General features: G+C 40.9%; 5 protein-coding genes across 7 annotated transcripts in view; 3 read left to right on the top strand and 2 right to left on the bottom strand.

Moving 5' to 3' along the window:
* Nucleotides 1–7,543: 7,543 nt before the first annotated feature.
* Nucleotides 7,544–12,744, bottom strand: tmem208 (transmembrane protein 208). The gene is made up of 6 exons (XM_084058806.1): nt 12,491–12,744; nt 11,309–11,404; nt 10,323–10,382; nt 10,045–10,181; nt 8,115–8,199; nt 7,544–7,891 (listed from the first exon to the last, which is right to left on the bottom strand). Exons 1-6 carry the CDS (start codon nt 12,494–12,496, stop codon nt 7,754–7,756), a joined length of 522 nt encoding a protein of 173 aa, XP_083914932.1. The 5' UTR covers nt 12,497–12,744; the 3' UTR covers nt 7,544–7,753.
* A 605-nt stretch (nt 12,745–13,349) lies between these two features.
* Nucleotides 13,350–18,053, top strand: slc39a1 (solute carrier family 39 member 1). The gene is made up of 4 exons (XM_084058063.1): nt 13,350–13,591; nt 14,296–14,426; nt 14,608–14,910; nt 16,183–18,053. Exons 1-4 carry the CDS (start codon nt 13,477–13,479, stop codon nt 16,534–16,536), a joined length of 903 nt encoding a protein of 300 aa, XP_083914189.1. The 5' UTR covers nt 13,350–13,476; the 3' UTR covers nt 16,537–18,053.
* Nucleotides 18,054–24,909: 6,856 nt separating this feature from the next.
* rlbp1a (retinaldehyde binding protein 1a) lies at nt 24,910–29,173 on the top strand (the record flags this gene model as incomplete). The annotated part of the gene is made up of 6 exons (XM_084057779.1): nt 24,910–25,032; nt 25,224–25,428; nt 27,266–27,444; nt 28,206–28,364; nt 28,464–28,574; nt 29,027–29,173. Exons 1-6 carry the CDS (start codon nt 24,919–24,921, stop codon nt 29,171–29,173), a joined length of 915 nt encoding a protein of 304 aa, XP_083913905.1. The 5' UTR covers nt 24,910–24,918.
* A 2,294-nt stretch (nt 29,174–31,467) lies between these two features.
* On the bottom strand, nt 31,468–56,399 carry LOC311058791 (monoacylglycerol lipase ABHD2). Of its 2 annotated transcripts, none has more exons than XM_084076288.1 (11): nt 56,221–56,399; nt 52,573–52,647; nt 50,865–51,086; nt 47,189–47,364; nt 46,593–46,760; nt 45,057–45,240; nt 43,138–43,230; nt 42,836–42,937; nt 41,641–41,710; nt 40,275–40,359; nt 31,468–36,015 (listed from the first exon to the last, which is right to left on the bottom strand). In XM_084076288.1, exons 3-11 carry the CDS (start codon nt 51,077–51,079, stop codon nt 35,798–35,800), a joined length of 1,311 nt encoding a protein of 436 aa, XP_083932414.1. In that variant the 5' UTR covers nt 51,080–51,086; nt 52,573–52,647; nt 56,221–56,399; the 3' UTR covers nt 31,468–35,797. The 2 variants fall into 2 exon arrangements, with proteins under 2 accessions (XP_083932414.1, XP_083932413.1); XM_084076287.1 differs by having other exon boundaries at nt 52,573–52,654; nt 56,236–56,399.
* Nucleotides 56,400–61,529: 5,130 nt separating this feature from the next.
* The window catches only part of LOC311047118 (lactadherin-like), an 11,687-nt gene continuing 1,127 nt past the window's right edge, over nt 61,530–72,089 (top strand). The window contains exons 1-10 of one of the 2 annotated variants that reach the window (XM_084059720.1): nt 61,530–61,661; nt 64,887–65,012; nt 65,117–65,248; nt 67,884–67,997; nt 68,141–68,322; nt 68,527–68,682; nt 68,848–68,992; nt 70,472–70,656; nt 70,910–71,065; nt 71,997–72,089. The exon at nt 71,997–72,089 is cut by the window's right edge and continues 1,127 nt beyond it. In XM_084059720.1, the coding sequence (XP_083915846.1) occupies nt 61,583–61,661; nt 64,887–65,012; nt 65,117–65,248; nt 67,884–67,997; nt 68,141–68,322; nt 68,527–68,682; nt 68,848–68,992; nt 70,472–70,656; nt 70,910–71,065; nt 71,997–72,089 (1,368 nt within the window). In that variant the 5' untranslated portion in view covers nt 61,530–61,582. Of the gene's footprint in view, nt 61,662–64,886; nt 65,013–65,116; nt 65,249–67,883; nt 67,998–68,140; nt 68,323–68,526; nt 68,683–68,847; nt 68,993–70,453; nt 70,657–70,909; nt 71,066–71,996 lie in introns of both variants that reach the window. The other variant, XM_084059719.1, reaches the window with a different exon arrangement.

The following is a 72,089-nucleotide window of genomic DNA, read 5'->3' as shown; positions in this document are numbered from 1 at the left end:
TTACTTCCCTTTGTTGAGCCAAAAAGGGTTGGACAAGGTTTGTGGAGCTGCCTCTGGTATTGTGATCATGGACATCATTAACATTTTGGAAGTATTTTGACAAATACAGGGGGATCCCAATGTTGTGGTGTATCTTGAAGACCAGGCCCATAGCAAGTTGCTGTACTCTGTCCTCAACCCTAAGCCATCCAATCCTATCAAAATGATCAGGGGTTAGATGGGTTTTGTAATTGAGGCCAATCACAGAGTCAGTTATCGCTTGATCAAGTTTTGTTTCAGAGAAAGTTAAAATGTCAACCTTACCATCATAAAACATCTGCTTGATTTGTGTTAGCTTGTCTCCTACAAGGGAATTCACATTAAGGTGTATTATGTGCAAGCCAACGCCAAACAATTTGATCATTTTTTCAATGGATAGATGTTTGTCCACTGAGAGGTGTTTAGGGGGGATTTAGGGGGGATTAAGGGGGGGGGGGGGGATTAACTAGACAGACACAGGTGAACACGATAGACATTCAACATTGGGATAGGCTAGGGGACTAAGGGGACACAGGTGGAAACACTGGGAATCACAGGACTGGTTAGACAAGACAGGTACGGATAACTAAGCAGACAGGAAACACAAGGAACAATACTACACAATAAAACACCAGGGTAACAAACTACACAGAACTAAAAGACCAAAACAGAACAGGAATAGAAAGTAAAGGTCCAAAAGTAATAAACACAGACAATGTCCAAGGGCTGAGGAGCGGACCGTGACATTGGCATATTGATCAAAATGTGTTCAGTTTCCAAAAACATTGTCAGTTTAAATTAGTCTCTAAGCACACCCCTTCTATACATCCTTCTTCCTTTTTATTTTTGATCAGCTGCATGCTTAGTTTCTTTTTCAGTCCCTGTCACTGCCAACCTGAACTCCTGATCTGGGGAGACAACCACCTGTCTCCTCCAATACACGGAGAAACTAGCAGCTTCTTTTGAACTGACAGTGAGGATTGAGGAGGGTGTAACCAGAGTGGAGGAACACGCTATAGCCTACCTCCCTGTTCTGGTTCCTGCTTAAGCATAATAACCCCAAATACTTCCAGCCAGCACTTCCCGGGTCACCTCATGTTCTTCTCTCAGTTTCTCTTATAAGATTATAAGTAATCCAGCCCTTAGTTCCGACTTGGACTCATGGCAGACCCCTGAACAGTGTTTGTGGCAGGTTCGGTGTGGATTAGAGCAACTGTGGCACGACACACGTGGCCCTTGCCTGTGACTATTCTCATGGCAGACCCTTGAACAGTGTTTGTGCCAAGTTTTGTGCGGATAAGAGTGCTCCTCACAAGTCCGGATATTATGTTTGTGATGTCCACCGTCCACTGTCCATCCACCCATATGTAACACCCGGGCCGAAATAGGGGTTACTAACCTACATGAATTTAACACTACTCGACTACGCCAGTTGGAATTGCACCAACAACCAATTAAGGCTTTAATTTTTAACAATATTGGTTTGTTTAGCAGAGCTTTAAAACTGTGTATGAGGCTCAGTGAAGACACCAGAAGATACAAAATGGACATTTTGTTTTCATTTAAATTACAATTTAGGCCACATAACAGATTAGTTCTAATCATCCTAAAGATACCATATATAAAATATAATGCAGCAGTAAAGAAAAATAAAGTTAATACACAGCACACATAGGGCTTTTCACATTAGTAGTTAGTTTCACTGCACTGCAAATAGCACCACAACTGAGAGGTTACTAATATAACTTTTACATGGCAAACATGGAGGAACAATCTTCATTCAGTGGGTTAAACAATACACAATACAATAATTCAATACTTATAAGAACACATCATCATTACGTGCACGTAATAAACTCACCACAGGACAAGCAGAGTGAGCAGACCATTGCAGAAAGCTGCAAAATTACTGAGTCCAAAACCACAATATACATAGTCACATTATTGAACCCCATTCATGTACTTTTAGCATGTTACCAGTAATTAAAATCATTATCAAAACATACCATGGTCATGCTGGACCACTCTGCTTGCATGTACAAAACAAATCTCCTCTAGAACTCTAACTTCCTGCTTTTAAAAGCTCTCCCAGACCATGATTGGACTGCATGAGATTGGCTCACCAATCCTGATGCACCAAGTCTTACATACACACCTGCACAGAACACAATAAATCACATCATTAGTATCAGTGACACAAACACATCCACACATTACTGGGGGTATAAGTAATTACATACACTAGAAACTCCACCCGGTTACACATAGGATAGCATAGCACATTTAAACAACAAGGCAATTCAAAGTGCATTAAACCATTTCCTTCCCAATTCCCATCTAACTTTCCCAGTCCATCTCCACTCTCTCTTCTTCTTTCCCTCTTGATTTGAGTATAGGTTCATGCCCACTCAAGGCATGTCATTAACAGCAGTGTATACATACACGTCCCATTTAAGGCAGTGTTTGTCAACGTCTGGTCCAGCGGTCCAAATGGACCAATATGGGTCTGTAACTCTGAGAGCATGCAGATGGAATCAAATGGACATTGCGGGTCCATTTGGTTCCATCTATACACTTTCAGTTAGATGAGCACTGAGGATGTTATAGTGTAGATTGGGGTTCCAGTACAGTTTACGGTCACTGATTCTCAACCTTTTTAATTAACAGGAACCCCAGAGATAGATATGCATTTGGCCACCTACCCCCATTTGGTACAATTTTTCATCTCTGAGATCCCAATCTATAAACCTGTAAATTCCTCAGTTAATTTAACTCAGAGAGTGACACTCAAAGTTAGAGACCGATAAGTGTGCATTTGGAAACAGAAACAGTGCATTAACAGAATTCACTAACTCAACATTTGGCAGAGTATTGTTCAAGTCGCTCCGGTCCGAGTCAAGTCGAGTCCCAAGTCGTTTGGTCCCAAGTCCAAGTCGAGTCCCAAGTCATGTGGTCCCAAGTCCAAGTCGAGTCCCAAGTCAATCCAACCCTCAGGTCCGAGTCCCAAGTCGAGTCCCAAGTCTTTGGTCCCAAGTCCAAGTCGAGTCCCAAGTCAATCCACCCTCAGGTCCGAGTCCCAAGTCGAGTCCCAAGTCATTTGGTCCCAAGTCCAAGTCGAGTCCCAAGTCTTTCTGTTGTGGGCAAGTCAAGCCGAGTCACAAGTCGAGTCACAAGGTTGTGTCAAGTCCCTCACTACTATTGTTCCCCAGCCCACCCACAAAGCACTCAGATTTATATCTTGAAGAGAGAAACCGTATCTTAAAGTCAAGAATTAAACCAGCATAAAGCTGTTCATTTATCCATTACAACATTACATGTCTGATAATTTAGTTAGAACTTGGGAAAGGCTAAATCAACCTTTTTGAGAACCTGGCATAGCCAAAAGATCCCAGGGCACACCTAGATATACTGTGTGTGTGTGTGTGTGTGTGTGTGTGTGTGTGTGTGTGTGTATATATATATATATATATATATATATATATATATATATATATATATATATATATATATATATATATATATATATATATATATATATATATATATATGCACGCACGCACGCACACACAGAGAGAGAGAGATTATTGGGCAGGTATAAAGAAACCTTAACCATTACAAATATATAAATCTTTGGCCTACAATAAACTTGGGTCAGTGCAATGAATGGATGAGTCCTGATAATAATATCTAATAATGTGATCCTGATAGCATTATTGCGGACGCATGCGCTGTTGCCCACTGCAGACAAACACCAAAACTCTCGCCCCAAAACAGTCACCCCGTGGGAAATCCGGTGATATTCACCTGGTATTCCTAAACGTAACCTCATTAAACTATGCCTAAACCTAACCTTATTCCTAAACTTAACCTCAGTAAAACTAATAACATGGCTAACCGTAAACTTATTTCTAACCTTATCCTCAGTAAAACAACTACAGGAATACAAGAACCGCTGGTCCGCGAAAACAAATGGGGGCGATGGTGTTTTGGGGCGAGTTTTCCGGTTATGTATCTACGGCACCGTGGCTTGAAGATGCGTGTGGAAATAAATTACAGAAAATAAGAATATAAATTATAATAGATTATGAATAAATGCATGACTGATAACAAATGAAAATATAAAATTTACAGATCATATAAACATTACAATTATAAGAATTCAAGTAAAATTCAGAAAGTTCTGGCCAAATGAAATCTCAACTGCGCTGTTTATTATGCGCGATTGCGCATGGAAATAAATGACAGAAAATAAGAATATAAATTATAATAAATTATGAATAAATTCATGACTGATAACAAATGAAAATATAAACTTTACAGATCATATAAACATTACAATTATAAGAATTGAAGTAAAATTCAGAAAGTTCTGGCCAAATGAAATCTCAACTGCTGTGTTTATTATGGGGGGGAACTCCGATGACAAAACAAGTCGTCCGAGTCATCTTGTCTCGAGTCGAGTCGAGTTGGGAGTCATTGGCTAGCAAGTCGAGTCGAGTCTCAAGTCTCGTTGGTCTTTTACCTTCAAGTCCGAGTCAAGTCACAAGTTTTACATTCAAAGTCCGAGTCGAGTCGCAAGTTTTACATACAAAGTCCGAGTCGAGTCGCAAGTCGTCAAATATGCGACTCGAGTCAGACTCGAGTCGAGTCACTATGACTCGAGTCCAATACTCTGACATTTGGGGACCCCTTCCCTAAATTTTCTGTCTCCCACTTCACAGATTGTGTAGGTGTATTTCTTCTTCTTCTCCTTCTTAAAATAATAATAATAAACAAACACAGGTCCAGCCCTATGACAAACTTCCTCAACTGCCCTTGTGGGCCAATAATCCAAATGGTGGTGCTATTATTATTATTATTATATAATAAAGAAATACATCACATGGATGCAACTGGGACGCATCATCAGTGTTGTAGCCTGGGGTCATAGGGTGTTTCGGGTCTCGCAACATACAACATACACCCTCGCCCAGGTGACCCAGCCAGGGTTGATCAAGCCCCGACTTACGTCCCAGTAGCACCCACGGTCAGTCCTATAGGGAAAGACAGGGCCACTCAGTCCGCTTCTCCGGAAGTACTCTGCCGGGATTCGGGGAGGCTCTGGCACGTGGAGGGACTAGGCACTGTGGGTTGTCTCCTGGCCGGGCTCCTCCTTCGTCTCACCAGGTCCAGGACCTGAGCGCTGCGCCAGATCAGATGCACCGCCCCGATCCAAACATTTCCTTCTGGCGTGATGGTTCCTTGGGCCGATACCACTAGATTGGGCCGTCTAATGGTATTAGCTCCGCTTGCGGTACGCTGGAATGGAATGGCCCTCCTAAAGGCCTCACCGCGGGTTTTTTGGGCTTCTTCCTCACGGAAGACACAGCATGGGGCGCTAACCCATAACTGCTCCCGGGATGCCGTCTACATTCCGGCTGTCAACAGTCTCTCCTGTGGTCACCAAACTATTCCTGGTTGTCACGTAGTCTATAAATTCCTATGAGCCACTATAAATAGAATAACTAATAAAGAAATACATCACATGGATGCAACTGGGACGCATCATCAGTGTTGTAGCCTGGGGTCATAGGGTGTTTCGGGTCTCGCAACATACAACATACACCCTCGCCCAGGTGAGGGTGTAGTAACTGTATAAAGTTTAAAACTTTGAAAATGTTTAACAAATCAGTTGCACATGCTCATTTGGTTAAGTAATATTTTTATGCTATAGGCACGCACTCTACTTCAGGTAAAAGTTAGGCACACAAATAGGAATTGGTGCAGGTTAGACCCCTAATTATACTTATTTACTCTTATTGTTTATTGAAGACAAATACATTCATATAGGCTATATCCAGCACATGAGCAGTAGCTACTGATCATAGAATTATTTTTTGTTTTAATACAAATGTATTATTTTTTTTGATAATAGTCAAAACACCCCCCCAACAATAAAATAATACAAATAATAACAAAATAAGCAAATTAAATGCTACCCTCAAAGACCCCTGCCACCCCCTGTAAAACCGGTTAGATCTGACACTCCAGGAAGACCTATAGCTACTGCTACACACACAACTTGACTTGTAACTATGAACATGCCGGTAATCAAAATAAAGAATGACCCTCACCACACCTAAAGATTTCTTCCATTGTATTGAATTTTATTTCAATATGTAAAGGAAGACTTTTATTGAGAAGTTTAATTCAATTCAGAGTTTAATATATTTGGAAATACATTTCTCCAATGTAGAGGTCAGACATTTTTCATTTAACTTTGAATGCAGCCACCAGAGGGCGGCATTCCACCATACATACATCATTGTTGATTCAATATTAGTTTTCTCATAATACTTTTCAGACCTTTGAATAACAGTATCTAAGCATCAACTATATACAGTATGTGTGTATGTATATGTACAGTATATATATTGATACAGACATGATTTTAAAAAATGACATCTGGGAGGTGATGGTTCCATTTGCTATACAATGTAATCTATCAATTTAAATAACTGACCACTGGATTTCACGGTTAATGATTAAAACAGATTACATATTTTCATATTCCATTTTGTCCTCATTCACTTGTTTTAGTAATGCACATGAAAGTGTAAACGTAATGAAGGCTTTTCTCAACATCAAACATTACATGTGAAACGATGAAAGCGATTTTAGCACATCCTGGTTGTTCTAAAAGTCTCTGATGAACTCACACAAGTATCCCATCATCAAGACTCTGAAGAGCTCCGTCTTCACACTTAGCACAACTCCATGGTCAAGTGCCTCTTTGCATGGTGTGGCCTTTGATGGAGTAATGCTTAGCTATCCATTTTTAAGCTGTAGACAAACTTTTGGCCCTCATACATTTGGATTGGTAAGAAAATAAAAAAAGGCAACAAGATTTCTTTCTGTCAGGACATGCACGAGAATATGATGAGCATCACTGGAGAGGTGATGAACACCACCTTTACCATTACACGTGAGCTGAGGGAGCAAGAGCATGCCCAGTTTGCTACAGATCATTCACATGATTGGGCTGTTACAACCTTTGCACATGTTGCTACACAAACATATGGCTGTAAACGTGAGACAACTAAGACAGGTGTACAATTTAACGTTGCAAAGGTATAATCATTTAAGGAATTCAGATAGTAGAATAGGAAACAAATGCACTCGAAAGTAAATTTGAACAATGGAATTGTACATTGAGAAAGATTCTTTGGATTTCTATAAGGCAATCTGCCCTAGCCCTTACAGTCTACTTATGTCTTTGTTTTTGGGCAAATCCTCCTATTTTTACCAAGTAATAAAGGACTTTATCAGACATTCGTATCTGCTTCCCCAGATAGACTGGCAGGCAGTTTATCTGGGGAAGCAATCTGTGGCTTTAGGAAAAAACGAATCAGGTGGCAGTGTTGCATATTCCATGTGTGAAGAAAAAGTATTGAAGAGCAACTTAGCATATAATGGAGATTGGCATTAAAGATTGTGACATGGTGAAATTAATCTCAGGATGAGGACAAGTAATGGTTGGACCATGACAGAAACACAACATAGATTTAATTTAAAAATGGACAAAGAAATGTTGACAATATGAAGTCAGCAAGGACAAACAAAGAGTTATTCCACAGCATCTGATTTTGAATTCTTTTAACTTACATATCAAAAAATGTCTTCCTGAATAAATGGTTTCTGGCTACTGTATATTATATTTTGTGTATAAAAATACTCGTCAGTCCGCTCATCAGGGTCAGAATCTCTTCATCTGTCTGCGCTCTTGTCGTCGCTGCTTTTTCTCATTCACTTCTTCTGGTGCCGTAGGGCTCTCAGCTGAAAACCATGGTCCTAAGAAATTTACCCACAGCAGGTGCAATGCACGGAAAGGGGCCTAAAACACACACAGGCGCGCGCGCACACACACACACACACACACACACACACACACACACACACACACACACAATACAGTATTAAAAAAGGGAAATAATGGATCAAAAGATGAGAAAAGGCATGGGTCGAAGATGAAAGAGAATCATACTGTATATAAATGGCAGAAATGACAGAAATAATCCTAGCTCTGTGGTAATAACAGGATCAACAGAGGTTCTTACCAGCAGCCAAAGATACCAGAAGTAGGAGGAGATGGTGCTGAGAACTTGTACAATGGCTGTGAGCAAGATGACATCCTTCAGGTGCCTGAAACCATAAAGCATTTACCATCACCACTGAAAAATAATGCAGGCCACTGCTAATGCAAATGCAGAAGCAATGTTGTGCTCGGTAGCCATAAAAACGTACCACTGTTTCAGAGATCATTGAAAACGACTTCCATTTTAAGCTACAATCCGTAGGTTTCATGTCTCTCACTCTCTCCCAAAGGAGAGGTAACTGCAACCATGTCAGATCTACAATAAAGATAGGGCATATCTAGTATCCATCTGGTCACTGCCTGGATCTTACTGCAACGTCACCGCCATATTGGTCAGGGTGACTTGACCCGACTCCACAATACAAGAAAGATGCCAGAGTCATATGCAGTTTGGGGGTGTATATTATAACCACATATTCATAACTATTACAGTTACAATTACAATCTATCTAAGATAAAGTATTTTGGAATGAAAACCTACATTTTTATACTTAACCAAGTACCCTGTACATACATGCCTGGCATTTGTAACAAACCAAACTGCTTGGAAATTGGTTGAATATTCAGTGAGTGAATGTGAATACACCTCATGCCTCAATATACATACTGTACAGGCATTAGGAGGTGCGTCTTGTTTTATTTTACTTTTTAAATTTTTTTCTCCCCATTTTGGTCGTTATGCCAATTGATTCCTCCCCACATACATTACTGCGTTGTCACTGCTTTTAATCCTACTGACTCGCCTACCAGTGAGGAGACCCCACTGGGAGGATGTCGAGCCATCATCCTACTCCTCCCGCCCAACACTCCCTGCTGACAGGTGCCGCTCCAGCCAGTAGGAGTACATGTACTGACAATTATCACCCTCCCCGCCCGGCTTCTCTCCCCTCAACACGGGCCAATAGGCTCTATGCACAGCAGCCATTTTGGAGAGAAATTGGGCCTCTTCTTACTTCCTTCACAGGTGTTACCAATGATTCTAATGAAGGCTCTGTTCCATTCTGGTCAAACAGAGTCAGGGTGCTGATATTGTGCATGTTGGCTCACTGGAAACACTCTGTTACACCAGTGGGTCTCTCAAAGTGTAGTCCAGGTACACTCATGGTTTCTTGAGGGGGTTCCAAATGGCCCCTTACGTGTGTGTAACTCTGAGAGTGTACAAATGGAACCAAATGGACCCGTAAGGGTCCATTTGGTTCCATTTGTATACTCTCAGAGTTATGGGGGTCCTTGAAAGGAAAAGGTTTGAGAACCACTGTGCTACACGAAATGGAACAGAGCCTTCATTAGAATCAATGGTAACACCTGTGAAGGAAGTAAGGAAGAGGCCCAATTTATTTCCAATATGGCTGCCGTGCATATAGCCTATTGTGTTTGTGTAGACACTCGACAGGAGGTCTGTCTTGACTGGACCAATATGGTGGCCACGTTGAAACAATGAACAGCAGCGATCCATATATCTATCTATGTGTATCCTACTCGACTCCAGGATTGAAATTTCTCAGTGGAAGAGTAGGGAGACCACCTCCTACCACTGCGGATGTACTAGTTATGTTATTGTATGTTAACTTAAAGATTGGTTAAATACCTTTATTATTAAATACCTTTATTATTTATTTAAAAAGATTATTTGCTGCACTTCTGTTTCTTTTCGATAGAGACAGGGAACCGTGAGACAGGAAAGGCAAGAGAGATAGAGGGGATGACATGCAGCAAAGAGCCTCTGGTCGGACTCGAACCCGGGCCAGTTGCAGGAAGGACTATAGCCTAGCCTTATAATGCGTTTTGCGTTCTTATCAGATGAGCCAGCACGGTGCGTGCCCCCAAATAACATTTTATATACATTAAAAAAAGTCCCAGATTGAAGCTTTAAATAACTTAGGTGTACTCACTCTGCCATGCCCTGTTCCATGTTCAAATCTATTCCCCCGTCCACTAGAGTGCCGTCCTCAGCAAACGCTGGCTTGGCCATGGCAGACATGGAGCGGTAGCTACCTATATACACTGCCAATGCAAACAAAAGTAGCAACTAGGTGGACCCAAAGGAGGTGAGGTAATGGGTGTGATGCAGGAAAAAAAGAGAGAAGACCAATTAATTAGTTTGATGCAGTGTTATTATGTCATCCATCATATTTTGTTGTTCCATTTCTTGATGGAAGCAGGTACTCACCCATGTCCAAAATGTGGAAGAACCATAGAAGACCAAAAGATTTATAGCACCATATATTGCCTGTGACGGAAAAATATAACATGTTTTATTATGTTAAAATGACAAGGATAATGCATATTAACCACACATTACTAAGCACAACATACTAGTATACTTGTAATGTGGGAAGCAACAGCATTGCCTCTTATCAGTCTGGTCTGTTACAAAATGTCAATATAAAACAAAAACAACTCTTCAAGGGGTTGTGGTTGTTTGTTTTCTTTTTCTTGGGTAAATATTTGTACATTACGATAGCAATCATTGCAATTGAATAGAGTGTTGGTTCAATAACAGGTGTCTCTCCGTCATTCCAGCTTAGTTTTTAGGAAACAAAAAATACATTTTCAGGTCAGGATAACAATAGGCCTGTCACAATTATTACATAATCGCCTGATCACAAATATTTGAGATAATTGCAATTATTCTGCATAATCGTTTCCAAGTTGAAAAATGTACATACGTTGCCATACATTTTCAAAAATTGGGGAATTAGCAGAGCTCACAGTGAGCTTGTAGATTGAGTATTTCCCACTATTTATTTATTTGTATTTATTTTACTTTCCAAAGGGAATTACCACATTGTACTATACTAAATAGTCAAGCCATCGGTGCATCCTGACCTGTCAATGTTGACGTTTTCATCGGAGTGCCAGTGTCAGGCTTGTAAGATTTCAAGAAATCTTTAATATGCTGTAAATGTATTGCTCTTCAGTAGTAATGAGTGTTACAGCTAGTGAAGACATTACTATGAAGTAATTACCTTACAGGGTATACTGAATTACTTATTTGTCTAATCTGTTGGATTAATATGCACATTAAAGTCATTAATATGCACATCATAGATGGTTGGTTGAGCAGTAATGATGACCAAGCTTGCAAGTCTCAAACTGAACGAAGGCTGCATATTACTGATACAGTGCTGCACTAGTCTGTTGGAGGAATCTTACATTAGCTCCTAGAATGACTCTTGTGTAGAACTTCAACGTGGCATCATTCTCCTCGAAGATCTGCTTCTTCCCCTTGGTGCCAACTTTACCTTTGGGCTGGAGGACAAATAACAAACACATGTTACTTTTATCCTAGACTAGAGTTGATGTATGAATCAACCAACTGTTGATGATGCCTGGTATATTATTGTATGTCTTTAATGTCTCTATGAATTGAATACACAGGACCACAATGGAAATAAGCCCTCAAGGCTTTTTGTGTTATCCTTTTAGCACCACTGTATAATCGTACCACTGTACTGTTTGCAAGCTGTTAATTAAGTATTCAATCAATCCAAAATTGTAGAATAGATTCAGCTGCTGTCAGCTACAGCAGGGGTCTTCAACGTTTTTTGAGGCCAAGGACCCCCTAGCTGAGAGAGAGATGAAGCAGGGACCCCCTCTATATTGTATAAAAATTGTGTTTCAGATTAAACTTTTTTTTTAACTTGGTGTGCTCTTTTCCCCCTCTACACCTACGCCTCTTTGCAAAAAATAGCCGATCTACAAGCTTGTAGATCTACTGTTTTGGGCTAATGTTCCTCTCAGAATAGGGATGCTATGGTTCAAGTGGTTAATGTAAAAGAAAATGAAATCCTATCACAAATATTTGCCAGCCCCCCTGCAGTAATGCTGAGGACCCCCTAGGGCAGTGGTTCTCAAACTTTTTCATGTCAAGGACCCCCAAATTGACACTTATTAGCCTGCGGACCCCCATTTGTAAAGATAAGCCAGGGACCCTCATAAGAGAAGATTTTTAAGGTTCTAGCAGTGATTCTCAACCATTTTAATTTCAAGGACCCCCAGTTTGACATGCATTATAGGCTACGGACCCCCATTTAATGGCATTTCTATCTCTGGGACCCCAATTTCTATTGTAAAATCAATGTTAATTTAACTCTGTTAACGGGTCCATTTGGTTCCATTTGAGCACTCTCAGAGTTACAGACCCACAAGAGTCAATTTGGTTCCTAGCTGGGGACCCCCTGGGACTCCCTCAAGGACCCCTGGGGTCCCCGGACCCCACTTTGTGAACCAATACCCTAGGGATCACGGACCCCCTGTTGAAGACCCCTGAGCAACAGTGTGTATGTATGTATGTATGCATGTGTGTATGTGTGTGTGTGTGTGTGACTGACTCACCGCCATTGGGTTTTCCACCCGGTACTGCTGTTCGCTTCACGTCCTTTTGGACATGGACCTGCGTCCTTCCTTAATGTGTGTCTGTCTCAAGTATTACTTCTTTATCACAGAACAACCGATGGAGTGTAAATGACAGCTGATTCACTGTAACACATCAGCACTGGCCGCTATCTACTACGCGTCCGGCGCATGAAATTTACGTCATCAATGTTTACTCGATCCTTAGAAATATTTTGTGATTCAGCGTCATCTGTTGGACTAGCTGTAGAATACAACTCTCGTAGACGTATTTATGATTCTGACGTTTTCATTCTACGAGAGTTGTAGGGTTCACCCCCCATGGACACGGGGACTTTCAGCACTATACCCCACTACAAACATGTACAAATTGAAAATAAAGGTGCTTACCCCCACGCACCAAATGTTAACTCTCGCTACGGGGTAGTAGTCAACTGATCTGAACCATTCTTTAGCTCCATGGTCACTGAACTAAATGTTGGACCCGATCGTCACAAGCCACACAACATTCCAGAGAGTTTCATTCTAGCCTGGCTTTTTTAGAGTGACAAATCAGGAGAACATCTACTTTATTGTCGATCTTTCTCTGTCCCATCGATACACTCTCGCGGGATCTAAAACCAGTAAACTTAGAACGTTCAGCGTCCATTTGTAGGATTTATGTACCATGTTGCCTCTAGTGGCTTCAATCGGAATTGTGTATCTTCATAAATTAACCATCTTTGGTGACGCGTGTTCAGCTTGTAGTTCTGTCTGGTCAGCGACACCGTCGTACTACGGAGTATATTGAATGTAAGTACACGCATGCGCACCATGTCCGTGTGGAGGGGAATGATGTTGTTCCAGCGGAGTCTCCTCCTAAACACCAGAGAGACATTATGATGAGACAGCGTCCGACTTGTAAGCTGTCTTGTAGTTTATAGATAAGGTCGTTTTCTTCCACCGACCAGCTCGTATTTAAGGTGAACATGGACTACCTACTACAGGTGAAGATATGCGCCCTGGTTGGGTTGTTGTGTCTCACCCTGCTGTTCGGATTCATTCCCGCTCGGCTCAAGTGGTTCAGGGATACAAGTGGAACAGGTTGGTTCATATTGTGATATTCTTTAGTTTAATTACTAAATAGCGTCCATCATCGGCACACAACCACATACAATATGTGGTTTAATATTAATGTTGATGGATAAAAATGTAAGTTCACTGACTGACTGCTGCTGTCATGATTAGTTAGTAATTTGCTGGTCATGTGCTTTCATTGTGCTGGGAACTGTGGGAATAAGGATAACGTTATAGAGGACAGGATAACAAGAAAGTTGGAAGTCGAGTCACCTGATGGGGATGAGGCCCCCCCCCAGCCCTTCAACACTTCTTGTTCTTTGCTGATACAAGTTATTTTCACTTCTGTATTTGGTCATATGATAGGATCATTAGCTCTGGACCATAGCCTTAGGACTTAGGAGTTAATCATCTGTGAATTAGCCAGGGGAGGTGTGCCTTAATAGTTAGCCAGATTATTTCATGATTATTATTGTTATTATCATTATTATATTATTAATAGACTGATTCATTAGCGAGAGATTCATCATGCATGCTATACTGTTCCTGACGGTACAGCACCAAAACTGATGTTGGAGTGTTTGCTATAATGTCAGTGCTGGTTCTTGACCTGATCCTGGTGACAGATCTGATTAGATAACTGCAGTGACAATGATTCTGTTTTTGTGTGTTTCTTCATGTCAAGCCTAATATATTTGTTTATGTATCTTTTTCCTCATTTAACTCTCAAGAAACCCATCGTGTCATTTTGAGTTTGATCAGCTGTTTTGCGGGCGGGGTCTTCCTGGCTGCATGTCTACTTGACATCATCCCAGATTACCTGTCAGACATCCATGATGCGTTGGAAGGTCAGCAGTTGGAGGTGGGTTTGATGTGACCTAGTGTGGGGTCTGTCAAGGGCCAAATGAGTGCATCTTATAGATGAAGACATGATCAAATATATTTATAGATTGTTCAATTTAAGAGTCTACTGGAAATCTGCATTATCTCTCAAAAGATAACAAAACAATACTGACTGTCCTCTCCCAATCTCTGTCAACCAGACCAGCTTCCCCCTCCCAGAGTTCATCATTGCTGCTGGCTTCTTCACCGTCCTCATTGTAGAGAGGCTTGTGCTCCACTGTCAGGAGGCTCGAGGGGCAAGTGAGGAGAGAGCCCCCCTGATCCAGTCCCATGGCCATGGCCACGGGCAGGCCGCAAGCCATGATCTTGAGGGCAGTGGCCACCACGTCCACGTCGACCTGCAAGCCCACTCGTCCTTTCGTTCGTTCATGCTCTTCCTCTCTCTCTCCTTCCATTCTTTGTTTGAGGGGTTAGCCATAGGCCTACAGACCACTGATTCCAAGGTAAGACATATAAAAGCCGTACTTCACTTGATGCCAAAACCGCCCTGTTATAATCCCTATTGCATACCCTCTGTGGAGAGGCAATGCGTGCAATTCCTAGGATTCTGACCAAATTGAGGCTCTTAGGCATTTTGATTTTATTTGAATTGTAGGAGAATCATAGCAAGGCTCTTTCGCTTTTAGGTGAAGTAGACAACTAAGTGTCTGTCCCACACTGGCCATCACCCGATAAGGTATATTTAAATTATTGCTTGCTAGTACTTTTCTTTTTCATATGCTCATATGAAAAGCTAAGAGTTATGCTGAAAGCTTCCCAAAACAAAAATATCTTAAAAAGATTTGACACCTGTCTGTTGTACGACAAAGTATGAATTTTCATGGCTGCCACCGGTCAGCCTCCAAGGAGAAAGGAGTCTGGATCAGTGATGATCTGGTACTTTAAATGATTTGATTTGCTTTTTATATATTTATAATTTTCCATACTTGTTGTGTCTATGTCTAGGCTAGGTCGGGAGGCAAATTAAACTATGTAACTCACATGGTCTCTAGTAGAATCATTTTTTCCCTCCTTTTTTAAATTCAAGGACACTTAAACAACAATGTGGTTCCACTATCTTGCCATATATGTTATCTTCTGGTTATCTTCTGGTCATGGGACTGCCATACATACAGCCAATACTCTCAGAGTGACCTCAGGACCATGCATGTGACCACGCATTGGATTTTGCTTGACGTCATTGCAGTCATACAATTAGCCCCTTTCTCTAGTACAGTGCTTCTCAACCGTTTCAGGCCAAGTGTATACAGATACCCTGTATACACTTATACTGTATGTTGGCTTGTTTACTGTTGAGTGAGAAAACAATGTTGCAAATTAAGCAAATCATCTGGGGACCCCCCCAAAATATATTTTGGGGTCCCGATCCACAGTTTGAGAACCACTGCTCTAGTACACTGAACAAAATGTATTATGAAAATTAAAGTTGAATCTGACAACCTATTACATGTGCCAATACGTTCCCTCTCACAAACCGCCAGCTTACTCTGTTTACCTTAGTAAAGACATCCCCTTTTAAGTTAACTGATTTACTCCAAACCAAACATTCAGTGTTCCTGTGCTCCATTCAAACTCGGGCCAGGGTGTGCAGACATTAGGTTGTCAACATTTACTACTGTATCCTTTCAGTAAATTCTGTATGGGGCAGGCTATGGGTGAGGTGGTTAGATGTCTTGACTAATGAGGGTAAAAACTTTTTTTCTCCTTCTCCCTAGGTTTTAGAGATCTGCATTGCCATTCTCATCCACAAGAGTATCATAGTTTTCAGCCTATCAGTGAAGCTTGTGCAGAGTGCAGTGCCGCCTATATGGGTGGCAGCTTACATCGGAGTGTTTGCCATGATGTCACCCATTGGCATCGCCGTTGGCATCGGTGTGATGGAGGCCCAGCTACCATCGGGGGCTCTAATCCAGGGCGTTCTGGAAGGACTGGCCGCAGGGACATTTGTTTACATCACCTTCCTGGAGATCCTTCCACATGAACTCAACTCCCCAGGAAGGCAGCTCCTCAAGGTGTTGTTCATTCTTCTGGGCTTCAGTGTCATGGCAGGCCTCACCTTTGTGGACTGAAAAGGACACCACAAATTGTGATGTGTGGCACGATGAGACTGGAGACCTTTGTACCAATGCAATACAGTCCTTGCACAGTAAAATCTGAGAGTGTACAAAATGAAACCAAATTGACCCGTGTTAACTCTGACAGTAAGGTCCGTTTGGTTACATTTTGTACACTCAGAGTGGATAAATTAACAAGATTTTACTGTGTACAAGCGTCAGGAAGGTTTGATTGTGTACTGCCACACTGTGAGGTTGTAATGGGCTTTTGATGTCGAAGCATACGTGACCACACTAGTTGGTGTTTTATTACTTTTAATGTATTTTCAATTTCACATGAGGATGTCTGAAAGAACAGTGTTTATCATTCTTTATTTTAAGAGGATTTTATGTCAATGGAAACAGTGCCAAGACTAAAGGAACAGGGTGGACTATCACGTTAGTTTCTATCACTGGCCACTGTTTTGAAATGTGCTTTAAACAACCTAAATGCAATAGGGTTGTTTTAGGAATGTCCTCTGACCTTTGACACTACTGAAGAGGCCACTTGAAACAAAAGGACTGATACCTGGCAGTATGTAATCTCTCAAGAAAAAGAAATCATTTTTTTTTTACCGAATGGGTTCCCAGATTGGTTAGTAACTATGTAAATACTATCTTGTAATTGTTCCATTAACCACTTAAGCACTATTATACTTCGTCATATGGCAAAATTGTGAAAATAGCCGATCTACAAGCTCTACGATCTACAGCTATTTTCTCTTCGATTTTTTATATTTTTTAAAATTCATAAAAAAATCTATATTTAGTTTTACACATATTAAACTAACTTAAAGGGGGAATTAGTAGCGTCTTGCTCCCAACATAAACACTCTGTGCATCTTAATGTATTTGTTTTTAATTCAGCCATTTACAGATGGGAATGAATCCCACTCTGATGCCTTATGCATTTGCTTGCCAAAATAATATATGATGTAGTCGAGAAATAATGGAGATTATTATTTTTAGATAATTTTGCCAGTTGCACTTTTACTATAAAATGTCAGTTATTACATTAGGTGTTACTATTTGGCTACAATGGTGAGACTGCTACTCCACCTTCTATTGCTGAACATTGTAGAAAAGGTCTTCTACGTCCATTGTATCTGTAACCTCGCGCTGCCATGGATGATATCCAACATCGTATCATGTAAAACTATTTGCACAAATTAACTCAAATAAGTGTTAAGTGAATTTATGGCTTGCAACAGCAATGCAAATGTCAGCAAAAAATGGCCTGCTAAGACTAAACAAATAGGAGTCAAAGCAGCAAACAAGAAGTGCAAGTGTTATGAACCACTTACCATGACATCTAACATTACAGTTTCACTTTCAGTTTGTAAATAGTTCAAAGGACACTTCGTTCTTTGAACCTTTTTGCATTTTTTGTGTATTCTACTGTGATTATTTTCTCTGAGAATATAAACAAACTCCTGATGAAAGCTTTGCACTCTCAGAATTAAATGAACACAGGATTTTACTGTGTAAAGTCACTTGGCTGTCCTTTGGTGTATGACAAGTCACTATCTTGGTAAATCCAGAGTAAACCCAGCATAATGTTTCAGCAAAGGCTCCACTTTCTTGATTTCCAACCCATGTGGGTGGTATGAGTAAGGAAGGAGAGTAGGTTGGTATCACTCAGATGTTAGTTGATTTGAGATTGATTAGAACATTGCTTATATATTTTGATACCAGCTGCCTCTGCAAACTGTTGCTTTGGTCAGGGATTATCCAGTACGTTTTTGTTTCTCTTCCTGGTCTGTTTTGTCATATTTCACAAATGAAACACACCTTTTGAAATGTTATGCCAGGTTAAAGCTTCTGCATAACAGAACACCTGGTGCAGTTTTGACCTTGATGTGTACTTTGTGTTATGTTTTCTCCCCCTCTGTGCTTTGCATCTAAATTATTTGTATTACTGCATGATACAGTATGTCTACTGCTGGTGCCACTAGGTGCCAGCGTTGGTCTTCTATTTATCTATAACAATGAGGAAACCTAAAATCCAAAGGATTATGTTAGAACAGGTTACGCTTGGAATACTCAATATAATGAAAATATTTAAATATTTTCACCGTGACCAATGAATTGAGAATAAGCATGCGCTGCTGCCACTGCAAATGTGTGGGCAGTATAATTTGCCTACCTAAGGCTAAAACCTGCATATCTGTTTAGGGTCTGACTATAAATTATACAGAAGGAATTGGACATCACTTCTACACATCACATCTTTCTCCTGAAAACATTGAAATTATGCACAATATAATGATTACTCAATAAGTCACATGCCTGCATCATAGTGCAAGGCGAGCTGTATTTGTCATGCCATTATAATCTGTGGAGCGATGTTTCATGTGCATGCATGAATGAGAGAAAGCCAGCAGAGTAGCAGAGTTTCAATTCACCCACAGCTCATTACCCAGCTGACTATGCCTGTAAAATGTGGCTGTAATGTGTCTCCTCTCACAAGGAGATGGACATACAGTACAGTGGCTCAAGTTGATTATAAATACATTTAGGAGAGAGAGAGATCTTGATGTCTCTGGAACTTGCCCTGTATTTCTTTCTTCTCAGCTGGGATCACAAGCGTCAAACAAGCAACACGTAGGGTACACGTATGGTTGAGAATCTAAAATTAGGCCCATATACAATCTTCAAGCACAGGACAAGTGAGTGGAAACTTACATTTAAAATGTAGATAAACACGCCTGACTATAAGATATATAAGGAAGGCATTTATTTGGTACAAAGGTGAACAAATGAATCAAGCACAATCTCAGTTTTATAGTCAAGTTTTGTATTCAACAATCATTGTTTCATATGTGTTCAATTTCTTTGTATTAAGTAAAGCCAAATAGCCCATACTAATCTGCTCTGTCTGGTGGTTGCAACTGTGATCTAGGAACCAGATGATCAGTAACAAATAGCCAATATACAATGCTGTTATAACACAGTCAGATAGAATGCTGCTCAATTGGCTAATTCAATAGAAACAGTGACTAAATTGACATCTTCAAATTGTGGTCAAAAGTGCACATTCAGTGACCGTGATGCCCGTGCTAGTGCAATATGTAAGGGAAAACAGAAGGGCAATTCTTTATCAGGTGACTGAGAATATCAACGCAGGACATGATCCAACTGTCAGCAAGAACAGTGAAAGGGATATTAAAGCAGGTTATAGTGCATGAACCCCTCATTACAAAGACAAAAATGCACATTTGAGAGTTTAGTGTTGCAAAAACCAAAGGCACTGCACTGGTCTACAGAGATGTGGAAGAAAATGGTGATAAGGGGAGTCATCCTTCACCATATTCTCCACAAGTGGGCGAGTGTGGTATACACCAAGAGAATGGTCCAGGCCTGAATGCTTGACTCCAACAGTGAGGTGGCTCTGTTATTCCCATTAGAGGGAAGGGTCACTAGTGAGATTATTGAGTGATTACCTTTAGCCTATGATGTAACACTTCTATCCTGATGGGAGTGGTCTCTTCTCTCTTCCAGGATGACAATGCCCCTATCCACTGGGCACGAGGTTTCACTGAATGATTTGATGAGTGTGAAAATTGAATGAATCATAGGCCTATGCTGGTATGCCTATGGCCATCACAATCTCAAACCATTTTAATACCAACTGTATGGACAGGTGTGTTAATAGCCAGTGGCGCTCTCTACCGCCATCATCAAAACACCAAATGAGGGAATATCTTTTATTCGAATGGTGTTCCATCCCTCCACTAGCCTGGTAAAGCCTCTCCCGCCGGAAAATCTATCCCTCCACTACCAATTAAGTTAAATCTATGCCAGGGCACATTGAAGCTGTTCTGGTGGCTTGTGGTGGTCCAACACCTTAAGACGCTACTATGTGGTTGCTTTTCTCACACACACACACACACACGCACACACACACCTTTATTGTAAATAGATCAAGAGGAGGTGATGTATACTCAACTCAAGTGAGTGGAAGGCACACGCTGTAAATGACATTATTTGACCGGCATGCTTAAGGGGAGTAAGCATAGCAAGAAAACATAAATTATGCTCCCGCCGTTTATTGCAAGTTCAGGGTTTCCATCAGGTCTGGATCTTCATCAGGATATCATGCGTGATCGAAACCTTTGTCCTACCTACACCGATACTACAGTAGTTGTGCATTGTGCACGCACGGTTTATGAGCTATTAGGCACAGACCATGCTGCAAACACCCATGCTATACCTTTCTTCCCCTATAACTGTTTTTCTGTTGTATACCATACACACTCAACCCCTCTACCCTTTAACAGTAGCTTGTCATAGCTTTGATATTATCCCGGTTGCATATTCCTTTAGTAACATTGTTGTGAATGTTCCTTTATCCAGTCCTTTCTTCAATCGTTTTGTTATGTGGATTATTTTGTCTTTACTTTTATAATGTTGTTCTGTTCAAAAGTTAATAAAATGCAAATAATTATAAATCTTAATTAATTAATATGGTCTGTACCCGGGACTGTGACTATCATGCAAAAAATATATCAAGTTCAAAGATGATTAAATAGACCTTTAACACAGGGCTGAAAATCCAATTACCTCTTGCTTTGGTTTGTTTACATGGAGTAGTCTGATGCTGTGCAATCATGGGGAAATAATCCCTAATTTGGGTCCAAAACAACTGGTCTCACCACTGAAGTGCCACTACTAAGAATCTCCAGGCATGGAATGTGCATAAAGGAATGTGTAAAGTGAAGTAAGGCATTCTGTCAAAGTGAAGTCCCCAGCTCCGTCTACACTGGTGGTCATCTCTCGTATGACAGGTTCCCAGGCAAAGAGGTACAAGGGTTCAAATACCACCATTCATCACACTTGTGCAAGGGTTAATGTTCTCTGACACGACTGAATATGTGTGCAGTAAGTGGATGTGACCAGGGTCTCATTGGAGATGAAAGGGATTTAGTTAACGGTATATTATGGTGAGGGGAAAATGCAGCATTTGCTCCCATTTCATGTTATTTCTCAGTAATATTTCTTTTTTCTTGATGCATTGTCAAAAACTGATTGCACTTTCCTCCATGTGATCTAAACTCTATTCTGTTCTGGTGGTAGGAATGGTAAAAATTACATTCTGCCAAGATGTTGTTTTCGCCCATGTCTGTCTGTCTGTCTGTGACCACATATCTTCTTGAAAAGTGATGGTAGAAAAATTTGTATCCCTTTGATGCTCCGAAGAGGAAGAAAGTCAAGAAACCTATTGACTTTGGCGACCCCTCTATCGCCACCATCAGGGCAAACTTTCTAATGTTTAGGCCCTCAGGCACTCTGGTGATTGATTGATTGATGTACTTCATTTAGTAAGACACGAGAACAACAGTACATGGAAGTACAAATTCACAATACAAGTTCTACTAAACTGGAAGACTCATTAAGCACTGAGCTTGTTTAAGATGAGATCCCCATGCACACAAATCATGATGAGATACAATGCAACTTGAACATGATGCAGTGGTAAGAGTGCCTGCCCACCTCCGCGGAGGTTGTGGGTTCGAATCCACCGTGGCGCATCCGGCTTTGTAGAGTGTCTACACAAACACAATTGGCCTCTGCTTGCAGCAGGAGGGAAGCTGTGGCGGGCGATCTTTGTCACTGCACGCCGCTAGTGACTCCTATGGGCTGGGGGTAGCGTCTATTCAGTGGGGGGTGTTGAATGAGAAAAGTAGGACGGAGGCCCTATGTCCTCCCAGTGGGGGATCCTCTCTGGCAAAGTGAGTGAGCCAGTAAGGTCTAATAGCAGTGCAACAGAGAAATGTGTGGGGAGTGTTAATTGGCATAATGACTATTGGAAGAAAGAGGGTAAAAAAAAATTGGCTTATATAAAATAAATCAAACATTTTCACTTTAAGAAAAGCTGAGAAACTAAAAGACATGCACATCCCAGACCTACTGGGATGCAGGTGCTGGAACAAAAAGTTAAACAAGAAGGAAAAAAGTCCACACACCAGTATACTCCCACAGTTATTGTAGTGTTTTCACATGAACACATTGATCTACTAACATAACATTTTGTTATGTTATTTTGTAAGTTTACTAAGGACTTTCTTGCTAAACGTAACTGACTGTGCAATTACTATTATTACAAAGTATTTTGTGTTTACATGAACAGCGCAGAGCGAGCAAGAGCAACTGAAACATAGCCCTACATAACAGTCAATGGTTCTTACAAAGCATGAGGAAGTGATGGATGTGTGCAGCAACTGTAGTCAGCTACTAATTAGCCTCGGAAACCCAGCCATTTTTTTAGCTACTAATAGGACACAAATATTCTATGCTGTCCCCAGGGTCTGACAAAAACATTGAGATATTGTGATAAATACACTCACATCAAGTCACTCCTTAATTCTTACTGAGTAAAAGGTCACACAGGTTGAAAGAGTGCTAAAGCAGAATGGAGTGATTAGACTGGAAATGTTTGGAGTCAAGCTCATTTCAATGAATACATTGTCAAATTCATTTTGTATGCCTACATCTCCCCCTTTCCTTCTGTCGTTTGCCTTATGTAGATTAGCCACTCATAGTAATTACGAATGGCACCTTAATCCCTGTTTGACTGCCACTTTATATAACCCCTCCCCTCATAGTGCTATCTCCTCCTTAATCTCAACGGCATGCTGTCTTCTTTGCCACTCTCTCTCTGTTATTCCCTCAGCCCATCACTGCGTGCCGTCTGCCGAGTGTCCACTAATCTGCAACTAAGGTAAGGCCGTTTCATTTTCTTGGCATTAAGCTAAATTATTATTGTTTTGCGTAATATTGGAAACATGTTGCAGTTGTCCAATTATATTAACAATGGAAGGAACAACTGAAGTGACTGCAGCCAATTACATTTTACAGTGTAGGTCTGCTCTCACATCATTTTATGGATGTATTGAATGGTCTGTAGAGTTGCATTGTATTGGGTCTGCCTAACATTTAAAGCCAGGCTTAGGAGGATTCTGCTATACTGATCATTAAAAAACCCACTCTTGACAAATAATGGTTAGAATGGCACAGAGCCTAGATAAAATCTGCTGTTCTTTCTATTCTTTCTGTTCTTTCTCCTTTGTGGATCAGTCCAGATGCTGTTTGCGAGATTAATGAATGACCTTTCATTGACATGTGTGACCAAAGTGAAGATGACTTCAGCTTGCCGAGTTCATATAGGATTGTTTAGTAGTATACTGTAGGTTCCAACTTTGTCTTTGTTGTGTTATAGAGCCAGTGACACCACTGTGAGATCCTGTAACCATGGCTGCAGTAAGTTTACTTTGATTACATTGCCAATTTGTCTCTGTTTCAGCAGAGGTATCATTGGCCAACCACTTCATTATTTATTGCATGAAACTGTGCCAAAGACTCTGTCTCTGGGAAAGACTGTTTTGGAGAAGTGGCTCCCTTGCATTGTGTTAGAAACCTGCTGACACTTTTTGTGTTAGCGGGTCAAATTTGACCCGTGATTTAACTCAGCCCAAAATATAAAAAAAAAAATAATAATTTACTCCCCCCCCCACCTAATAGCTGACTTGTTATGCATTCACATCCATGTAAACACTATTTAAAAATGTATTTGGGGTTAGGGTTTGGGTTTCATCTTTCAATATAGCTTGATCAATTATAAAAGCGTTAAAATCCTCATTACCTATAATGAAGACAATGAGTAATGATGTTATCTGGCTATACTAGACTAATATTAGAACACACTTCCAAAAATAAATTACTTGGTTTTGTTTTAATATTATTAACAATAGTGATAGTGACATCTTCTGTGTTACGGTTCAAACTTTACCCATATACATTTATGTCAGGAAAGAAGGTAAAAAGTCATTTATTTTTCATAAACCAAAACCTTTTGAATACGCAAATTGAGGACTAGTTTCTTTCTCTCTCAAACATGTAAACATTGAATATTGACAATTTGGGCGGAATTGAGCCACACTTCTGTTCCAGCCAGGTCATATTTGACCCGTAACACCACAGCTGTCAGTTTTTTATAGAGACCATCAGAATTAACTAAAATGGTGATAATTAATTTTGTTGCATTCAAATAGCTGTTTCTGAGGATATCATGAAGCCTTGATCCAATAAAGAAATGCAAAGGGTACTTTTTACCTATTTAAACTTGAAAACGGCTAAAAGATTACCCTAATACAATGGAAGGGTTAAGTCTTTTCTGTAATCATGTGAGACAGATAAGCTGGTCACTCACTGGTCTGCATCGTTTGAGGTCTGTCCTGAAACAAGTGCATGTGTCTGCGTGTGTGTGCCTGCGTGCATGTGTTGAAAACCATACCGTTAGCCGTCACACTAAAGAGGTTCCTAAACACCTCTGTCTTTGTGCAGACTGGAACATTCCGCATGGTGTCAGAGGAGGAGCAGGCCATGAGGTCCAAGTTAGAGCATTTGACAGTGAAGGATCATGGTCCTGTGTTTGGTCCTTGCATCAAGCTGCCTGGCCACACGATACAAAAGGTAACCCACCATTGAAAAACATTCATTATTTAGAAATACAGTAATTCTCTTAATCAAGATGGCAATGCATCTGACTGAAACCTCTCATGTGACAATAACCATCATACTAGTCAGGCCATATCCACTCATGATAAACATTCTGTGTTATGAGTCCGCTGTTGCAAAGACAGAATGTGCTGTGTTCCACTCAGGCAAAAGATGAGCTAAACGAGACAGACGAGAGCCGGGTATCCTCTATGAAAGAGCTGAGGGCCTTGATGAAGGAGAGAGCAGGAGAGGGAGAGGACCTGGCCAAACTGGTGCTAGAGCGATTCGGGGACAAGCCTGATGCTCTGCTGCTACGTTTCCTCAGGGCACGCAAGTTTGATGTAACTAGGGCCCACGAGCTCATGAAGGGTGAGTCATAGGAGACTTACATGAAGAACTGAGTTGGGTATACCATCTATCCATCCAACTATCCATCCATCCATCCATCCATCCATCCATCCATCCATCCATCCGTCCGTCTAGGATGGCATGATTGTTGTCATAATAATAATAATAATGATAATCTGCAGAAAATGTTTTCTATAATTTGATTAATCTACACTTATACACATATTGAAATAGCACATATTCAAAATGTTTACTTGATATCTGGTCCTCACTGAACTGGTTATTCCATTATTTGATTACCAAGACTACATTTGATTAACTTCTGTCAATCAACTAATTGATAGTTCAATTAATCCTTAGACCCCTACATCCATTCATCCCATCCACCTATTCAACTACGTAGAGTATTGTCTATTCCAATTCTGCGGTAAGACATTGAGATTCATATGAATCAAAATTAAGTATGCCCTATCCTTATTATCTTTGTATGACCCTCTATCCTCTTTGTTCTAGCTACCGCAGACCTCTTCTATAATAGGGTTAGTAATTGAGGTCCAAGCTCTTTTGTTCTCTGAATCGTGCCCATCAGGGAGACAGGGAGGATGGGGCACATTAATTGGGGACTCTTAGATGCCTCCGTTTCGCTGACAAAGGCATCCCTTGTGTTCAAATAGGGCAGAAAGTTTACTTCGCTTGTGAACCTAGTGTTCTCCTGGGAACATCCCAGTGCTTGTGTGTGTGTGTGTGTGTGTGTGTGTGTGTGTGTGTGTGTGTGTGTGTGTGTGTGTGTGTGTGTGTGTGTGTGTGTGTGAGAGAGAGGGAATTTGGGGGGTTAAAGCACACTATTCCAGCATTGTTGTTTGGGGCTTACTTGTGTAACATAAAAAATCATATGTGTACATGTGCCCACACACTCCATTGTACTGTACATTTGCAGAAGCACACACACACACACACACACACACACACACACACACACACACACACACACACACACACACACACACACACACACACACACACACACACACACACACACACACACACACCGAACACATCGTTCTGTGTGAATATACTGTAGAGGGGGTTCTTTGTAGTGTGAGAGAGGAATGTTATGTGAACATGAATTGTTCAATGGGGTTAATTGGGTTTCCAGAGCAAAGTGCTGAAAACACGCACACATGCATGCCTGCATGCATGCATGCATGCATGCACACAAGCACACACACACACACACACACGCACGCACACGCACACGCACGCACGCACGCACGCACGCACGCACACACAAATATGCAACTGGTCCGGCAGAAATTTGCTCCACTTGGCTAATTGGTATAGAGTGCAGCAGTGAGACATAAGCCATGTGTACATAACTGCAGTGGTTCTCAAACCTTTCTGGATCAGGGCCCATTTGAAAATCTCAAAAGCGTTTGTGGCCCACCCATCTCTGACCACTTAACATGGCAGCCGTTCGGCTACAGTGTTAAGTGGCCAGATGGGTGGGCCGTGTGCATTTTGCCAGATGGGTGGGCCGTGTGCATTTTCAGAGCATGATATTTGAATGATCAATCAATCGATAGTGTTCCGGCTTGGATCAATGCAGTACAATGATACATTTTTCAAGGTTTTAAAGAAAGATTTTTTAGTTAATTGTTTTGATATTAATGTTATATAATCAATACAAACTTAGTGTTTTGCCAATTATTTGGGGGGCCACAAGCAATATCCTATACAGGTTGAGAATTGCTGTACTACTGACATAAGCCATGTGTGCTGCTACTGTACATGTGTACTACTGAACATACATGAGGCCTGTTGTAAGTGTTTGTGTTGTTTCTGCATGTGGGTGCTGTAGGTTATGTCCGCTTCAGGAAGGACTACCCTGAGCTGTTTGAGAACCTGACACCTGAGGCAGTGCGCAGCACCATCGAGGCAGGCTACCCTGTGGTTCTGCCCAGCAGAGACAAATATGGACGGGTGGTCATGCTCTTTAACATTGAGCACTGGGATCTGGAGGAAGTCACCTTTGATGAGGTCGGTGGCTACACTCAGAGTAGACAACACAGCACAGTGAATCGTCTTTGTCACAGACGAGTACAATGTGATATTGGGCTTTTTCAATAATTGAGTAGGAGGAGAAAATAATTATAAAATCATTTCTTGATTTATTACGCAGCGTACACGTCGATTTGTAGACAATGGAGTCTACGCAGGTGAAAGTCACAATTTGGGATAGTTTTGAGGATAGGGGGTTATAAAATAAAATGTGTTGTTAGGAACTTAATTACCACATCATAAATCAAAATATATGTTTGTTTTAATGCAATGTTTACAGACACCAACATCAAATCTATAACAGGGTTCCCAGAGATAAGAATCGCATCAAATGAGAGTCTGTGGCCTAATGCATCTCAAACTGGGGGTCTGTGGCCTAATGCATCTCAAACTGGGGGTCTGTGGCCTTATATGCATCTCAAACTGGGGGTCAATGGCCTAATGCATCTCAAACTGGGGGTCTGTGGCCTAATGCATCTCAAACTGGGGGTCTGTGGCCTAATGCATCTCAAACTGGGGGTCTAATGCATCTCAAACTGGGGGTCTGTGGCCTTATATGCATCTCAAACTGGGGGTCTTTGAAATGAGAATCACTGAACTACCATTTATACACACACACACACACACACACACACACACACACACACACACACACACACACACACACACACACACACACACACTGTCAGAATAATTACTAATGCAAGAGTTATGCAACAGAATTAAACTGTGTGTTCTAGACATTGAGGGCATACTGTGTGATCCTGGAGAAGCTTCTTGAGAATGAAGAGACCCAGATCAATGGATTTGTCCTGATTGAGAACTTCAGAGGCTTCTCCATGCAGCATGCCTCAGGGATAAAGCCCATGGAACTTAAGAAGATGGTGGATATGCTACAGGTCAGCCATTACTACCACTAAAACCCTGAGTATTCATTTAGCTCTAATCACAAAGATTTTCCTAATACCTTTTTGGTCTGTGTTGTGTGTCATACGCAGGACTCCTTCCCTGCCCGCTTCAAGGCAGTCCATGTCACCCACCAGCCCTGGTATTTCACAACTACCTATAATGTGGTTAAACCCTTCATGAAGAGCAAACTGCTGGAGAGGGTGAGTCGGGTGGCTTTAAGATTATGTATATTTTAAAATGTATGAAAGTTGTGGCATTAAACACATTACATTTTGAAAAGAAAGTATGTACTTTACACCAGAGGGCACTCGCTAACCATAATGATTGACCAATTACCTGACTATTACATTTTGGCTCAGAAACTCTCAGATTGGAACTTTTCATATCTTTGTCAAAAGGGAGCCATTAACTTTCTGTGTGATTCGGAGGTGCTAATTGTTCTGATCAATACTTAAACACTTAATTGTGCATGCAATTTATATTTCCCATATTGCCTGTTTTCTGGTGATGGATACTATGATGACTCTTATTTAACTACCGTACTTAAGCCCTATTTTTCAAAAATGTTCTAAAATAGCTGATCTACAAGCTCACAGCGCATTGCATCATGACAGTTTTATAATGCTTAAACTCTGCCCATAACTTCCGCCAGGTCTTTGTTCATGGCGATGTGCTAGATGGCTATTTGAAGGACTTTGATGCAGACCTTTTGCCTGAAGACTTTGATGGGACAGCTCCTGTTGCTGACTACAAGGCCATCGCCACCAAGCTTTTTGGCTCTGAAGACACTGCTCTCTAAAAGCATGCTGTTAATACCACCAAACATGAGGCTGGAACAGTTTGTCAGTCCTTTTCAAAACCAACAATTATAGTGGCCTTCACCCCTAGATGTCTCTGTCTAGATGTGATCTGTCTTGACAATGAAAATGCCACCGTATAGCTTCATAATAGATCATAAAGCTATACGGTGGCATTTTCATTGTGTTGCAGAAATCCCTTTATGGTCATTTAAGACATACTGTATGTAATGTTAGAAGCGAGGAATGATTTGCAAGTGGGGCAAATGCCAGGGATATACTTTATAAATAAGAAAGAAAAAGGATGTGGTTTAGAAAAACTTGGGAGTGGAACAATTCTGAATGTTAATGGTGGTATTTTTTTTACAGCACAAGTAGCTTCTTCACAACCTGTGAATGCATCACCTAGTAGCCTACTATAAGAGCACTGAGGAAGAGAAAACTCATAATGTGATGGCCAAGCTCATAACCAGACCAGTGGCAAGGCCATGGATTTGGTGTTCATTGCCTTAAAATGGTAGTTCTAGAGAGCAGCCTTGTGCCTCTAGTCTATAATGATAATATAGAATTTATTTAAAAATAGGGAGCCTGTATATTATGGTCTCAGGAGTGTGTTGTAGAATTATATATAATGATGTGTAAAATGGGATGTCCTGTATTACATTTTCTGTGGAAAAATCAAGCAGAGCTCAATTTCCGGAAGCAGTGCAATGCCTTTTTTTTCTTTGTTTTAATCTCTACAGCCTTGTTTGTGTCAACAGTGTCTGCAGTTATTAAGCAGAGTTTGACACTCAGATGGACATCATGCACCAATACCTTTGGCACTGAATCACAAAATAATTATGTATCTTTACTCTAGAATTGTCACTTCTTATATGATCAGAATAGTTCCAACTAATTATTTTCAATAAAATATGAATTAATTTTTTCTGTCTGTTCTTGGATTCTGTCATTTAAGTTTGATTTTGATTTTGATTTTGATTTTATTTGGATCTCTTTTAGCCGAGGCTAATCTTCCAAGAGTCCAGCAAGCAGAAATACAATACATTACATACGTACAGTGTACAATACTGATAAAAATTACAATAAACATATTGCAACATACCATAATGTAAAAACAGTACCAATATACAGAGTTACACAATAAAAAGATGTAACTCATCTCACATACACACCTACTACTAGGCCCTAGGCCTGTTGCACCTAAGGGATGACCATGGATACCCATGGTGGACTATGCATGGCAGGGGCGTCCTCCTCCCTGAGCCAGGCCTAGACCTGACCGCATACCATTGTAAAAACTATTTATTACTATAAAAATAGGACACAGAAGAAAAAAGCACGAATCATTAAACAAACATCCAAATTATTGCAATGAGTTCCATATTTTGACCGCCCTAAAAATAAAAGATCTGCTTCCCATGATAGTTTTTATTTTAGGTATAACATAGTGGTTTTTGCATCTTGATCTTGTGTTGACCAGATGACTGTCACGAACTAATGTCAACCGATTCCTTACACTAACTGGCTTGTTATGATGATCAATGACCTCAGTTAGCAGTTTAGTAAAACAGTCAACAGCATCATCTAAATCATCTTCAAGATACACAAGATCCCATGGAACAATGCCCAAATCTCTTCTAAAGTCCTCTATTTTAAAATGTTTAAAACTACGCTTTATAGTCACATGAATTTACAGTAAGTCACATGAATTTCTTTGTTGGTGTATACTTTACCAGGTGACCTGGTAAAGTATACACCAACAAAGAAATTCATGATATGATTACATATCATGGTTCAGAGCGAGGACCTGGTCCAGGTCCTCGTCCTGAAAACCATGATACTATGTGATTGGGGTATGTCATTTAAACAGATGCACACATACAGCACCCGCTGGAGTGCATTTGCAGATAACATAAATAGAAAATGTTGAAAATGATCTATAATTGTAATGAAAGCGGGGATCGACAACGCAAGTGAGAAAGGGCTCATTACATTGTTTCCCTCATCCAATTATTCTAGTAGATGTGCCTAGAAAACACTGCCCTCAAACTACAGTAAAATCTTCTATTTCAGGAACTAGTACAACTCACCACTAATACTTGATGTATACTTGGCAATGCTGTGTACGCACTGTGAGCTTGTAGATAGATGCATATTTAAAGCATGGGATAGTCATGGGATAGTCATGCAACAGAGCATAAATTATGTAAAAGAACAGGTCGTTCTTGGATTATCAACCTGACAAGCCAGTATATGTTACCCAGGTAAGAGAACCATGACATTAAGACACTCCTTCATTTGAGAAAATAATTTATTTTGGAACACAATAACAAGAATTTCTCAAAATATCAAATCACACACCATTGGTTTCCTTAACAAAACCAAACAAAAATGATGTGAGTTCATAATGGCATAGGACTACACCAGTGTGCCAGTATTTCTATGTTGCAATGTCTTATAACTGTCTTTAACATCACAATGACTTGTAAACATAAGCAGTAGAATGTATAATCAATGCTAGTGTGGTTTTCTGCACTGAACGATGTATTTCCTTTGAGTGGTTGGAAAGAAACAAGAAAAGAATCAGATGTTAATCCAAACTCCCTTTTAGTGGAACGTGACAAAGACAAATGTTGATCTCAGTTCAATATTTCTTTCTGAACACCTCAGTAAGCTAATATTTGGTTTAATAAACTATTTTTCAAATGATTACAAATTAGCTTGTTTTGAAGCACTGGGGTTAGAATGAGTACAGACAGATAAAGCTTAATATTAAAACATGTGCGGAAACATGTGCGGAAAATCCCTCTTAAAGCATTACTGCCTTCCTCCATTGTCCCCGATCCCTCAAAATGTAACCATTATATGTACGAATATATTTGTACATATTGGTATGTTACTATGTTTTGGTTCTGACAACCAGGCGTTGATATGAGTGTCTATGGTCATTCATAAACACTCACACTGATGCATTTGCACAAGAGAATTATAACAAAAACAAGTCACAACAACAATACAAATTACAAAAATACACAAAATAATAATATATAATAATAATCTAGGGAAGAAAAAAAAAAGCTTGTAATACATCCAAACCTGCATTTCTGTGCAAAGTTAGGGAGAGGCAAACATCTTTTAAGAAAGAACACAAAAGGTTCTTGTTGTGGCATCACAGTAGAGACTGGACTTGTGCTGGTGTATCATTATACAGCGGTTTCTTATTGGCTGAAATGGATAACAACCACCAGTTATACGTGAGCTGTAATGGAGGATTCATTGACACTGTAGTCACAGGTCGATGACAGCATGGACCACAAAGGACTGGCTGACAATTAGGCAGTTGTTGTTAGCTCTCCCTGTCAGCAGATGGCACCATTGAATAGCGTTTAGACAAGTGCATGGTGACAGGCCAGTCTTGACAGGCAATGGAAGGGCATGTAGGTAAGAATCAGACCTGGGTCAAAAAAGAGGTAGTAAATAATTCCTGCGATTGGTTATATCCTGCTTGGAGTATCAGATAAGAGCAATTTTGCAAGACAGCCAGAAAAAACAAAACTGTCAGGAAATGTAATATTGTACTGGTCAAAATCTGATTGTGAATTGCCCTGATGCTGTGAAACATCTGGTGCTCCAAGTGGGTTCAGACTCTAAGGATTATTTTCACATACCATTTCATCAAGGTCTGACTGATAACATAAAAAAAGAAGCAAAAAAAACGTTTTACAGATGCAGTACTGCCAGATCACTAGTTAGCATTTCAAACTATCAATCTGTTTTATCACAGTGATCATGAAAATCAACAGGTTTACAGATTTCTTGGCTGGACTTGGCATTGTGGGGTTGGATGATAACAAAAGTTCCATGAATTTATAGTTGCATGGAATTCCAGAAGGTGTGTGCAATTCAGGGCTCATAATGACAGTATTTGCAACACAGTCTAGATTTGAATAGTTTTGAAATGGCCACCGGCCATTTTCTCACGTTGTTTAAACAAGTACATTTTTTGATAAACTTAAATAAATCAAGTACAATCTTTCTGAACTACTGCACCCACACAAATATTTGCCCTTCTAACCCTCAGCCAACTCAAGAACAAAACGTGCTTTTAAACAGATATCAATGTATATGTATATATATATATCTATATATATATATTAACAAAAACATTCCCTTGCATTATAATTTCACTTTTCTTTCTCGTCTCAAATGTGTGCAGTGCTCTCCAGTAGGGCGTATGACATCACAGTTATAATTATGTTCAGTATTCTACAACAGATCCACAAATATTTGGATTAGCACTGGTATCGCTTGGTCCACCTACTCTAGTCTGCATGCCTCACAGCTCAGCCTCCAACTCAGCAGCACACAGCACTTTAGCACAGGGGTCTTCAACAGGGGGTCCGGGACCCCTAGGGGGTCCTCAGAGTTACTACAGGGGGTCCGCCAAATCTTTGTGTGATATGTTATTTTTTTTACATTAACCACTTGAACCCTAGCATCCCTTTTCTGAGGAGAACTTTAGCCAAAAATAGCAGATCTACAAGCTGACAACACCTCGTGCTGCGAGGCGTTGAGAGCTTATAGATCTGCTATTTTTGGCAAAGAGTTATAGGTGTAGAGGGGAAAAAAGAGCAACAAAAGCTTATCTGAAACACAATTTTATACAATTTAGAGGGGGTCCCTGGATCATCTCTCTCTCAGCTAGGGGGTCCTTGGCCTGAAAACGTCGAAGACCCCTGATTTAGCACATCCAGTGCTGTTGTAAAGCAGTTTCGACTATGATTAATCTATTCAGACACTTGTAACTAATGTTTAGCAGTTAGGAAGTGTCTCAAGGCCCTGTATGGACATTAGGTGGTCTGCAGTTTTGGCAGTGGACTGTGTCTATGCTGCAGTGGACCTAAGCTGTGTGTGTCAGCGTAAGTCTGAGCTGATCAAAGGCAAAAGTATTATTAACGGAGTAGGTGTTAAACAGAGGACACTCAAGGAACATTGGACCACAGGGTCTGGTCTGAACTGAACGCAGGGATCATCAGAGTCATCATGAATTCAGAAGTTATGTAACTCTCTCTCCCACTAGTTTCTTCAACCAGTTACAACAAGTACTAAATACACCTCATCTATCATGTCGAAGCCCTAAACTTCTGTTGATAAAATGAAGGATGAAAAAAACAAAACATGAAAAGGAAAGATTTCTTTTTGATGTACAAGTTATAAAGTGCATCAACTAAAGGTGACAGAATAAGACAACAGGAATGTGCATGGGTCCCATTGGGGGCTGATCCCAACAGCTATGTGGAACCGCCTTCGAATTGTTTTTCGCTTTCTCCCCCCAATTTAGTCGTTGTGTCAATTTCCACTTCTCCCATGTAGTCCCCGTCATTGCTGACCGCTACCGGTTGGTCTTGGGGAGTGTAGACAACGCTGTGTCTCCTCCGATACACATGGCTTTGCCAGCCACTTCTTTTCCACTGACAGTGAGGAGTTTCACCGGGAGGACATAACGCATGTAGAAGCACACGCTATTCTTCCAAGTTCTGCTCAATGCTGAACAGGTGCCCCGACTAACCTGCAGGAGTCACTAGGGCAGCAACAGAGATCACCCTCCCTACCTGGCTTCCCACCTGCAGACACGGCCAAATGTGTTGGTTGCAATGGCCGACCAAGCAGGATGCACTGTAGGATTTGAACTACGCCTGCCCTGCACCACCCAGGCCCTCCTGCTTTCTATTTTTAACAGCTAAACCACAATCACATTAAGTCACATGTGTGTGGCAAACACAGATACTCTCAATGTACTAAAGGAACACAAAGAACAATTAGGGTCAAGATACTAGGAACAGAGAAATGAAATGTCAAACACAAAACGTATATGCTTGCGCTTCTGTACTCTCGGTCTACTGGTGCACACACACGCACACACACACACACACACACACACACACAAACACGCACACACACACACACACACACACACACACACACACACACACACACACACAACTGGCTTTTTTTTACGTCATCTATGTGATTTACATACATACGTATTACAAAGAGGCTGTGTTGGTTAAGACAGCAGATTAGGCTATGGCCTTGGTGGTGATAAGCGGTGAGCTCCATAGATGTACAGTGAGTGGGCATTTGCCTGGTGCCATAGTGTAGTAAGAGGCTTTGTCTGTGCTCTTGCTGGCATTCGACTTCTCATTGTACTGTATATGGTGCTTCACTATACTTTTCAGTCTAGGATGCCAACTCACTTCATCCGTTTTATTGTCTGGCTATTGGATCTATAAGCCAGGGATCCATCTTGGTCTTATATTTATGCGGGGAAATAAAATTGCTCCTGCTCTGCATTCACTCCCCACATGACGGAAGAGCTCAAAAGGCAGTTAGTTTCCTAATTCTTTCTTGTACTGTAAGGTGGTGGCCAGAAAGGGGGATTGCGGTGAAGGCAGGGGCCTGTGTGTGATAAGTATGGCAGTCAGTAGCTCAATGCACGAGAGGAGAAGGCAGAGGAAGAAGATTGCTGATTCAGATTTGGTTCAAGGCATCTCCTCTCAGTGCAATGATGCCCGGGGGATGGGGGGGATTGACGACAAGCGTGAGCGGTCAGAGGTCAAGGGTTACGCTTTACCCTCTAGGCATACACTCTTGCCCAAGGGGTCCAAGGGGTCACTTTGGCATGGCGGTTTCTGCTTCTCCCACTGGGACATGGCATTGGCGTATCCCACAATCACTTTGTCCATCCAGGTGAGGGGCTGGGGGAAAAGCACTGCACCCTCGAAGAAGCCCAGGTGGCCACCGTGTAGCGTCAGGGCGAAGACTACGTTCTGCTTCTTCTCTGCAAAGGGGCAAACAGAGGACACAAGGAGGTATATTTACTGTCCGTGAGATGTTGCAAAATCCTTTATATAAGAACTTCCATAAGTACACATGCAAAACACACAAATGAAATGAATTGTTTTTCAATGCAAATGTATTAACACTAGAGGTTTGGGCCGCTAGGCCGCTACACCGACCTGCTAATGGGGAGCAGTTAGGGGTTCAGTGTCTTGCTCAAGGACACTTCCACACAAAGCCAGGAGGAGCTGGGAATCAAACCAGGACAGCTCTACCTGCTGAGTCACTATCACTGCCACCCCTAGATTTGGGTGCGTTATCTAGTTTCATCATGGGTGCGTTATCTAGTTATAGTGGCTGGGCCACTCCTTATCCCAGAACAAAAATATGCCACACGTGCAAAACAAACGTAACTAGAAAAATGTGCTGCTCAGAGCACAGGTCTCCACCAGGCCAGGTAGTAGTAGTCAATCTTAGCCAATAAGGATGAAAAAAATAATAAAGATTGGACAGGTCCGTCTTGATCACATTACTATAGAGATAATGTGTACCTAATGTGTACTAAAAACAGGTGTGTGAACTGCACGACAATCGGACGCTGCATTCATGATTTGACACATTTTGTTCAAAATTAGTTTGTCCTGCAAACTTTGGAAGCCAAACTGAAATATGAAAAATCGGACAGATCCAGAGATAATGTCCACCGATTTACGTGATGTGGGCAAAATCTGTAGGAGTAATAGCCAAAAATGTGTTTCGCCAAAATAAAATATTTGGGTCACCGGTTCTGCTCTGGCCTCAAGGGAGTGTGCGAGCACAGTTTCACACCGATCAGTCCAACGGTGCTGGAGATTAGCTGTCCACAGATGGACAGAGGAACACACACACACACGGACGGACAGGGGCTAATACGTCTCGGCCACGCTTTTGGCTTGGCGGAGACAACCAGGGTGTTTCTTATACCTTATTTATAGGGAGGACCAATAGAGAACATGACTGGTAAAGTGAGCAAAAGGTAAGAGTGCTACGTGTTCACTGTGATAGCAGGTTATAGACACCAGTGTTATCAATTTGCCTGTACAAACATCATTTATCATCACAGACAAAATCAGACACTGATGAATAGGCAACAATAGCACCGCACTTACATCTCTAATTAGACTGTAGCTTAGCTACAATACTGAAGTTGGGCTGAATGACCAAGTCATTCTGTGATTCTTACAGATTAAATACAATATAACCCCCCAAAACTACTTTAAGAAGGGCATATACAAATAACTAAAAACATGACTGGATCCTGTGATCCAGCTGTGGCTCACCAATAACATGAACTGGTTTGGGGAAATGGATAGAGGCGGATCTCCACTTTTCCTTTCCTCTTCTCTACTTAACTGGGTTAGCAGGCAACTGTGATGCAGTTGGCTAGTGATGAAGATCCCACAAGACTCTCACTAGTCTACTATACACAATTCATGACAGCAGCCTCAACTGCCCTGGACTGGGATACAGACTGCTGAGCCACCAGTCTGCCAGACAACCACACAGATGTGGGAAAAGATGGCAATAGAGAATAGCTCACATTTTAAAAAGAACATGCAAGTCATTTTGATACTGCAGTGAAGAACACAGTATGTGCAGGAACTCGAGAAATTCGAGTTTGAGCTCCTTGCTGTTGTGGCTCCATTTAACTATATCTCCATCCAATAACTAGCAACGTTTCCCCACTGTGTTTATTAAAGTTCAGTCTCTGTTTGTCCTGGCTGGGGCAGATGAGGGAATATACAGTCAATTATTATTTGACAATTTTGATGAGCCTTAGAAACCCATTTTCAAGTTGCAGTAGCAAACCCATCAGTTAAATTTAGATGAATTGTACCATTTGTGCTGTCACCTAATACATGCAAGAGCATCCAGAAGCTCCAGTACATTCAGAACAGTGCTGCTAGGATCCTGATGAGAGTGTGGAAATATGAACATATCACACCCATACTCCATAAGCTACACTGGTACAAGGTCTCCCTCCTTACCCATCAGTGCATCCACAGCAAAGCCCCCTCCTATCTAAAGGAACTCCTCGAACGCCCGACCTCCACCTGCTCTGGAAATTCAAACACACTCAAACCCCACAAGACGAAGCTTGGCACCATGGAGGACCGGGCCTTCTGCTCAGCTGCTCCTCGGCTGTGGACTGCCCTCCCTGACCATCTGAGAGCACCACAGTCCGTGGGGAAGCTTTTAAAAGGGGACTAAAAACCTTTATTTTTAACAAGGCATTTGCCTAGATGGACTCATTGATGCCATGCGTGTTTTGTTGGGTTTAACTTTTTCTTAGCCGTGTATCTGACCTTTGATCAGAATTGTATTAATTTCACTGTTTTATTATTATTATTGTTTGTTCTTAATATGTAGCACTTTGAGATTTGGTTAAAATATAAAGTGTGTTACAAATAAAAAATATTTTATTATTATTAATATTATTAACCTAGTACTACTTTCATTGTATTATTATCATTATAGGGTGATAAGATACATTTTTTGATTTTCACCAGGCACATTTAACAAATAAAGCCCTGGATAAAACATGTACAAGAAGGCAAATTACTAAGTTATCGAGCTAAACACACTCGCTGTATTCCTGTCCACTCCACCTATCCATTTCCTGTAAGTGTAGGTGTGTCAGTCAGAGTATCACTTATGGGGCAAAGGGGACAGACTCTCAGTCAGTGTGGCACAGCTGACTGCCTGGTTGTTTGGATCAGTCAGCATTCTCTCTACAGAAGCATTCAGGATCTAGTTGCATGTACAGTATGACTTCCAGTCTAGCCTCGGATCTCAAACTCACAAGCCTACTTCCAGGAAAACGTGACAGCGCGTCCCGCTCTTAAAAAAGTAAATATGACAGATGGAGGAAGGTATAGGTAAGGACCTGGAATATAGAAAACACTAAGGTAATCATTTCCACTAAATATCCTGCATCCACTTATGTTCATACTGTATAACTGTATAGGAACTCCTTGTGCTCCTTTCCAGGACCCATTTTATCACCCCTTTACAGTTTAGAGGTTCGACTCTAGCTCAAATTTAGACAGGCGCACACTTGAAAAGGCTCTAGGCCAGGGTTCCCCAATTAGTTTTCCCCAAGGGCCAAATTCTGTCTCGGGTGACAAGCTGAGGGCCGGTTCGCGCGCGGGCTCTCGAAGTCAGCAATTTTTTTTGCGGTTTTGGCCGGGTTTTGGCCGAAAATTTCGCGGTTTTGGGTGGATTTTGATTTCTGTTTTTGTCAACTTTATTTCGATTTCTTTTTTTCCTCTAATCTAGCTAATTTGACAGTTATTTTAGACCTGGGGTTCTTGTGTATTGCTTTTTAGGGGGGTCTGTTATAATTTTTACGCACAATTGGTAAGTGTGTGTGTGAATTTGATTATTATTTTTTATTTTTTCAAAAAAAAAATATATATATATATTTTTTGCCAGGAGTCGTCGCGGGCCGCACAGTTGCCTCTCGCGGGCCGCAAATGGCCCGCGGGCCGCCTATTGGGGAACCCTGCTCTAGGCACAGTAAACTCTGGAAACGTGGGTCCAATTTCACACTTTCAAAGTAGAATTCACACTCCAGACTTTGCTGTGTGTGAGAGGGACAGACCGTTCCAGTTGGTGTAATAAAGTGAGACATTCCAGGCATATTGGTCTCCATACCACACCCTGACCTTGTACAAGCCGAGTGTGGAGGAAAGTCATAAAAAAAATCTTTGTGTCAAAGCTAAGGAACCATTAGTCATCAAACAGCCAGAGAGCACAAATCTAGTTGAGTGCACATAGAAGGTAAATTCCATAGGAAAACACCAATGGGCTTACCACTGCTGATAATGTGAACGTGAGAAGATTATGGAGTTGATGACTACAAGCTGCTTTATACTGGCTCTGTATTGGGACCTGCATTTGAATCACTTACACTATCTTTAAATTGACAGCTTTTATAGGACGTGTGTTAGAGAGATAGTAGGGTCTTGAAGTTTCACACAGTAAAAACAGCTATGATATTTTTAGTAATTACAGTAGGACATAACATGAAATAACATGTGAGTAAACTAAGGCACAAAAACAAATGCCACTTATTTGACTTACTATTATCATTAAACATGTTTTTAACATCAGTGTGGTCCTACATAGTCAACTCCTGAGTGTTAATGTAACTCAGGGTTACATTAACAGTCAGGATTCTGCAGTATACCAGCTGACAAACACTGCTTTAAATACTACCTGCTAGCGTACGAGGGATTGTGAGCAGCGAGTCGTGAACCAGAGGATCGTCTGCAGAGTTCACCAGCAACAGTGGCACGTTTACCTGCATAAAGAAACAGCGCTATTTATCTCAGCTGAATCAAAAAAGACATTCAAACGCCATTCAGTCACGCCTTTGACATTGTGTTCACATAAAACCCGAAATAAAATAAAAATGGGATTCTTGTATAAAACAAATCATGCTTTTCTACTGCCAGTCAGAAGACAGTTTTGTACAATGAACTATTTTTAAGTCTTTGATTAAGATGACATTTTGTACATGTTTGCCTCTCCTTCCAGCTCAATGACCTTGAGGTTAGAGTGTCCGCCCTGAGATTGCGAGGTCGGGGTTCGATTCCTCACCCAGGTCATACCAGAGACTATAAAAATGGGACCCAATACCTCCCTGCTTGGCACCCAGCATCAAGGGTTGGATTGGGAGCAAGTCCCTGTGACATACTAGCACCATGTCTAGTGGGTGTACTTGTACATCATGGCTGGTGGATGTACTTGCCGCCTAACGCTACAGAAACAGGAGAGGCGTGTGCCCCATGGGCCACATGGCTCAGCAAGGCTTACTCTTACTTTACCTGCCTCTCCTTCTACTTACCCTCCTTCAGAGTAATGTATTTTTAATGTATTTTACCACCGGAGATAAATGACTCACTCATGATTGCATTTTATATGAAAAACTGGGTTGGCCCTCTTTAACTATGAGAAGGGAATGGCAATGTATTTTAAAAAGGCTCTGCTAATGAAAATTCCCTTTTATCACTGCTGCTTTTGAACATAGCATTTATGGTACTAGGTCACATGATTAGATATAGCACAGGTAAAGAATTACCATGGCAAAGTCGGTTTTAAACACTATGCTCCAGACAAATGGAATGAACTATACAGGACCTTAAAACTTAAAGTATCTCGTTCCGCTGGAGGATTAAAAAATATTGACCTCTGATATGGATGTTGTTGGTTTCCTTTGATCTACATGTTTGTTTACTGCTCAACTCCGTATCTATGATGGAACTGTACTTGTTTTGTCTAATGTTAACAGTATTTTATACAGCAGTGGTTCTCAAACTGAGTCAAAACAAAATGTTATGTCTCAACTCCAAGTGCAGGTTAGGGGGTCCCCAGTTCAAATATGATTAATTTGGGGGGCTGAAAAGTTTGAGAATCACTGTTATACAGTATGTACCAAGGTTTCTTTTGAAAAAGAGATCTCGATCTCAAGGAGACTGTTTAAAAAAGGACAAATAAAAAACAGAAAATGCCCACCACATGAATATGCTATATTTTACAATAACGAGATAATAGTATAAAAATAGAACAAGACGGTGCTCACATTGTGGATGTAATGCACACAGCTTTCCTTCTCATAGTACTCCTTCAGCGAATGGTGGCCATGGAATTTCCTGTTGAAAATGGAATAATTGACAGCTCGTCAGAACAACCTCAGTGGACTCAGTTGAGATCAGAGGGGATCAAACCTCCATACAGTGGAGACCTGAGGATTGAGAGGATATGTCCATCTTCACCCGATCTTCTTCTCCCCCCCTTGATTTGTATGCATTCATGTCCCATTAAGGCCTGTCGCTAACTTAACATCCGAGGACCACTTCCCCAGAGTTTCTGTGCCTCCGATTTGGCAGCTTTCATGGACTGTGATCTCGAACCCCCTGGTGGTGGATCGAGGGTGTCATTGTAGGGGACTCCCTCTTTCATTGGTGTTTCGCCTTGATTGCGTCTAAACCCTAACATTTAACCTCACAAACACTATGCCTAACCCTAACCTTAACACTAACCTCACAGAAATGATGCCTAAAACTAACCTCAAAACCATGTCCGCCTGGGCAAAACACCGGGAAAAGAGAATCTCCCGTCATTGTAGACTTCTGGCTACGGATCGAGGGTTTCCATGCTGCACATCTGTAGATTGCTATTATATATAATATCATACCATTATTGTCTCGCCCCCTAGCGACCGGAGGTTGCATGGCAAGACTAACCGACCATACTAGTCCTGTGTCCAGGTTAAAGTTTTTTAATCAATCACGTCGCTTATACAAGGTCACTTGGGGGGGTTGGCCTTAGCTTTCAAAGTTGCGGTGTTCCGCTCTGCCCATGGTGATTGCGATTGGATGCGTCACCAAATTACGTGGCAACGTCGCTGTTGAAGACGGATAGATACCAAGGATTATTGAGTGACGTCACAGGTATGCGACACCATACACTCAACGGCATACGCTCAAACCTGCTTAGAAGATACCAAGGATGCGTCAGTGATGTCATTGTCATGCGACAATTGTTGACTACGCAGCGAGGTTTCAAAGACTGTCAGCACGCACTGCTTTGGTTGTGTATTGTTTCAATCGAGTAGGGCGGGGGGGGGGCAAGACATAATCCATGTCTCCATGCAGTGGACACTGGAGACCCGAGAGGATTTCAACCTGCCAGTGCTGTGGCAGAATAACAAGTACCTGTACATTATGCCGACATTGGAGTCATTTGTGCTTTGGTCAATTAGGTACAGTACATACCTCATGATGCAATCATCAATCTGCATGAGGGAGGTCGCTGTGTAAAGCCGACTGACATCTGCGTCTATCCTTTTAGCCGAGTTTCCCCCAAACAGACTGACCCTGTAAGACACACAAATGGGCCCAGACTTGCACTGAAAACACATGTGACATTTCCATACACTTAATTATTGTACAGACCCAGCACTGTGCACCACCTCTTAAGCACACCTATGATATTATTTCAACACTGAAAACACAGGGGCAGAACTCCAAGATAAATGAGAAGTGACATGGGAATACTGAAGCACCCAGATTCATACCTGTGTGAGAGGATGATTTTCTTCATGTTATCTGCCATGAGGAAGTTATAGAAGCGCCTGCACTGGTCCCACTGTAGAAAGGTTTCCTGGGCCCTGTGAGACAAAGTAAACAGACACACACAGGAAGTCAGCTGTGTGGGGCCTGTGAGCATTCCTGAATGCTTTGCGTAATCCGCTGGACAAAGAGACATTCCGGTGGGGGACAGGGGGCCCTTATGTCAGGCTCTAGGATGCAGCTCATCGTTAGAGACAGGTTATGAGATCAAGTAGACAAACCGATGATGATGAATGAGTAATTGTTTGTGGCTGCGAGGTGGAAAGAGGAAGCATAATCATCTGACTCCAGGGCACCTCGAAATTTTCACTCAAAAACATTTGCGGACGCCCTACGCACTTGTCACAAGTCCACACCCACAAACTATAACAGACAGCTGTTTTCAAGTGGAGCAAACGAGAGGAGCCGAGAGGGGAGTCAGTGAGAGGCGGGGCTGCTACATGTGGGCAACAGTGTGTGTGTGTGTGGCCTGGGTTGCTGTGGAGTGAGAAAAATGCTGGTTGTGATGGCAGAGATGAAAAGTGTCATAGGAGAATGAGCAGCTAGCATTGATAGTACAGAAAATGTGTATTGAAAGAGTTTCAAATATTGAAAAACTGATATTTGTAACACTAAAATTGATTGCTGCACACGCTAGAAGTGAGTATGCGCTATGCCCACTGACAAAGACGCACTATATATATACACCTTTTATACCCTTCACAACACCACTGATTCAGTTTGGAAATGGAATGTGTTGCGAAAGTAGTAGTGTGTCAGAGGTGCGTCCTTTCGTTTGCTAAGGGACTTATGGGCCCATAACTCTAAACCCCGCCTTTGCTGATTCATTCCACATGTTTGATAACAGGAATGAGGATGCAATCAAGCCTGAAGAGAAGCAGAGAAGCAATGAAGACTACCATATCCATCAATTAATGTACTCCATATTACAAGTTGCGAGGCAAATTATTATTAGCCTACAACAGACTAGCATCTGCGAGTAAACGATAATAATAAACGATTTCAGACAAAACTTTTATTTTGGTGATGCCTAATTCATACAGATTGATGATTTTTGTCTCCGCCAGGAGACTATGTTTTCACTTTCCGTCCCCCCCCCCCTCGGCCAAGCTAACATTGGTCAAGCCTCACGTGACACGTGACAATACGTTGAAAGAGTGTGCTCTGATTGGCTAGTGAGACGCATGACGTATAGCGGCCTATAAAATGATGTGTCACTTCGGAGCGCTGCGGTGCGCGTTCCGAAGTGACATCAGTGCCATCAGCCAAGCTAACATTTAGTGGTTACATGGCGCCTTTCCGACAGACGGATAGGACACTTACACAGACAGGACGGATAGGACACTTACACAGACAGGACGGATAGGACACTTACACAGACAGGACGGATAGGACACTTACACAGACAGGACGGATAGGACACTTACACAGACAGGACGGATAGGACACTTACACAGACAGGACGGATAGGACACTTATACAGACAGTGTGTCATGTTACTATGACACAGTAACGTGTTCTATTTTTTGTAAGAATTAGAACATAAGAATTAGAACATTCCCAACATTCCCAACACAAGTCTGCTGGTGGAGACTTGTGCTCCGAGGAGCACATTTTCTAGTATCAATTTTATTTTAAATCGTCCTTGCAGCAGTTTAAATTAATGCAAATTAATCGCACAAAATAACTCAGTCGCTCAGTGTGCATGTACTAATAACACAAACAGCAGTTTAAATTAATGTGAATTAATCGGTTCAGTTGGCTATAAATTAGGGGTTTAGAGTTGCGGGCCCATGAGTCCCATAGGATCCCAAAGGACGCATCAGAGGCACCTGTTATGGCACAGTGTGCACAGTGTACCCACCTTAGAGCACTATACCCCTGGCAGACACTGACGCAACAAAGCACTCTCTCCTGGTTGACCCGGTTCTCTCCTAGGAACTTGCACACAATGTTGCCACCCAGACTGAAGCCAACCACAATCAGCTTGGTTTGGGGATACGTCTTCTTAATGTAGCCCACCATGGCTGCAAACTCCCATGTGCATCCTGCAAGGTCAACGGCACACAGACGACCAATCAAAACCTTATCTGTTTGAGAGAGTCTTCTTTCGTTACTGCTGAAGGTGATTTGTGTTTGAGATATCAAACTGCGAGACCAAATTTTAACTTTACTGTCATCACAGGTTTACAAGTGTAAAAAAGTGGATGTTGTACAAACTCCTATGATTTCAAGTTAGTCCATGAATCAATCTTTTCTCCAGAGGCTAAATATGATGAGAATATAACTTTGACATAAATAACAACGCAATGATGTTAGATTACCCATCTCAAGCAACTTTCAAGCCTTTGCAAGTAGTTTTTCACATCATACTGACATGCACAGAATCTAATAGCTTCCTTGAAATTCAAACAAACGACAGCATGATGTGGAAATGGTTAGCAGTAATGTTTTAAGTAATGTATTAAAGGTAGGGTAAGTGATATTTTTTGGTTAAAACAAAAAGTATTTTGTTAAAAGGTTAAAATACTATATTCTGATAGTAATCATTGCTATAGAGTGTTTTTTCAGTAACAGATGTCTCCCTGTCTCTCCAGCTCTTTAATAAACAGATAATATATTTTTCGGTAGGTGTCAAAATCTCAGCCAATCAGGAGAAATTACCCATTTTTAGGCTTAATTTGTATAGTGTTCCAGTTCCAATTTTGTCTGCTCATTTCTTAGTGTCATCACTTCCAATTTCACTTGTTTAATCTGTATCCTGATTGAGTTCTCTGTCCTGGTTGGATAAAATTGGAAATGAAACTGAAACTGAAACAAAAATGCATTTTCTGTTTAATAAAGAGGTGGAGAGACAAGGAGACTCCTAATACTGAACAAACACTCTATAGCAATGAGTACTATCAGAATACAGAGCTATTTAACACTTATTTTAACCAAAGCAAATCACTTACCCTACCTTTAAGTATACAGTGAGTCATAGTCAATGGGCTAAACATGCCAGACCACCTACAGTATGGTCCTGTAATTCAAAGGCATATTTGGAGGTGTCCAGATGAAGGTAGTTCCTGATGGCCTTGAAATTATCAGCATAGAAATTTAACTGCAAAACTCAATTGACCACTAACTGAGTTTCTGCTGTCTAATAGACAGAATTGTGACCAGTTTATGATGAAAAATCAAATCTTCCTTAATTTAACTCGGAGAGTGTACAAATTAACACGGAATCAAGATTCTGCAGTGTACATATATGAGAGGCAGGCTGTGCTTCTCCGACATACACTTTCTTCATTCTAGGAGGTTTGTGTTTTTATTTCAAAGACAGCTGATCGTTTGTTTAACAATGCCTTTCAATTCAAGCTTTAGCTTCTTGAGTCTATAATTCTGGTCTCACTCTCACCATAGGTGAACATGCGCGGAGAGGTGAGCTCAATATTTGGTAAAGCTCCCAGGTGGTTGAGAACAGCACAGCGGTAGCCCTGCTTCTGAGCATAGTCCACAAAGGTCCGGATGTAGTGCTTCTCACTATGGTTACCAATACCGGGGCATATCACCATGGTGATATCATCTGTTGGTAAAGCAAACACACAGATGAATCAGTAAGGTAAATTTAAAAGGTGAAGTTGCAAATTTAAAGATAAGAGAAGGCAGACACTCAAAGATAACCAAATGAAACAAACAAGACATGCATGACTAAATAAAGGATTGAATTGTCTGTCTGTGTGTGTGTTACCGCTCACTTAGTAAAATAGGATAGTTTTAGGGGAAACAGACGATCAGGGCTAAATTATACTTTGTCGCATGACAGTGCTGCTCAACAAAAATAACTTTGATTTTCAACTGCAAAGTTGCATAAGGTTCGCCATTTCCCCACCATGTCTATAAGGCACCAGTCATGTAGAGTGCAACATTGTTACATGCCTGACACAATTTCTTTAGAAAAAATCTACCGTACCATTTGAAATCATTCATATATTTGGATCAAGCATCTCTCACCCCCTGTTGCATGGTCCGCCATTGGTTCAAAGAGGTCAAAGGTGGCAGTAGCACCATCCTGCATGGGTAGGTACTTTCTGATTCCATAGGGGTGGGGGGAACTGACCCGGCCCAACTTTCCATACAGGGCTGTCTGGAGGTGACCGCTCTTACCCCACAACAAGGGAGGAATGTACCTTGTAGAAATAAAACAATGATGGGCTGCTGTTAGCACAAAGCAACATTAATGAAACATTAAGCTGTAAGGTTCCATTCAGGCATGTGGCTAGTGACATCTGTTGAATACTTATCATGTACAGTATATGTGCTGTTCCTGTGCAACATCATTTCAACATAGCCAAGGCATTGCATATCAGTCCCCTCAAAGCCTTCCACCTCTTGTTATGAGGACACACACATTGCACAACAGAGAGAGAACGGTTCATTTCAAAGAATACTATATAAGCCTGACTTGCCCTGTACAAAATGTTTGCATATACAGTACATAAGGCCACATAAGGCTGACACCCACTGCATCAATGCGAGTGTACAGCTTGTGTACAACAACACTTTGGATTATGTAACATTAATTTGCAATCGTGTGTCTTTCTACCACTGATTATCATGACACATTCACATTCACTCTCATCTCCTCATGCAAAACAATGAGTACTATTTGTATGAATTATATGTAAACAAATTCACAGAAAACGCAGAATCTAGCACTTTGCAAGCTTGTCGTGTGGGGTCTGGTTGAATGACTGGAAAGATGGGATTCAGGGTTGATCATTATGTTCAGTAAAAATTAGAGTAATTACTTCTGTATTTTATCTAATGCAAGCCTATTTTGTTTTGAAACGTTGGCCTTCAGAATGCCAAAGGAAACATTACAATGATGACTGAGAATGACATGTCAGCAATCATTTCAGTACTTGTTTGACTTGGCTCTATTACATTGCATCCAAGACTCATCTATTAAAACGTTCCCACTCACTCAGCTGAATAGCTGTGTATTAATAACGGAGACCGTCAGGACAGTCAAGTGAAGGGCCTGCAAGGATATTGTACATACATTACATACACGTACATATACAGACTACAGAGGGTGCAGGCACAGTCAATATCTGCAGACAAACAACACAATTTGCATCTATATTTACACATCACCACCAACACATCCAGTTAACCATCCCTTCCACTGGAACGGTCACTGTACCTGACCAGTGCACTCAAGGGTTTCTTGTCAAAATCATTAATACAGTATGTTAAGCAGCAAAGCGGGCATGTGGGTGATAATAATGTGGTTGATTTCAATATTAGATAAGCTGTTCTAGAATGTTCATTCACTGTGTGAAGGTAGGGCTTAATCTCTGAGAGGGGGATGAGGATGATCTCATTGTTGTCATGTGGACAAGAGGATCAGCACCTGATGGGCTAGCTGAGTTCAACACCAGTTGAACCAAGGACATGCCCCGTTTTACTTTTTATTTTTCCTTTCTTATAGATAGTCTCCTCTTCCCATACACAATCTCATTATTCTGCCTGAATGAATAATAACAGTGAAAAACAAATTAAAATTCCCTGAAGGGAAGGCAGGCACAGGTTGCTGACAGCACAGTTAAATGAGTTGTTCTTCGGGTGAACAGAATTGTAATATTTATTTTGTAACATGACAATCTCAGTTCATGGATCCAGATCTTTGTGTGTGCACAGTTATCCATCACAGTCAGTAGACAAAGGGAAAGATAGCAGAAGTTAGCCTGCTTTGACCTGGCTGATAGAGTGCCACTGCCAACACACACACACACACACACACACACACACACACACACACACACACACACACACAGTCATGGGGGGTGACTGGTCTGGAAACTCTGTTATGTAACTCCACGGGGCGTCAATATCTGTATAAAGCTTGACTTCTCACAGCACATTAGGCCATTAGATAGACTATCAACAAAGCCAATGGGTGCTACAGCTTCAATGAATGAAATCAAAATATAGGCAAGTGCTTCCGAAGTTTGTAAGTCAAACATAGCAAAATCGACAGTCCATCCGCCACAACAAATCAGGCAGGTACATAAACATCAGTATCGGCATATCGCACACTAACCGATTCTTGCTCTGTTGTCGAAAGGAAAGAGACTCGGCAACAATGGCTTACATAAGTAAACAGAACAAAAAGTTCAAACGGATAGTCTCCCTCCCCTCCGAGCTGAATGCTCCTCAAGGTCATTAGAAGACTGACATACCAGAGGATCTGAACCATGACACACATTCAGGAAATAGTAAATCTATTTACAGTAGTAGTACATTCTGTTCAAAGGGCAATAGTGGTCGACTAGGGGCGCCCGCTGGCCTAGTGGTCCAAGCGCATACCACATATAGGCCCTAATACCTGACAGCGTGTTGTGGGTTCGAATCCCGATCCCGACGACTTTTGCTGCGTGTCATTCCCTCTGTCGCTCTCCCCGTTTCCTGTCTCGTTCTACTATCAATAAAGGCCAAAAAGCCCCCAAAAATATCTTTTAAGAAAAGAAAATAGTGGTCGACTGGCCATTTCTCCACAGCACGTGGGTATATTTTTAAATGTATAACAATGGGTCTCAGAACATCTTATATTCTTGTGGAAGACGAGCCTATCCCTGCCTTGAGACCCCGCCGCCCCGCGGCAAAAGACCTTGTGGCCAAAAACGTCCCATAACCATTCTCTTCATCGAACATGGCCAGCATAGCATTCTGACTAAACAGTAAGCACACTATGTTATGCATGTGTTTAGTAATGTACTTTTGCGTTCTATCGTTAAATAAAATCATATTTGCCAGTCTGTGATCCTGTCCGCACTAAACGCTAAACAAGATAGCTGCTTCTGCAAAACGGAGCTAGCCCTTTGATTGGCTGGTCGAGTGAGGAACAGCGCCACAGATATTCTACCATAACTGTTCAGAACACGATCCACACCTCTTACCACTCACTTAGATCAGATGAAACAAAAAAGTCTGTTCTTCCCTTCCCTAAAACATCTTGGCCAATGATCAACGCATCCTAGACTTTTCTCCCTGCTGGCTCAAGCTGAATAATCTCCCCCTCACATTCAGGACTGCAGACTCACGCCCTATTTTCACCAACTCACCACTGACAGTGGTGTGTGGTGTAAATGAAGCACTCCTCTTTCAATGTATCCATTCTTTTCACTTATTTTGATAGATGCTATGCAGTTAGACCTGTTCACATGTGTTACATTATTTAGTTTGTCTGATTTTTTAGCTTGACCACAAATGCTAAGAATGTTATTTTAGATAGCATGCGGTTTACACAGATGCTAGGTTCAATGTTTACCTGGTATCCTAGTTGTTTTGAAGAACTAAATTGTTTTCTTTGTACTCTGCCCTGTACTAACGTGACCATTTGCATTTACCCTGACATTTGTTAACTGTGGCTCATGCCATATACTCTGATCTCACAAATGTAAGTCGCTCAGGATAAGAGTGTCTGCTAAATGCTATAAATTGTAAATTGTATATTCTAGTAGGGCTGAATAAAATAAAGAAATGTTGTATGCTGGTGTGTCTGTACAGAAGGGACACAGATGACAACAGATGGGAGCCTACCCAGACAAACTGCTACCGCAGTCAGTGCCAATCCTAGCATTTCCATGGTAACAACAACAATGACAGAATAACATCGACTCACTCTTTGGTCAGATGAGGGCAGGATTTGAGGAGAAAGCGGTTGAGCGCTGTATCCTGGTAGTAGAGGGCCGGGGGTGCAGTGGGGCTCTTGAGGTTCAGGCAACGTACAATAATGTAGAGCACTGTGGCCACTGCTGCCAGCTTCATGCCATCAAAAATGACAGGCTGCTCTGGAGCAATGGTGATCACGTCTGCCTCGTGGCCGTGGGTATTCATGATTGCTCTGAAAGAGAAGATCATTTTACATTGGGCAGCGCAGCTTAGTAGGTAAAGAAAGAGGCCGTCTAGTAATCAGGCGATCACGAAGTGTCCCTGAGCAAGACACTTAAGCCCTAACAGCACATTTCTAAATTGGATTATACCTTGGTTAAGCTATGCATGTGAAAAAAAAGAAGGAAAAAAAGATGTATAATATTATGCACACAAGCCACCAGCCTGTAATATAGTGCAGTGGTTCTCAAACTTTTCCATGTCAGGGACCCCCAAATTGACACTTATTAGCCCACGGACCCCCATTTGAAAAGATATACCAGGGACCCCCATAAGAGAAGATTTTTACGGCTCTAGCAGTGATTCTCAACCATTGTAATTTCAAGGACCCCCAGTTTGACATGCATTAGGTCTGCGGACCCCATTTAATGGCATGTCTATCTCTGTGACCCCAATTTATATTGTAATATCAATGTTAATGTAACTCTGAGAGCGTACAAATGGAACCAAATGGACCCGTTAGGGTCCATTTGGTTCCATTTGTACGCTTTCAGAGTTACAGACCCATAAGGGTCCATTTGGTTCCTAATTATCCATCATTTAGCTGGGGACCCCCTGGAACTCCCTCAAGTACCCCTGGGGGTCCCCAGACCCGGTGGTATAGTGGGTCTTCACTACTGAACGCTGCTTTGTGCAGTGTGATTATGTGGCTTGGTTCAAAAACTGCACACATAGTAACTTTTGTATTAACGTATTGACAGCAGAAACTGAATAGGGAGACCACGCTATTACTCTGCTTTGCTTCATTTAGCATTTACATAATTAGGCAGGGCAATCAATGCCAAATACAGAGGTATATAGTCAGCTTAATCAGACAGGGCAATCTATAGCTAGGATTTAATTAGGTTATAGTGTATGTACACATACTGTAGAAAGCCTATCTATAAGTGGTGACTGGCTACTTGTGTAAAATACACAAATGCTCTTTGCTTGACCACAAATTCTAAGAATGTTTAGACAAATGCTAGGTTTGATATTTACCTGATATCCTAATTAATTGCATTTTAGCACTAAATAGTTTTTCTTTGCACCTTGCTTACATGAACATTTACCCTGTCATCTGACAAGAGTTCATGCCATTTAATCTGATCTTGCACTTGAACTATGAGAACGCCCACACTAAAAAAGACATTAAGTAATCTTATGTTGATGAAGACAGAGGAACTTGAGGTAGGCCATTGAGTCACATTTAGGTGACAGCATAGCAATAGATTGTCGCAGTGAGACAAAAACATTGTTGATACTGAGCTATGAGAACGGACACGAAAGAGGAACTGCTAAAATTACCTCATGTTAATGAAGAATGAGGAACTTGAACTTGTGATAGACAATTCACAATTTCAGTCAAATTAGGTGACAGATAACATAAGAAGGGCATTTGTCCAAAAAAGACACATTTTCAGTTGTAAAACCCCCCCAAACAAAAACATTTTACTTACAGTGTTGAGTTATGGCAGTCTCCGGTTAATAATGGCACCTGCTATCCAACAAGTCTTAATTTGTGAAGATGTTATCTCAAACCTAAAAACAAACAAACAAACAAAAAGATAAAGAAATTACTGTGATACATTTTGGATTCAAGCAAACCGCAAGTGGAGCTAATACCATTAGACGGCCCAATCTAGTGGTATCGGCCCAAGGAACCATCACGCCAGAGGGAAATGTTTGGATCGGGATGGTGCAGAGGATCTGGTACAGCGCTCAGGTCCTGGACCTGGTGAGACGAAGGAGGAGCCCGGCCAGGAGGCCACCCACCGAGCCTAGTCCCTCCACGTGCCAGAGCCTCCCCCGAGTTCCGGCAGAGTAGTTCCAGTCAGAGAAGCGGACTGATTGGCCCTGTCTTTCCCTATAGGACTGACCGTGGGTAGCTACCTGGGACGTAAGTTGGGGCTTGATCAACCCCGGCTGGGTCACCTGGGCGAGGGTGTATGTTGCGAGACCCGAAACACCCTATGACCCCAGGCTACAACACTGATGATATGATAACTAATAATGATGTGACAACAACAAAAAAAGATCATTGATTGAAATAAGAAAATCCATGACTTTAAAATCAAATCAAGTGAAATTGATATCAAGTGCTCTAATGGCACCTGCTTTAACCCATTAAAACCGGAAAAAAATAAATATATAGTGGTTCTTAAAAATAGTAGATCTACATGCTCACAGCGGCTGCTATTTTTGAAAAATCTGAAAGTGTTTGAATTTGATTTTTAAAAATCACACATTTAATCGAATTGTGACGTTAAAATCTCAATTCAAAACGTGTCAATATCAAGAATAGTGACACCACTATTATTATTAATGAATTCACTGATTTTCCAAACATTATTTATTCAGTATTAGTCCAATTGCTTTGTCTTCTGACCAGAGACATCTAGCTGCTTTTTCATCCCAGACAAAATATGGCTGAACGAAATGTCTTTCCTCAAGCACCAAGGTGCCAATACAAATATACTACACAGTTACACATCGGACATTAAATTACAAAACAAAAACAGGGCGGGTCTGTGGCATGGCATGACTACGGGCATTTAAAGTGTGGTGTACACGCCCGACGGAGTAGCAATGATTGACAGAATAAAAATAGACAATGGAGCAGAATAAATAGAGTAGCCATGTAGCCAAATGCTCATGCAAATAGAATGTCCCCACTTTGCAGTTATTAAGAAGAGCAGCCTGATAAGGACTGATGACATCACCCACAACCACCACTGGAAACTATGGTTAACAAACAGGTATTAATGTGTCCTAAACCTGTCCTTATTAGACTTTAGCAGTAAGGAGTAGTAGACAAGCCGTTATTGCTGTTTGTTGAACTGAATGAGGCTGTTGGCAGTTGAGGCTAACCTGACACAGCCGGCTGTGTCACTGCACTAAGTTGAACTTGTAGCCCTTTCCTTTATGAGCCCACATGTTCAGTAGCACACTGTCTCTGTGGTTCCAATTGGATCACAAACCTTAATATAAATTGTTCTATAAATATATATTGTTTTCTCCCTAAGCTAGGAGGAAGTCACTTACAGATGAAACCCATTTAATCTGTCTGTAATTCAACACTAGACAACTGTGGCTGATGCCAGGTGGGTTCATCATTGCATTGCTCATGTCTGCTGTCTGGAACTGTGCTGACTATCCAGATTAATACTATAGTATTTATCTATCTATCTATCTATCTATCTATCTATCTATATAAATACTAGTATTAATCTGGATCACAGTCAGGTTGAGCATGACCATCAATGCAAGCAGGGATGGGGGTGTAACTTAGTTAGTACCACTAGAGTAAGATTTCAGTCACCACAGTGACCAGTGGTGGAAAAAGTACTCAAATGTTTTACTTAAATAAAAGTGTCAATACTGCAATGTAGAAATACTTGAAAATAGCAGATCTACAGTAGATCGGCTATTTTCAAATGGCCGAAATGGGCTGAAGTGGGTAATGTATGTTTTGTAATAATAATCAAACTCTACGAAGTAACTAGTAACTAAATTTTTCAAATAATTGTGGTGGAGTAAAAGTACAATATTTGCCTTTGAGATGCAGTGGAGTAGAAACAGAAGTGCTGAAATGGGAAATACCCTCCAGTTAAGTAAAAACAATACCTAAAAATTGTACTTAAGAGAGTACGGTACTTAGTTAGCAATAAGACTTCAGTCACCACTCACCATGTCAAAGTTACTGTGACATGGCATATTTACAATTTTCAGCAAATAAACTGGACTGTGCAAGTACATCATTAATTACATAATTATTACCCCATTAAAGTGTCTGTTTTCACTGTCATGTTTATCTCCTGTAATAAAAAGAGTCTTGCGACAGCTGGAGAACCATCTCCTGCTGCTGCGCATCTCCATGACTGGAATAACAACCAGTGGTGGAAAAAGTACTCACATTTTTTACTTAAGTAAAAGTATCAATACTGCAATGTATATAAAATGTATTACAATCTATAATTGTATTTATTTATTTTATAATCTTTTAATCTACAAAGTAACTAGTAATTAAAGTTTTCAAATAATTATAGAGGAGTAAAAGTACAATATTTGCCTCTAAGATGTAGAGGAGTAGAAGTATAAAGTATTGAAAATTGGAAGTACTCCAATAAAGTAAAAAATACCTCAAAATTGTACTTAAGAACAGTACGTGAGTAAATGTACTTTACACCACTGGCAAACTGGAATAACAACCTTTTGTGATATATTAGCTGTTAATAACAATCATCATCTTAATAATCATCACAATAATACACATAATAATTGTGATCAGCTGTCCTTTTCCTCTTTAGATATGGAACGCAGTGGTTCTCAACCAGTGGTCCTTGAGGGGGTTCCAGGTGGTCCCCAGCTAAATGATGGAGTGTTGGTGACCAAATGGACCCTTACAGATCTTTAACTCTTGAGAGTGTAACATGAATCAATTTGATTTCATTTTACGCTCTCAAGAGTTATATTATTGTTAAACATCTGCATTACTTAATTTACAAGAAGTCTGCACAATTACAGAATGCAGAATAAATATTCAAAGTTTTGGGTCTGAGAGGCTATATCTCATCAAATGGTGGTGTCAAGGACCCCCAAATTGACACTTATTAGCCCGCGGACCCCCATTTGAAAAGATATGCCAGGGACCCCCATAAGAGAAGATTTGTCAGTTTGACATGCATTAGGCTATGGACCCCCATTTAAAAGGCATTTATATCTCTGGGACCCCAATTTATATTGCAAAAATCAATGTTAATTTAACTCTGAGAGTGTACAAATGGTAACGGGTCCATTTGGTTCCATTTGTACACTCTCAGAGTTGTACACTCTCAGAGTTACAGACACATAAGGGTCCATTTGTTTCCTAAACTGTCCATCATTTAGCTGGGGACCCCCTGGAACTCCCTCAAGGACCCCTGGGGGTCCCCGGACCCCACTTTGAGAACCACTGATGTAACGTATATTATAAAAAGGTTTGTGTATATTCTGTGGAAAGCAGCAGCACAACAACGGGAACAACACTCGGATATGATAGCATCTTTTTTTTTTGACCAGCTAACAGTAGCTAATGAGACAGCAGAATGAAGCAGCGTTATATTGACCGTGTCCTTTCTTACCCTGAGCTGCTACAAAGCGCCAGGTGTTTTCTGACTCCTAACGTCTTGGTCCGTGTGTCTTTCCATATGGGACGGTGCGTTTCTGGCTCTCTGTATCATAAATGAATGTACATACAGTTCTAAACATCAGCTGACATCTATGGAATGAGTCCGCTTCCTGCAGCGCGCTGTCCTCATTTTACATAACACTCCTCTGATTGGTGGAGAGAAGACTACTTCCCGACTTTCTCATCACTGGCCACGCCCTATTCCCATACGTGACCACTACGGTATTAGACAGTATTAGAAAACGCTCGCCCTAAAAAACAGTCACCCCCCCCGGTGTAATTCCGGCGGTATTCACCTGGTATTCCTAAACGTAACCTCAGAGTAAACTATGACAACACCTAACCTTATTCCTAAACATGACCTCAGTCAAACTATGGCTAAACCTAAACGTATTTGTAAACTTATACTCAGTAAAAACAAATACAAGAACCGCTGGTCCGCGAAAACAAATGAGGGCGGGTGAGCGTGTTTTGGAGTGAGTCTTCCCATGTATTAGAACCTCTGTTACCAGGGTTGCCATGTCCGCTTATTATAAGCGACTTTGGGCTTGTTATTATGTAAAGTTGCTTGTAAATATTGGTAGCCACAGGTTGCGGTTCAGTGCTGGCCCTGAGGAATTTGGTGCTGGAATTTGATAAATTACCTCTGAAAGTCTTATCAAAGAAATGTAACTTAACGTGCTGTATGGCACATCGCTGCCATTCACATGGCACGTGGCCGTTGCACTTGCATGTGCTTGTGCACGCATCATGTTCGTGTCATGTTCTACTTTGCTATACCATGAAACTAATAAACCGGTTTCTGCGCATACCTAGGGGTGAATGCACCACTTAAATTATCTGGAATGCATCCTTCTAACAATAGCCTACAGGTCGAGTTATTTGCATATTGAAACAGATTCGAAATGTCAAACATGTCAAGCCTCTGACGTTTTTAGATAAAGTTCATCATGCAAGGCATGTGTGTTCCGCCTTCAGATTCATCTTATGGAGGCCATCACCCCTGCCCGCACACGCGTTAAAGTCTATTTAAGTTCATGTAAATATATATTAAGTTCTAAAAGAGGTGATGCCATGGTTTTGCACTTTTTCTGTTTTTCATGTGTCTATGAGGTTGATAGAACTTCATTAAGCCCCCTGGTGGTGTTTTTATGGTGTTTTATGTCTTCTCTAACTATTTTGAGTTTCTTCCTGGAGGCTGAAACCTTGAGGGTCAAACGTGCCAATAGAAAAACAGCACTTTAATGACATAGTAAAATAAAATAAATAAAAAAATGAGGAAGACCGGCGATACACACATATCAGAGATTTACACGCCGGTTGGCACGCACGTCCGTTTGTGCTTATCGAAAATACGCACCCCTTTAGTCACTTTATTTAGACACTATTTATGAACAACTTTGTGAATCAGGCCCAAATATGTATATTTTTCTATTATATATATAAAAAAACTGAAATCTTGGCTTGGTGGGCGCCAATTAACAAATGACATGGCCTGGTGAAACAACAACAACAATTATGAACGTGTGGCGGCGTGGTGAAGTAAGTAAGTATGTACATTGTATAACACTTCTCACAGAGAGAACTCATACAGTGCTTTACATACGACAAAAACACAGCATGAAACATTCAAATTGTTCGAAAACAACAAAAACACAGAAAAAATACTACATTCCACAAATGCTTGTTTAAACAGTGTTTGTAAGTGGTTCTTAAAAATGTCCACAGAGGCTGATATTTTTTCGTCCTAACTCTCAAGACTTGTGGAAGGCATTTCATACCTTTTGTTTTTGACCTTTCTTCATCCCGCGGGGGAACTGCAGTTTTCAGCCCACAGAGGAGCAGCGTTAAGTGTCTTGCCTATAGACGGATTTCCGCGCGACGTCATCACAGAGCAGAATGCGCAATCTGCGCATGCCCGGGTGAAAGGCGCGTTCGAAAATACAGCCCTGAGCGGCAGTGAGCGCACTGGCCAATACAAACTAATAGGCGAGTGTGCTCCGGTGCGTAATTTCCAAACGCACCCATAGGCTTCCCCCTCCTCTGCGCGGTCATATTCCTCTCATGTTTACTAACAGGAAACCCGTCTATAGGCACACTTCGAACCTTAGGCATCCCAGACGGGCTCTCTAAACCATTCAACTATGGCCAACCTGGTACGAGGAATGACCAATAGACCCTGGACAGCTGACCTTAGGGTCCTGCTGGGCACATAATATCGTTGTAGCAGGTCAGTGAAGGGTCCTGGACATCACTATGCTTCAAAAGGAGGCTCTATACTGGCAGCAGTGGGGTGTACCAAAGTACTCAACCCCAGTACTTGAGTCAAAGTATAGATACTCCTGGTGAAACATTACTCAACTAAATGAAATATTCAAAAGTACATTAAACTTAGGGTGTCTACCTCCTGGACCAAACCTCGAAGATGGTTTCACTAGAGGAGCCTGATGGTTGAAAGTTCTCTCTGGGAGATTCTAGGACCCACAAAGTAAGCCTCCATTACTGGGAATGCAAGGACGCATTAAAATAGTCAGGATATGCTTGAATCTTAATAATACCAATTTTAATGAACTCCTTGTGTCCAAATTGTATGGAATATGTGTTCATTTGTATGTTGTATACTTCCAAAAAATCCTGTGGGACATTATTTCAGTCTGGTACATGGCAGAATCTTAAAATACACTCTTCAAGGATTAAGAAAATGCAATTAGTAAGAGGAAGTATTCAGTAAAAAAAAATATATGTGATATGAACAGTTCTTTTGGTGCTGTTTTTGTCCCTGTAGCCTAGCCGAGTCAAGATGTGCTAGATTAATAATTACCACTTTAATGAATTCCTTGGGTCCAAATTGTATGGGTTTCATTTTCATTTATTTGTCTGGTTGTATCCTTCAAAAGTTGTGGTCTTTTCTATTTCTTCCATTTTCAGGTTTGGGTTCAGGATATGTAATAAAGGGTTAAAAATGAACCTCATGGGCCATTATTTCAGCATGTTACCTGGCAGAATGAGAATCTCAATGATGAAAAAACAACCAGGTGGCGGAAAAGAATCCACCCTTTACGCTTGGAACCCACTTTCCATCTAGACTACGTATTTGTACTTGTTTCCTAATGTTGTTATAAACCAGTGGTTCTTAAACATTTCCATGTCAATAATCCCCAAATGAATATGTATTTGTCCACACACCCCCCATCTGAAAATATTTTGTGCCAGGGACCTCCCATACAAGATTTTCGTTGTTAAAATATTCAAAAATATTAAAAATATCCCCCTTTTTCCCCCCAAGATTTTATTTGAAAATAGTAGATCTACAAGCTCACAGTCACAACGCGTGCGGGGCCCATAGTCACTTCTTTTGGGCTTGTTTTCCTAGACCTGTTTGCTTGTTTCTTTCACATAATCTGGCAACGCTGCCTCCGTTACCCCCTTACCTCACTCTCCGAGGTTACAAACGGGGATACTAGTACGGTATGGGAGAAGAAGGGCCGATCTACAGATCTACAAGCTCACAACGCGTTGCCGCGTTGTGAGCTTGTAGATCGGCATTTTTTGGCACGCGACTTCAAGTCGTACTACGAAGTTTATTAAAGGCCGCCGTCACACCCAGACAGATGGTGAGTGTTGGTAGACTGATTACATGTGTTCTAAATAGGACGCAGTCACAGTGTTGCAGTAGCCTACATCATAATATAACGGTTGCCTCGGCCCTGTCTAATGAAAATGGTTGGTTGAACAACAACCACACACATAATGAAAACAATATAACAACACCATATGTGTGTCAAAAAAACAAAAAACAGTGTCATAGTAGAGTAACTTTAAACACGCCCGCCCCTAAACGTGAGAGGAGTACAGAGGAATGTTGTATAATGCTATACTTACTCTTTAAAAAAATACATATATACATATATACATATGTGTATATATATAATCAAAAAAACATTTATCAAACAATAAAAAATAACAATAGTCTTGTAGGCCAGTGTTGGGCAGTAACTTATTATTAAATAATACAATACTTCCCACTGTAATGTAATGTAATGTAAGGGATTACAATGCCAAGTTATATTATATATATATATATATATATATATATATATATATATATATATATATATATATATATATATATATATATATATATATATATATATATATAATATAACTTATATATATAACTTATATATATATATATATATATATATATATATATATATATATATATATATATATATATATATATATATATATATATATATATATATAATACTTTACACACTTTACCTAAATTTAAATGTATTTTTTACATTAAATATATATATATTTATTTATAAAGGTTATCACGCAAATATATGGGTCCCTCAGCCTACATACAAGTCTCCTCCTATTTAATAGGCTACTATAGCTGTCTGACTCCAGGACTAACATCTGACTAAAACGGAGCGGACATATTTTTAAGAATTTTTGTTTTACATTATACATGCAAATAAATGTCATCATGGATAGAATTGTTTAAGAAATATTGCTGTGCTCAGTAGAAGTGAAGTGAGTGAATTCATTTAAATGTACACAAACTGAAGAACCGTTGGTCCGCCCAAACAAATTGGGGGGAGCGTGTTTTGGGGCGAGGCGTCCGGTTACCGAATATAGAGCTTTAACCTTAACATAAACGTTGTGTTTTATCCTAAACATTTAACTTACCCTAATAATACCAGTGGGAAGGAGGGGGTTTTAATAGCTTTTTTACTTGTCATGCATGCGTCCGCCTGATGGAGACACAAGGTGGCGTGCCAACCACTTAAATGGTGCGCAGCACAATGTCTGCATAGCACGTCCTTATTCCATCCTCCTATATGGAGAGTTGTTGCTCAAACAGTTTGAGGACTTCAGCCTTAAACCTATTCTAGCCTTGGATCAAGACTATATAGATGTTTTTTTTTAATCGTACGAAAGGAAAAGTCAGACTCAATAAAATGCATCTTAGTCTTGATCCAAGGCTAAACCTATTCCAAAGAATATGGTTTATAAATAGGCCTAATATAGCCTACATGAAGATAACAAATATTCAGTCTAATTTAGGGTATTGCTTTATGTGTGCTATTGATCGTTATGCCACACATTATTTGCATAATATATCGTCTAATCATGAACTAACTGCGTGAATGGCCACATAGTTTCCGGGGTTGCTAATCCATGAATGTAATTTCCAACCCGCCTAATATCCAGCCTGTCAATCTGTCCAGCGGCCATCTAGCGGTATAACGTCGCAGAGAGACGCAGGCAGCGCAAAGGAAACAAACATGAAACGTCCCGGGCGTTTAAACTTGATATACTTAACAAACTTTATTGTTGCCTTGATTTGTCTGTGTTCGGTGAACGGTAAGTCCCTTTGGCCTTTGTTACCCGTTGTTTTGTGAAGCAACTCATTTTCAATTGACCAAACCGACTCGCTATGAACCGGTATTTATTATGGGGGGCTGTTTGTACAGTAGGCTATTCTCCCTAGAACTCAAAGATGCCAGCTCATTTCATGTCACCAGTGGTGGAAAAGGTACTCTTAAAATAGCAGATCTACAAGCTCACAATGTGTTGCATTGCAAGGCATTGTGAGCTTGTAGATCGGCTATTTTCAAATGGCCGAAATGTCTAAAGTGGGTAATGTAGGCAATGTTTTGTAATAATTATCCAAATCTAAGTAACTAGTAACTAAACGTTTTCAAATAATTGTTGTGGAGTAAAAGTACAATATTTGCCTCTGAGATGTAGTGGAGTAGAAGTAAAAGTACTGAAAATTGGAAATACTCGAGTAAAGTAAGAGTACCTCAAAATTGTACTTAAGTAGGCTACAGTGCTTGAGTAAATGTTCTTGTTAGTTTACACCACTGGCAACTTGTACGCCTAACAGTTTCACATATTTTTAGCATGTCATTCTCTCTTAACAATATCTTATCTTATCTATCTCGCTATTTTTATGATGTAGGTTAGTTACACTGATTTAAACGTTAAATCAAAGTACTCTCTAGGCCGATATACCATAACGTTTCTCAATACGTTTTGCTTGTCAGTAGCTGTTGATACCAAGGAGAATAAAAACAGGAGACCAAAAACTAACAACAAAAAAACACCACAAATAAATAAATAAAGGCATTTAATTACCAAACTTGTGTCAAATGGTGTCACAGAGAAGAATAATCAAATGCTGGACAAGTACTTTTTTCACTGTATGCCATGTTTTTCTTGCCACAAAATCTCTGTGCATCATTGTGCCCCCGCTCCCCCTCATTTAGGCCTATCTATAATAGCATAATGTTTTTTTTCTTCTAAACCTCTAACTGTCATCCACATATAATTAGGAAGACTTAAATAACAAAGTCCAAATGATCATTGTCATTGTGTAATGAATGAGCAGATGTTGGACTGTTTGTATTTCAGGTCAGCAGTGTCTAGCACTAACACACCCAGTGATTATGATAAGAAGTATGTTTGTAAAATGTCATACAATTAGCAGCATGTCGCTGATGACGTTGTTTCATCAGTGGATGTTCTAGCTACAGTAGGCCTGTATGGAAAATATTGTCCTTGTGTTGTTTTACTGTGGCCAACGTGAACCACATATCCAATGTAAGGATCTACCTTTGTGTGTGGCCTGCAAAATATTTAGGATCCTCAGATTTGTCTCGCTGTGTCACGTATAGGGTCACTTCAAAATATATATGTACTGAGATAAGGATATTGAAGGTATAGCGTACATCAGGATAGGATTGAGGTATCTCTGATGTTTGTGTGCACCTTAAGGATTACCCCTGTCCACCTGTGCACCTGTCCACTTGTTGTTCATGAGATCAGGTGGGATTCTTTTAGGACCTCTGAGCCTCTTCACTGCCGTGGTGTGTAATTAGACATTCATGGAAAGGGTGTATTACACGTGTCTGACCTTACTAATCCCACAATCTCTTAATCCTCTGCATACTGTAAACACTTCTGTTATTAAGGGGCAAACAAATTAAGATTAGCTGTCTATTTTCAGTATTAACCCTAAGCAGTAGTAGACACCGTGTGTTCTTAATTTGAAAGCCCACAAATGTATAGAAATGGTTGTAGGGAATGCATTCATTTCTAAAGAAGTGGATAGGATAATTATCCTTTTAAATTGGTTATTTTCCAGTTCTATATCAATACTATTACACATTTATTTGCAGTGCACCTTCTTTAAAGTTGTTGTTGTTTCTGGATCAGAAGAAACAAGTCCTGGTCCACTAAATATTCAATCTCACTGGTTTGTCTGTAAAGAAAGGGCTGTTTTGATACTGATGTTCATGCTGAAACATGTACAGTATTAAGGTTGAAAAGCCAGTCTGTTCGGTGCAAAGTTTCCACAGCCACTGTTCGGTTGAACGACTTAAACTGCTGTTCTCATACATGCAACTCTGTGTGTTCATGATTCATGGTAGTAAATATTGATAGCACAGTTGAGGAAAGAAAAAAAAGATCTGTGATGGACAATCTTCACTGGAAGATTGTCCACAGATTCGCTTCGGGCAAGCAATGAGTTACCAAGATGAAATAGAATATCCAAAACTGTGATTGATTTATTTATGTTTAATTCTGAGGTGACTACCTGAACTCTTAACTCCTAGGTGTAAATTTCCTGGCCTACAGTAGCACAGATCTGTCAGTCAGCACTTTGGGCTCTATAGCCAAAGAAGGCCCCAATTCCACTGTTGCTTTGTGTTGCTACACATGTTCAGGCTAGAACCAGAACAACAAAGGGCAAACATAGTAGCTCAATATATTGCTCCATAACATACTAGGCCATAGGTAGGTTTTATTCTAAAATTCTCCCAGTTTGGAAAGGTCTTCATCTGACGTTTATTAAGTGTTAATAAATGTATGTACAGTATGTATGTCACCTTGTCAACAATGACTCAATGCACTGTATCATCATCAAATCACAACAGAAGGCCATGGAATGTTACATATTGGATCTCTAATTAAATATCTAACATATGGAGTCAAAAGGTCAAATTATTGATGAACATATTGTGGTACATAACGTCTGAACTATTCATCGTAGAAGGATGAGACTGATAATTTTGAAAGCTTGTCTTGGGCAATTGTTTGGGACACAGGTCATCTGGCGATGAGCCATGCAGCGAAAGTATGTACACCACAAGTTTGCCCGTGTTCCATTTTGGAATGATACCCTTGATTTCACAATGTTAAAAATATAGCCATTGTTCTCAGTTGCTTTTAGTTGAGCGAAGTGATTGCAAAACTATTGTAATGAGGCTGTTTGTATGTATGTATGTCACTCTGTCTACAATTATTCAATACAGGCCATGAAACTGCATATAATTGAACTGTAATTCACATATGGTGTAATTTGTTGGTCAAAGGTCAATGACTCTGAAGTAATCTGGCAATGAGCACCTATGCACACCTCTAGGTTGCCCTTGTTCGATTTTGAGTGTAGCCTAAATTGTCTAAAGTAATTTGATGTCTCCCCTTTCTCTCTTTCTCTCTTTCTCTCTTTCATTCTTACTTTCTCTCATGCTGTCTGTTTGTTTGTTTGTTTGTCTCTCTCTCTGTCTCTGTGTTTCTCAGGTGACTACTGTAAGGTGAATCATTGTCTTAATGGTGGAACATGTGTGACAGGGGTAGGGGAAGATCCCTTCATATGTATCTGTGCTGATGGCTTTGCTGGAGATACCTGCAACCTAACAGAGACCGGTACAGACAGGAAGAGGACACTTTTGAAGAATAGTACACTACCACAGTTTCATCATACTCCAAACCTAATTACTTTCCTCCTTTGCTCTGGAATCTCCTCTCAGGACCGTGCAGTCCTAACCCCTGCAAGAATGATGGCGCATGTGACGTCATCGCTCCAACCCGCCGAGGTGACGTGTTCAATGAGTACATCTGCAAGTGCCAGCCAGGCTTTGAGGGCGTCCACTGTCAGAGCAGTAAGTACCACTACCTGCATTCCTGTCTGTGACTCAGGGCTACATCATGTCTGCCCTTCACCGATACATCTGTCTGCCCACCCTGATCCATCTTATCCTTTCTGCTCTGTTGCCTGGACACAATTCATTATTATTATTATTATTATTACTATTATTATGACTTTTGTTTTGCCAGATTAATGTCATTTGTGATTCTAAATACTAAATAGCATAAGGACACAAAATATGGACACACGCATGCACGCATGGCAATCCTAGGTAAGACAATGGACAGTGTATGTAGTGTGCATGGTATTGGCTGGGATGTACGGTAGATTTTTTTGCATGCAGAAAAGTGCAACCACCCAAAGTTTTTTTCCACACTTCCACAGCAGTGTGAGAACGGGGTCTTGCAGCTATCTTGGGAGTTTCATGAAAGACCTTCATTCAGCTGGCCGCGCGGTTGTTTAGCTAATTAGCAAAATGCCACTCCAGGTCTTTTAGCATGCAGCAGACGTCCACATGCAGATTTAACATTGTGTCTGTTTGTGCTTCCCACAGACTTCAGCTTCACCATAAGCCTGAGTTATACTTAGTTGCCTGCCAGTGTCTCGTGTCGAAAATAGCTGATCTACAAGCTCACAACGCGTTGTGCCACGACGCGTTGTGAGCATATAGATCTGCTTGCGAGACACGATGCACAGTATACAGTAAATCAGGCTTAATGGATCAAAGAACTTAATTATGACGAATGGAATGCCATTATATCCTCTTAAAATAAACCCTGGATTACTGATTTGGGTTGCAGTTTGAGCTTAAGATTTTAAAATGTTTAATTGCAATTAAAGTGGTTCAAGATTCATCAGGGTTTTGTCACGTGAACATACACTACAGCTGTTAGCAACATTGCAGGCAATTCTTATACTTGAACTTCCTCAACAGTGTCAAACAATACAAATACAGTAAATTAAGATCAAATACAAATAGTCAGAATAAAGTCAGAATAATAATAATAAGTGATAAGAAGGGGAAGGAAATACCTGGAATTGCTTTTCACCACAAGCAAGTCATAGTTCGTTTTATAGAGATGAAGGAAAATGTTTTAATACATTCATTAGTTTGCGTGCACCTGTGTTTGTGTGTTCCCTTCTTATTTTACCTTAGCTTAAGTAAACTAGCTTAATGTATCCAGCCACTGAAGCCTTACCAGAGAAGCAGACCAGTGCTGACCTGGCATTTATTGGGAAAAAACAACTCATCCTTCAAAGCCCCAGTTTGACCACCAATTACAATGTTTGTGCAGTCTGGCTGTTCACTCCCACTGTACGTATTAAGGCACAGACGTCATGGTTTCTATGGGTCCGTACAGTACTGTAGGTGGGGGATTGGGTGGAACACAGTCTGTCCAACTAACCACTTCCTTACATGGCACCAATATTAGGCTGCCGTTGGTACTCCACTCTATTCTGGATGTTTTACTCTGAATCACGCAGTCGATGACCTCATTTGTGCGTCTTTCGATGTAGTCACGCAAACTTACCCCTGTTCCTCATATATGTATAGAAGATGTGTACTCTATGTAGCTTATTTCTTTGTGGCCCTCTTTCTCTCTCCCTTTCTGTCTTTCTCTCTTTCTCACTCTTTTTCTCCTTCAATCAGCCCTCTTCATATCACAGCAATACATGGAACGATTCTTTTTTAAGTTGTCAAATCAAATAATTTTAGTGATAACCAGAACAGGGGCTAAACAGGTCTTTGGCTGGGTTTTATAATGGAGTCTAGAACAGTCTCTGAGGTCCAGCAAGAAGTGTACAGTAGATACCATTCTCCACAGGTTGACAGACCTGTTGTGGAAATGTGGATTATGTTATATACTGAATAGTGTATATCGTACCGTTTTCTCAGTTATATGTGTTATGGTTTGTCCAACAGCTGTAGCAGTACTTGGTAAAATATCCTACAGTATTACCCTTATGATAGTGATTCAGTTTTTCCCCTGCAGGGTGGCAATCAAACATCCCCCTGCAGTTGGTGCTCTATTCATGTGCCCTATGAAACAAGGGTGCCTCCCCGTGGGGAGAAGAATGAATTGCATGGCTCCATGCATCACATCAGATCTTATAATAATAAATTATGCCCTTTCGAACCCAACCCCAGCCAATGCCCTCGAAATCAATTTGGAGGTGTATCATGTACCCACTCATGTGTTGCCCCTTAGGGGCATGTCAAATATTCACCATCAGTGGTGAGTTGGAGGCACAGTGGGGGTATTATGTTCCTACATGTACCTCATATGTCTGCAGTGCATACACTGTAGGATCCGGAGTGTACATTTTATTTTGAAAGTGTAAAAATAAAACCTTAAATGAACACTCTGGAATGTAAGGTATACACAGTAAAATAATCCAGTGTTAATTTAACTCAAGAGTGTACAAATTGGAACCAAATGGAGTTAATGGACCATAACATTCAGGATTTTACAGTGTATTTTGTCTGGGATGTATGAGCACAGCTGTTCACCAGAACACTAACCATTTTAACTCATAGTATGTGTTATAGTTCTCAGAGCATCCTTCACTACTTCTAGACTAAACATGTACTGGTAAAAAGCTAAGAGGAAATGAATCACGGACTGTGTATTGTTTTCTTATTCAAGATGTGAATGACTGTGCCATCCAGCCCTGTAAGAACGGAGGGAAATGCAGAGATCTAGATGGAGACTACACTTGCCACTGCCCCTCACCCTATGTTGGAAAGCAATGTCATTTACGTAGGTCCACCATCATTACATTTATTGAAAATGTGCATGTATGTGCCTGCAGAGTATTTTCAGCCACACCTTTATTCCAGTGAAAAAGGATTTAGCGTCTCTATGTGCGTGTTAAAGTTTATGATGTCCTGTTTGCATCTCAGGCTGTATACCTCTGCTGGGAATGGAGGGAGGGGGAATTGTGGAGTCCCAGGTGTCAGCCTCCTCTGTGCATTATGGCATTCTGGGCCTTCAACGCTGGGGCCCCGACCTGGCTCGGCTCAACAACCAAGGCTTAGTCAACGCCTGGACCTCTGCTGCCCATGACAGGAACCCCTGGATTGAGGTGAGCTGAATGTACAGGAACACGCTCAGCCACTGACGAGGATAGTATGACCATACAGACAGAAATCTGTGATTCCATCATTGTGTGATTAGGCCTCTTTCTCTGATCTAATGCTTGTCTTCGTAATGATGACTCAGTCGTGATTGACATGAATGAAAATCCAGAGTGCCAACACTGAGAGAGTAAAATGGATCCTCCTCTTAGATCGATATGCAGAAGAAGATGCGTCTGACGGGCATCATTACCCAGGGTGCCAGTCGCATGGGCACGGCCGAGTACATCAAGGCCTTCAAGGTGTCCGCCAGCTTTGATGGAAAGACTTTCATCACCTACCGAGTGGATGGCCAGAGGAAGGACAAGGTCAGGAGGTTTGCCATGTCTCAACTATACTTAACTTCACCTTACCTTGTTCTGGTTTGTGTTTGCTGTAGTAGCAAGCAACTTTGACATACAGGAATTTGCCAAAAGGTTTCACCAAACAACTTATTTTATTAACCATCTCTGTTTCCTGTGTGACTTTCCCAGGTTTTTGCGGGTAACTCAGATAACGACAGCACAAAGACCAACATGTTTGACCCTCCAATTGTGGCCCAGTACATCCGGATCATCCCTGTGGTGTGCCGCAAAGCCTGCACTCTTCGCATGGAGCTGGTAGGCTGTGAGCTTAATGGTAAGTTGGTAACCAAATCCAAGTACAGTACAGTTTGGTGCACTTTCTTGCCTCACCTACTTCTATTCACTGGCTACCAGAACAAATACTAAATGCATTTATGCAGACTAAAGAGAAAAAGGACAATTCCTATCATTAATTCAAATCCATTTCCTATGATTCTTTGGGCAAGAACTGCTACTGAAAGTATCTAAGCAGAAGTACAGGAAGTAAGGAAGTTACGTTAATGCTGTACAGATATGTTTACATTACCGGGCATGAAAACCGTGTCGAGATTAGTTGAAAAAGACAGCTTCCGGAGGAAGTACATATGTACAATATAGACACTTTCTGTTGCAGTTCTTCACCAGGTTTCTCTCCTTGTGAGATGAGAAAAGCCAGGGAACAAGGTTAATTGCCAAGGCTCTGAAGACGGCAACGTTGCTTGGTCGTCAGTCTATCTATCCGTCCAAACAAGATATCTGGAAAACTATTGGCTGGATTGCCATTGAATTATCCCCATGGACAGATTGCCATAAAACTTGGAGCAGCACGACCCCCAGGAACTACTAGTAGGGCTTTTAGACTCTGTTGAGAGGCTAGTTTCCATTTTTAACGGAGAGAAAAACATCTACATCCCTGATGTTAGTAAAACAACAATGTAGAAACGTCTTCGTTAACTTTCCCACTCTATATTCTTTATGGTGTGGTTTGAGTCTTGTTGTGGTTGCCCTCACAAACATGATGCCTGTGACGAAGGCTTATTTTAATGGCATAATATGAGCCCCATTTAGCTGTGGTTAGACTGCAGAGAAAATGTTATGAACAGTATTCAGTGGGCAGCAATAATAGAAACACATGTCCTTTCAAGCCTGACGAGACACACATACACACAATACTTTTGCTTTGTCTCCATAATATTCCATAATGTCCATATGTCCATGTATAATGTTCTGTGTTTGTAAAATGTGCTATATAAATAAAGTGGATTGGATTCTGTAAACGGTACATTATAGCACTTTTATCCAAAGCACTTTATAATTAATCGATTCACACACCTACGGCAGAGGAAGCCATGCAAGGCACCAAACTGCTCATTGGGTGCAGTTAGGGGTTCAGCAGTCACTGACACTAACACTAACCCAGGGAGTGTCAGGGATCAAACCGGAAACCTTCCGTTTCCCAAGTGGCCGCTCTACCTCCTTATTCCTTCATATCTCTCTCTATATCTATAAAAACATATCTTTTTTCCTGCTTGGTTATGGGTTGAAAACAAATATTTCAATTGATCAGAGAACTTTTCACAATTTTTCTGAAGTTTCATGTATATATCCATGAAAAGGACATCCTCTATCTGTTCTCTTTCTTTCTCTACGGGTGAGATCATTGGGTTGTTTCATCTCTGCTTTTCGTCCTGTCCTCTCTTTCTCTCTATCCTTGTTATTTTCCCTCTCCTTCTCTGTCCCTGCTTTTTATTCACAGTTTATTCAAACGCGGCAGGTTGCTCTGAGACTCTGGGAATGAAATCCCGCCTTATTTCTGATGGGCAGCTGACAGCCTCAAGCTCTTTCCGCACTTGGGGCATCGATAGCTTCACCTGGCATCCCCAGTATGCCAGGCTGGATAAACAGGGGAAGACCAACGCCTGGTCGGCTGCCACCACCAACCGCTCAGAGTGGCTTCAGGCAAGAGAATCACTTTATTATTCACAATGGCTCACATGAGTGTATAAAATATATAAAGTATTTTTCTTTGTGCATAGAAAAAGTGTGCACTCAAAATCACAGCTGGAATCAAGACACACGTAGACACTTATTTTAGTTTTACCCATTTGCGTATGTTGGTGAAGACACTATTTTAATAATGTAATAATCTTTTATTTAAAATGCATCAAGTGGTTATTCTGATGTATAATAGTTACCTGTGTTCCTACTGTAGGTAGATCTAGAGAAGACCAAGCGACTCACAGGCATTATCACCCAGGGTGCCAAGGATTTTGGGGTGGTGCAGTTTGTGTCAATGTACAAAATAGCCTACAGTAATGATGGACAGTCTTGGATCATGGTGAAGGAGGAGAACTCGCAAAATGACAAGGTCAGTCAAATCTATAAAATGTCCACTCCGAGCACATCATTTTGAATGAGCCTTGCATATACTTGCAGAATATTTCTGATCATTACTGCTAAAGCAGGTTTAAATGAATACTTCACCCCCAATTACTTTTTGTATTTATGTTTTGAAACCTGGAACTCATGGACAATTCTGGGTTGTGTTGCATTCCTTCACGGTGAATGAAGAATCCGAAAACAAAGAAAATACTTGATGAATTAAAGAAGATAAGGGTCCAGGATTAACAACAGCAAAACTATTTTAAAAAACCTGTTTATAAACTCCAACACTGCTCACAGAGTATAATTCAAGTGTCTTGTATACAGTCCATTTCCTCATTACTTCCAAAACACACATTTTTGCTGAAATTGGTATTTAAAACATTCTCATGTATTAATGGGCATTCTCGTGTGGTTCAAAACAGCTGAGTTCACACACATGGGCCCGCCCAGGTATGTGCGTTGTTCATGCATGAGACTGTTTGCACCGGAAGGGTTACAAATACGATTCAGTGTTTTGGAAAAAGTGCAGACTGAGCTGTATTTGAGTTTTTATATAGTTTTGCTTTTGATTCTTCATTCACCGTGAAGGAACGTGACACAAACAGTCTAAAAAAAATCCCCTAAGGGGAAAGGGTCATGTTGGGGGTTAAGTATTCCTTTAAAGTTTTGGGGGTTTGAGATAATGTTTGTGAAGTATTATTGCATAAACACTCATCTCTTGGTGCAAAATAAGTGAAAACAACAAGACTTTGATCTCTTCATTGAGTGTAGCTTTAGCAGGACCATGACAGACTTCTCATTTACTGTAATAACATATAATGACTGCCCAAACCATTCACTCTGAACAGCTGGGTGGGGCCATATAATAAATTGAAAGGTGTCAGGGGTGAGTTGGTTCTCTATTTCTCTTACAGATATTCCAAGGCAACATTGACAACAACACTCATAAGAAGAACCTGTTTGAGCCCCCGTTCTATGCCCGTTATGTCCGTGTTGTGCCATGGGAG

This window comes from Gymnoscopelus microlampas (genome assembly GCF_963454915.1).
Source record: "Gymnoscopelus microlampas genome assembly, chromosome: 1".
NCBI lineage: Eukaryota > Metazoa > Chordata > Actinopteri > Myctophiformes > Myctophidae > Gymnoscopelus > Gymnoscopelus microlampas.
Note: the sequence above shows the minus strand (reverse complement) of the source record. Positions and strands in the feature narration are given on the sequence as shown.

Bases quoted from the DNA above. Each gene is read 5' to 3' on its own strand.
- tmem208 (XM_084058806.1), bottom strand. The intron at 8,200-10,044 runs GTGAGTACACCT...TTATGGTTTCAG, and splicing joins ATGGAACAGGGCATGGCAGA to GCACCTGAAGGATGTCATCT. The intron at 7,892-8,114 runs GTAAGAACCTCT...TGTGTGTTTTAG, and splicing joins TCTGGTATCTTTGGCTGCTG to GCCCCTTTCCGTGCATTGCA.
- slc39a1 (XM_084058063.1), top strand. From the start codon at position 13,477: ATGGACTACCTACTACAGGTGAAGATATGCGCCCTGGTTGGGTTGTTG. The intron at 13,592-14,295 runs GTTGGTTCATAT...TTAACTCTCAAG, and splicing joins CAGGGATACAAGTGGAACAG to AAACCCATCGTGTCATTTTG. The intron at 14,427-14,607 runs GTGGGTTTGATG...TCTGTCAACCAG, and splicing joins TGGAAGGTCAGCAGTTGGAG to ACCAGCTTCCCCCTCCCAGA.
- LOC311058791 (XM_084076288.1), bottom strand. From the start codon at position 51,079: ATGAATACCCACGGCCACGAGGCAGACGTGATCACCATTGCTCCAGAG. The intron at 43,231-45,056 runs GTGGGTACACTG...TTTGTCTCACAG, and splicing joins CAGGGGTATAGTGCTCTAAG to GGCCCAGGAAACCTTTCTAC. The intron at 41,711-42,835 runs GTATGTACTGTA...CATTTTCAACAG, and splicing joins ATTGATGATTGCATCATGAG to GAAATTCCATGGCCACCATT.